The sequence below is a fragment of the Neolamprologus multifasciatus genome, chromosome 20 (assembly GCF_963576455.1).
Source record: "Neolamprologus multifasciatus chromosome 20, fNeoMul1.2, whole genome shotgun sequence".
Taxonomy (NCBI): Eukaryota; Metazoa; Chordata; class Actinopteri; order Cichliformes; family Cichlidae; genus Neolamprologus; species Neolamprologus multifasciatus.
Window position 1 is genome coordinate 16,172,097 of NC_140458.1, and position 72,089 is coordinate 16,244,185.

Below are 72,089 nucleotides of genomic sequence, written 5' to 3' on the forward strand. Positions count from 1 at the left end.
ATTAAATAAATTCTAACAACAGCTGATCAAGCTTAAACGTGCTGCTGTTGTTTAACGCGACATCGGCTGGTTTCCTCTTTCTGGCGCAAAGTGGGTGATAAACAAACAAGAGAGCCGATCAGCTGATCATTGATCAGTTTTCATGATTGAAGTAGAAACGGGAGAGGGAGGGGAGAGAATGAAAGAAGAAGAGGCAGCTGTGCAGCAAAGACACAGAATAACTCGAGCTTTGTGTCTTTTTCATTGTAGCTGAAGTCCGGGACAAACTGATCCTTTTCACCTCAATAAGAAACGCGTAATATTTTCTCTGAATACCAGACGGGACGGTTGGCAACTCTAATAACTTATGAACAAAATAAAGTTTAACATCGTTAACATCATAGCACCCACCCAGCTGTATAGAAACTCCGTCATGCTAGCTAGTACGCAGTACGGAAAAAGTCAGAATAACGAAAATAAACTCCACCTAAACTTGGTTTATATCTGACCCAGATAGACTGCAGGTCATAGCTTCTTACCTTAAGTTCAGTTCACACTTGGACCGGCGGCCGCCTCAGGTCTCTTTTCCTTCTGCGTCCCCTTTCCCTCATCCACCTGCTGCCTCCACCACTTGCTAATGTTACTGAATCTGTGGAAGCTCCGCGATAGCCACCACACGAAGTAACGAGTAACGACCCTATCTAAATCCCAGTAACGACTAACGCGTTCCTGATTTTGGCATAATAACTAGTTACCGTGCTCGTTACCACAATAATAACGTAGTTACTGTAACGCGTTACTTAATAACGCGTTAGTCCCAACACTGGTGATTTAATAAGTATCTGAGGCTGAGACCACAGGACTGTAAAACATGATTGTTGGGCTTCATATCTGTACTGAACAGTCATATAAGATTAGCTAGTAAATAACAATTAGCTAATGTTGTTCATGAGACTAAAGTCAGTGTAAATATGATATGGCCAATATTATAGCTATTATACTAATCATCATTAGTTATTACAGCAGTGAGTTTGAACTCTCAAATCAAATCACTTCTATTGTCACATCACATGTGCAGGTACACTGGTACAGCACATGTGAGTGAACTCTGTGTCAAATACTGAGCTTCAGTAAAGATTCAAGTTGCAGCTATTTATATGTCCCATCACCTTAAATCTTCACTCAAAGACATTCAAGTATCTTTGACAGTATATATATAGATGTATTATATATAAGAGACAAATGTTGTTCCTTCAGTATGTTGGCATTATTACATTTTGCCTCAGTGCTTACATATATGTGTAAAAAGCAAATGTACGAGCTGTGATAACTGTGTCTGATAGAATGAAGAGTAGACTGATATATTAAATATTCCTTTATTGGGTGAGAAAATCAGACCATGTCATAACTGCTTTAAGTCAGACAGAATAGATATCAGAGCCTTAAACAGGCTGACTTCTGCTAAATGGGTCAAACTGGGCAGAAAGTATACAAACACATAACATCCTTATAGAATATTGATTGATTGATTGAAACTTTATTTTGAACATGTTAAAAAAGTACAACAACATAGAATTAAAAGAGACAAATAAACAAAGCAAAACAAAAAGAAAAAGAAAACGAGCAACCACAACTACAAATAACTTTCAGGTTCAAAAAGGAGCAGGAAGAAGCATAAGCTTATTTAATCCCACCCCTTTTCCACTATCAAGAAATCTATAGACTACAGAAGTACCTCCTTGCAATTACATTATATGTCATGTGTATTTTTTGTAAAATTATTACTCCTTTATATATATATATATATATATATATATATATATATATATATATATATATATATATCAATCATATACGCACATATACACATTTTCAATAACCCCATTAACACCTCAAAGGATACACAACCTACAAATATATATATACCCATACCAACATACCCGTGCACCCGCACACACATGAAAATATTAGACAAGAACACCCTATCAAATCTCTACCTCTTCCCTGTACCTTGTAAAAACCATCTCCTTAAACCGCTTTTTAAACTGCGCCATCTCGGACATTGCTTTATATCTTTACTTAGTCTGTTCCACAGCTTCACTCCACACACAGAGATGCAAAAACTTTTTAATGTTGTACGGATACGAGGATGTTTTAAATTTAATTCCCCCCTCAAATTGTATCCCCGTTCCCTTTTAGAAAACATTTTTAGAATATTGTCAGGAAGCAGGTTATTTATTGCTTTATATATAATTTGTGCAGTGAGAAAATGAACCAGATCTGTGAATTTTAGAATTTTTGATTTTAAGAATAGTGGATTTGTATGTTCTCTGTAACCAGTTTTATGGATTATCCTTATGGCCCTTTTTTGTAATATAAAGATTGATGATAGCGAACATTTGTAAGTATTGCCCCACACCTCTGCACAGTAATTCAAATAGGGTGCAATCAGGGAACAACAGAGAATGTGGAGTGATTTGTGGTCCAGAATGTGTTTTACTTTACTCAAGATTGAGACACTTCTTGAAATTTTGTTATGTATATGATTTATATGAGACTTCCAGTTTAATTTATCATCTATAATCACACCAAGAAACTTATGTTCAAGTACTCTTTCAATTTCTACACCATATATGAATCAGCACTTGTGCATTTCTAAGGAAATTCCCAAATAGGTTATTTTAGTTTTACTTAGATTTAGCGATAGTTTGTTCCTGTTAAACCATTTTTTAATTTTGCACATTTCTGAAGTAATTCTATCCAGCAGCTCCTTTAGATTCCCCCCAGAACAAAAAATATTTGTGTCATCTGCAAATAATACTAATTTTAATATATGAGATGCCTTACACATATCATTTATATAAATAATAAATAATTTTGGACCCAGTACAGAGCCTTGTGGAACACCACAAGCAATGTCCAAGCATGATGAGGAATGGACACCCAGCTTCACAAATTGTTTCCTGTCAGTTAAATAATTTTTCACCCATTGCAGTACAACCCCCCTGATCCCGTACCGTTCCAGTTTATTAATTAATATGTCATGATTGATTGTGTCGAATGCTTTCTTGAGATCCAGAAATACTCCAGCTGCATACTGTTTCTGATCTATAGCATTCGTAATCTCCTCAATTGATTCGATTAATGCCAGAGATGTTGATCTTTTTGATCTGAATCCATATTGACTGTCAGACAGTAATTTATATTTATCTAAGAATTTGTCTAATCGTTTATTAAACAGGTTTTCTAGGATTTTGGAGAATTGTGGTAGTAAAGAAACAGGCCTGTAATTTGTGAAGTGGCGTCTATCCCCAGTTTTATACAGCGGCACAACTTTAGCTATTTTCATTTTGTTTGGCACTTTTCCCGTCTGAAATGATAAGTTGCAAATATATGTTAGAGGTCCTACAATTCCTTCAATGACCTTCTTGACGATTTTCATGTCAATATCATTACAATCAGTTGATGTTTTATATTTACACATGTGTACAATGTCAATTATTTCTTTTTCCTCCACTGATGTGAGGAACATTGAGTTAGGGTTCCTATCAATCAGGTTTTCACTACAGTCTACTGATGGCAGTGACTCAGGAATTTGTTCTGCCAGTTTTGGTCCAATATTTACAAAATAATGATTAAAGCTGTTGACCTTATCAGCAGTATTTTCCATAATATTGCCATTGTCGATAAAGTATTGAGAATAACTTTGTTGTCCAGAATTATTTTTAATGATACCATTTAAAACATCCCATATTCCCTTCATATTATGTTTGTTGTTGTTCAATATTTTACTATAATACTCCTTTCTACATACACGTATAATATTGGTCAACTTATTTTTGTATTTTTTATATTTATTTTCAGCATCTTTTGTTCGTTGTTTTAGGAATTCCCTATAGAGTGTATTTTTCTTTTTACATGCATTTTGTAAACCCTTAGTGATCCATGGTCTATCTGAATATTTGTGCTTTCTGTTGTATTTTATTGTAGGACAGTTTTTATCGTACAATTCCATGAATATTCTTAAAAATATGCCATATGCAATATCAATATCAGTTTCTTTGTACACATTGTCCCAGTCCTGAGTTAATAGATCATTCTTAAGTGCATTCATAGTTTCTTCTGTCCTTACACGTCTGTATCTCAGTTGTTCTTTATGCTGATTTTTCTTATAATTAGTGTCATAAACTGCAAAAACTGGTAGGTGATCACTGATGTCATTAATTAATATTCCGCTCACAATGTTGTTTTCCATATTGTTAGTGAAAATATTGTGAAGTAAGGTGGCACAATGTGGTGTAATTCTGCTAGGCCTGGTTATTTTAGGATGTAAACTCAAACTGTACATAGTGTTTAGGAATTCGTCGGTCATTTTATGCTTTATCGGATTCAACAGGTCAATATTAAAATCACCACAGATAAACATAACTTTTTGATTTGTTTTAGAGAACATTTCCTCTATGAAGTCATTAAATACTTGAATACTAGAGCCAGGTGTTCTATATATACAGCTAATTATTACATTTTTCTCTTTTTCCTTATAAATTTCAATTGTTATACATTCTAATAAATTATCAATTACAGTTGTCATGCTTTCTACCACCTTGTAATTTATGTTTTTATCCACATACACAGCTACTCCCCCTCCACTCTTGTTCCTTCTATTTACAAAATTCACCTCATATCCCTCCAGTCCAAAGTCCAGTCCTTTCTCCGCATTGATCCATGTTTCAGAAATGGCAATAATTCCAAATGGATTTGTCAACTCATTTAGATATTCCTTTATATTGTTGAAGTTGGCATACAGACTTCTGCTATTAAAATGGATTATTGATAATTTATTTTCCGTGTTGATGGTGTGCTTAAACTGTTCATCAGTGAAGTAGCAGCAGTTACTGCTGATGTTGTAGAAGAAGTTATTTTCCGGGTCTATATCCTTTTCTAAGTCTAGAACATTATGGTCTGTGTATCGAAATGTTTTCAGTTCCAGATTATCATAAAGAGAATTCCAATGAGTTATGTTGATATTGTTGTCGGATGCAGATGAAGTTCTTTTGGACTGTGCCATGTGTTGTATTGTGTGTCACGTCACATGTGTATTCATACCTCCAGAGTAAGTTGAACCTCAGTATTTGTCCAGCTCCTCCATATTTCTGATGACCAACACTTTGGCTTGTTCCGGTGTTCCATTGAGTTTAATGAATACTTTGCAGTTGGTGGTCCATGTATTTTGAATTTTTCCCTGTTTCTTCAAGTAACGTGCTTTCCTGGCAATGTCCGCATTTCTTTTTATCAGATGTTCATTCATGAAGACATCGGATCCTTTCAGTTTCTTTCCTTGTTTTAACAGTGCTGTTTTGTGTTTTCTGTTTGCAAATCTCACAATGATGGCTGGTTTGTCACTGTCATTTTTTCGGGGTAGAGGGTGGCAAGCCTCAATGTTGGTATAATCCACTTCCACACCTTTGGACCGTAGAAAGGTAACCACTTGATGCTCCGTGGAGTTGACATCTTCCACTCCTGGCCCTCCTACATTGTCGGCGGCGACCGCCCGGGCGTATGACCGGGGTTTGATGCGAAGCCCCGTGATGATGACATCGTTCATCCGGGTGTACTGCTCCAAATCCGCCACTCTGTTCTCCAGGTACGCCAGCCGCCGATCCTTCTCGGCGTTCTGGATGCGGAGAGCCTTAACTTCCTCGACCAGGTCAAGGATGGCTTTCTGCTGCAGTTTGACAGTAGAAATCTCCTCTGTCATAAACTCCAGCGACTTCTTAACATCGTCACCTTCCTCGGCTGACAGAACTTTTTTCGGGCCCATGCTTGTAGCGTTACCGTGACGACCGGCTAGCTAGTTGATGCTAGCGTCCTTCCTCTCTCTCACCGCTACGGCTCAAAAACATCAACTTCTGAGTTTTCGAGAGGTCGCAAATGACGAGCCACCACTTCTGGACGGTTTCCCACACACGCTCTCAAAGTTTAGTATCCGCGGAGAGCTGCTGTTTTCAGGAGATATGTTAAGTTTGTCAACGTTTCTGCTCAGAGAACCCGTTGCTGACAGCTCGGTGTGTCACCAATATGATGCTGAATATGATGTAACACTATAGATCAACTTACCTCAGAATATATAAAGCATATAAACAATTACAGCAATATGATGCAACAAACACAGCAGTACTAATCCAAAATACTCAAAGCTTCATAAAACTAAAACAAACATTTATTTTTAGCTCCATTCTGCTGCTGATACATACTTTAAGTTTCTGAATATTAAACTTGTTGCTGCCTTTCATAGTGTGTAACTTGAAGGCCCTGAGTACTTTCTCCCACACTGAAAACACTGGGATGATAACATTATTTGAACATTACCTAATAAGACTGATTCAGGACAGACAATTAAGTTATTTTAAACTTTTCTAGCAGTCCTTCACAAACAGGGAACAGTCCGTCTATTCTCTCCATCTGTCAGCTGCTGCTGGCTCTTCCTCCTCCTCTTCCTCACACACTGCTGAGTTTGTCCTGGTGGACCATCAGGGGTGCAAAGCCTCACAGATGATGTGCAGCAGTGGGTCCCTCAGTGTGTCCTCACTCTGGACACTTGCAGTTGTCACACATGGAAATCAAATGTGTGATAAGCTGCAGGATTCAAACACAAGTGTAACTTATAAATACATGTTCATACTTTTATTACACAATCAGAGAGAAAGAAAAAGAGAGAGTGCAGGACAGACAGACAGGTGACAGTCTCAGGTGTATACACTGCTACAAAACAGCACAAGAGAAGGAGGATTTAGTTTTTGTGTTATTACGAAACAAGAAGAGTTCCCAGATGGTACAGTGGACACATGTGTGACTCCTGTGATTAAAGCATCTTTCTTTCAGCTTAACGAGTGAACCGTCAGCTCGTTCAAACACACGTTAAAGTCCGTTTGGCTCGACACCACCGAACAGAGGCAGCAATATAACATAGCTAACATTAACAGTGCAGTGGATCCTGCTTGTGCCGTGATTTTCAGGACTGCAAACCGAGCAGCATCACTGACTTTCAGCTTGTTGTGTTTGTGGATATATGACTGACTTTAATTATCCACAAAATCATCACATTCTCTGTCAGATTAAGGTCGACTATTGTATTATTATATTTTAAAGGCTTTAAAAGCAAGTAAAAGCTGAAAGTACAAACATCGATAATGGCAAATAACTCTGCTGACATGTGGCCAACAGTAATGTTTTAATGTTCCTCATTATTAAACATTTACACATAAATAAGTGACATAATATTCAGTACTTACTTTTCACAGTTTACTCTTCGGCCGCTCCGCTTCTGCCGTCTGCGGCAGAATTAGCCACACCAACTGCTGCGCTATGAATTGTGGGATATATGGGACCACAAAGTCTACACTGCCACAGCCTTAAAATTCAGGGAAATGAAGGACGCATTTGAGGGCCGCATTTCGAGCAGCCTTTGAGTTGGGACAGCCTTCGGCGCGCCACTGTGACGTAATCGGCCTTAAAATGCAGCCTTTAAGGCTGCAGACCCTGAATTGGGATACAGCCTCTGTCCTTCTTAAAGGTTCTCCATACTCCACACAGCAATGCTGGAGCTTTGTCAGAGTGACCATTGGGTTATTGGTCACCTCCATGACAGATGAAGCTCTTCAGCATCCACACTGTTTATGTGTTAAAAGAGAAATGATTTCATTTGTTGAGAAAATGAAGAGGCACATGAGAGTACATGGTCCCGCAATAAATTCTCCAGCTTTTGTGAAGTTGTTGGGCAAATATATGAGAAATGAATTGCTGGGAGACTGGTGACCTTATGGTATGAAATTGTGGGTCTTTCTGTGTGGAGTTTGCATGTTCTCCTGTGATTGCGTGGAAACTCTAAATTGTCCATAGGTATGAATGTGAGTGCAACTGGTTGTCTGTGTGTTAGCTGACACCCTGGTGACAGCTGGGATAGACTCCAGTTGATTTTATTTTATTGTTTATTTATTTGTATACAGTTTTTTATTTTATTTTTCCTTTTCTGTGGTTTTTCTTTCTATTTGTTTTTATGTATTTAATCTTCTGTACAACACATTGTAGATTTTTTTTTAACTTTCAGTACTGTACAGCACTTTGGTCCATTGTGGTTGTTTTGTGATTCAGAGGCTGCCTTTAAAAGCCGATTACGTCACAGCCAGGCGACAAAGGCTGCTCCAAATGTGACCCACAAATGCCTCCTCCTTTTACCTGGATTTGCAGGATGGTTCGGGTGTATCCTTCATGGCCCACCCTATCCCAGGATTCGTAGCAGTGGATAAATTTTGATTTAAGCTTGTTCTGCAGCTACAAGAGATAGGCACCTTGCAGTCGACGAAATCCTCTATATGCCAGAGTTTTCTAGAGTCAAATGTGAGGCCACCTGTCCGACAGCTAAAGCTTCTCCTAAATTAGGCCATGCAACAGGATAATGACCCCAAGCACAGCAGCAAATCTACAGCATGGAAGTCCAGACCTCAACCTGACTGAAATGCTGTGTATAAAGGAATGCTTGCAAATGTCAATGAATTGAAGTTGTAGTGGCAATTCCTTTTGTTTGACAAACCAAACATCCCACAATTAAAAGTCCACAAGCCACTGCTGCACTGAGATAATATTTTGTATGCAGGCAAAAGAAGTCCACTGTCCAAACTTTAAAGTTGCGTTTTTATGGTTTATTTTATCCAGTTTGGCAAGCAATAACAAGATCCATTTTTTGTTACTTCCTGCTGCTTCTCCTGCTCTGCTAAAAAACCATAGGCCCACCCCAGTGCATGCTGGTCCTATACCAGTCTCTTTATTTATAGAAACAAAATGGCCCTACAGCTTTTACTGACTAATTTAACAAGGCAACATCAAACAAACAAAACATTGAAACAAATATTAACCTACAAATAAACTTCTAAATAAACCCTAAAATATAAGTAAACTAACAACAAACTTTAACTAATTTCAAAAATAAGAAAAAATAAGAACAAATAGCTCCAACAGAAGTTATTGCTGCTGACTGAAGGTTCTGTAAACTACTCAGTCATAGAATGATTACGATATTGAACTAAAACAAATGCCTGAATCCTAAATTATGGATATCCTATTGTGGTGATCTGAAATGTAACACTAAATGTGATTAAAACACTAAAACTCTGGACTCCGGGGCTGAACGACCGCGGGGATCACAAGCCCGAGGAAAACACAAAATACACATGACTCCGTGAGAAAGACAATTCATTCTTGAATGAAGACGTTGATCAGACACATTTAAAATGTAGCCAATTGTGTTTATTATTAAATTATTAAGGAAATAGAAAAGGGGGGGAAATAGAAAAGGGGGAGAATAGAAAAGGGGGGGAATAGAAAAGGGGGGGGAAGAAGAGGGTAAAGGAAAGGGACAGAAAAAGGGAGAAAGGGAGAACCCCAGGTGTTAGGAGTTAAAGGGAAATAGGGGAGGGAGAGGTGTCAGGAGAGAAAGGGAGAGGTGAGGAGAGGACAGGAGAGGAGAGGAGAAAATTACGATGCAACGGTGGAGGAGGAAGACGGAGTCACATCAGCAGAAGAAAAAGTAGAAAAAGTAGAAAAAGCAGGAGTGCTCTTTCTCCAGAAGAAGCGGAAGCGTTTTTTCTTCTTTTCCATGATCTTTTCCACGAGCACTTTTTTCTCTAGGATGAGCGTTCTTAACTCATCAATTGTTTGTGTATTTTCCTTCTCAAGTTTCCTGCATGTTGTCTCCACTTCTTCTAATTTGGCTTCTTTTTCTTCGAGCCTTTCTTTCAGTTCTTTACATTTGGCCTCCTGCATAAGCTTTGCCTCGTGCATCTCTGTATAACTCTGTTGTAATTTGTTGTGTGTGTCTTGTAGCTGCTGACCTCTCTCGAGTTCTTGAAGTGTACACTGCAGGTCTTTGTTTGTTTTCTCTAGTTGCTGCTTTAACATCTGCACCTCAGTGTTTTTGCACTTCAAGTTGTTGGAAAGTTTCTCCAGTTCTGTGTTTTTTCTCAGCATGTCACTGAGCTTACTCTGCATCTCTGAGCATTGTTTTTGCACTTTTTTCTTTTCCCCCTCCAGCTCAGTTGTTTTGGAGTTCAGTTTGTTATAACGGTCTTGCAGCTGTTGGTTTTTCCTCTCAAAGTCCTGGAGAATTTGTTTTTCTTCTTTCTGCTTTATTTCCCGTTGTTCTTTGTCTTGAAGCAGCTCTTGATATTTGTGCAGCGTTTCATCAAGCTTTACCTGCTGCGCTCCGTATTTTTCCTGCATGCCTCTCTGGTTTATGTCCAGTTTTTCTTTCTCTTCAAGGATTTCTTTATTTTTTTGCAGAGCTTCATCAAGCATTACTTGCAAACCTTGGTTTTGTTTCTTGATGTTCTGAAGCTCGCAATCCAGATCTTTCTGTTTCGTGTCATGCTGTTCTTTGTCTTGTAGGAAATCCTTATTTCTTTGCACTGTTTTATCAAGCTTTATTTTCAGCGCGGTGTATTTTTCCTCCACGCCTTCAAGCTTGGAGTCCATTTCTTTCTGTTTAATTTCTAGTTGCTTTTTTTCTTGAAGCAACTCTTTATTTTTGTTCAGTGTTTTATCAAGCTTTGCCTGAAGTCCTTTGTACTTTTCCTCCATGCCTTGCATTTTGCGCTGCTTTATGTCCATTTGTTCTTTTTCTTGGAGGAGATTTTGAATTTTTTGCAGAGCTTCATCAAGCTTTATTTGCAAGGCTTCCTTGTGTTTCTCGCTGTCCTGAAGCTTGCAATCCGTATCTTCCTTTTTCATGGTCTGTTGCGCTTTCTTTTGAAGAAACTCAACCCTTCCTTTCAGCACTTTTTGATTTATCTCAGTGCCTTGGAGTTTTATGACCAGTTGTTTCTTCTCTTGGAGGAGTTCTAGATTCTTTTGCATAGCTTCATCAAGCTTTACTTGCAGCTCCTGAATCTTTTTTTCCTTGTCTTTCTTGTTTTTCTTCTGTTGGAGGATTTCTTCTGTTGTTTTTTCTTGTACTTTATTAAGCTTTGCTTGGAGCTCAAAGTTCCTTCCCCGCATGTCTAGGAGTTCCATTTCTTTCTCCTTTTGAATATCTTCCTTTTCAAGAAGCTGGCTGAACAGTCTGTCTACTTCAGCGGTCCTTCTCTCATATTGCTCTGTCAGGAAGATAATCTCCGCTCGTTGTTTAAAAAAACTTTGCCAGACGTAACTGGTGTACTCTGGCTGGGGCGGGTGTCGCGTATTGTGATTGTTCATGAGATTTTCCTCATGCATTTCTTCCGAGCACATCTTCTGCAGTTGAGTGTTGTCTTCTCGATTGCAAAGAGGAGTGCTGGGCTTTACGTTTTCTCTTTTTTTCTGTTTTCTTGGAGACATGTTGGAATCTGTTAACAGTGACTCTGAAAAGGATCCAAAAAAAGGCTTCTCTGGCGAACGTTTGAATGCTGCAAACATAAATGCTGCGAATAACAGACTAAAAGTTGTTGCGTCTCACCCCTACTTAAGGGTTTTAGGATCAAAGGATCAAAGTGGTGGTAAGATTCTAAATGTGTGTGACATCACAATTCTGTAAGCCAATGAGGTTGTCACATGACATTTGTGAGAGGGAATTCTTTACTTGGACAAATTATCAATAAGCTTTCAATATCAGTAACAATGGTGACAGTATAATTGTTTATTGTGTTGATCAATAAACAATTATACTGTCAATTATATGTGTCCAGTATGTTGGCTGATTTTCTTTTACTTTTTGCATTTGAAAAATAAAAGCTGGGCTGATTTTAACACCATTACAAGAAGTGTTGTTAATTATTCTTTTTGAATCATAATCAGGTTACCACAAATTGTTTTTTAATTTAGTAGAACTTGAAATGTTTGTCAGTGGGTAAACAATTCATAATGCAAAGTCAGAAACATCAAGTTATTCTTAGTACTGCATGCTTGCAATACATAAGTTGTCCTAACAGTCATGTAGGGCATCCGTAGTTCAGGGGGTCGGGAAGCTCATCTTGTAACTGGAAGGTTGCTGGTTCGATCCCCAACTCTGTCTGTCTTGGTCATTGTGTCCTTGGGCAAGACTCTTCACCTACCGCCTACTGATGATGGCGCGATATAGCAGCCTCGCTTCTGTCAGTCTGTCCCAGGTCAGTTGTGGCAACAACTGTGGCTTGCCTCCACCAGTGGAATTGTAAATTGCGTTGGGCAGCTGTCTTTTTATTGTTTGAAAATGCATCTATTTTTATTTTATACTATTATAATATGAATATCATTACAACATGAACATGATTTTAATCACGTTTTCAAAGGAAAAGAAAAGAAAAGAGAGATTGCAGGTCATAACTTATTACCTGAAGATCACTTCACCTGACACTCGGTGGCCGTCTCGGGTCTCTCCTCCTCACCCACCTGCTCTCACCCACCTGCTCTGTGAGGAAGCTCCGCCATAGCTCACAGAAGAGCCAGAGAATTTTGTTTCTTAAGGTGTGAAAGTCTTTCAGGTGCCTTCTGTGAAACTCCAAGTTAACTGTTATGTGCCTTTTAATGAAGAGTGGCTTCCATCTAGACACTCTACTGTAGTGAAGTAGATTCTGGGATAGGATTTTACGTGATGTCCACAAATGCAGCACTACCATCCACACCTTCCCAGCTGATAATTAGCGGCCTTATAAGAAACAGCTGTGCTTCACTACCACACGGAGGCATTTGGCAGTCTTTTACCCATCTAAGGGGGCTGAGAGCATTAGGCAGCTAAGCACTAGTGATGGTGAGATGAAGCCTCATAATGAACTGAAGCTTTCCACCCAATTGGTCGACTCATGGTTCGAAGCATTGTGATGATTCATTTGCTCTACTGCGCCATCAAGTGGACAATTCAAGTGAAGTGGGCTCTGTGATTATAATGATGTGTAAACCTCTAAACTGAATAAATAAATTGTTTTCTTGGTTATTTATCCCGAATATTGTCTCAGTATGTGTGATACAAAAGAGAAAGTGGAAACTATCAGGACAGAGTTTTGGTATGATTGTGTAACTGTTAGCCTCAGACAGTCAGTCAATAGTATAATTCAGATCATAGATCAGTACATTTGCATATTTTTATAACTATAAAAAGAAAGCTGACAGTTTCGAGACTTTATCTAATGTGTAAGCATCACAGCAGATGCCTTAGATTAGAATCAGTGAGCTGTCGGCTTTCAGCCCCGACCGTGTCCGTGCTGTCTGGATAGAAAGGCGACATCTCATTGATTCTGATGCGTCAGCGCTTTGTGTTTACGTCTTTGTGCAGAATCGGTGTACCTGCTCTCATTTACTGTTTTAGCTGTTTGGTGGTGGTTGATATGTAGTAATATTTATATTAAAAATTGATTCAGGATTTTAATGAATCGATATCACGTTATCCAAGCTAGAATCGATTTTAATCGATAATCAAAACCTGCTAGTACCTGTGTAATCATGCTTATGTACATCTGCATAATGACACAAACTAGTATTTGGCGCTTCACTTTTTAATAAACTAAAAGACAGAAATCAGATTATAGGATCTGTAGTGTTGTTTATTTATATTATGGTGCTTATCATTTGTGATATTTATTACTGTGTGCATACTTTATTAGGAGAGATAAAATAAAAAATCTCTTCCTTCCTGGTTCCATCGAAGAAGAAATGCTCAAGTAACTATGTAACACGTACGTAATCCAATTCCACAACACAGTGTGATGGGAAATCAGCTGTGTTTTTCTGCCCATTTTATTTTGAATCTGGCGCGAACCGGTGAACCAGTCCCTGAATCAGTCACGTGGTACGGACTGCCCGCGAGGCCTCGAACGTCACTGCATACGTAATCAAAGCAAGCCTCGATACGCGCTTCACAGAAACGCCCCCGAGATTACCCTACACACGATTCGACGCTTCGACACACAGGACACATCACTACTAAGCACTGCAGAGCTCCTCAGGAAAGCACGGCCCTTTAGAGAGTGGATTGTGCCATGCTGCTGCTGTCTTGTCTTATGCTGTTTGTTTGTTATGTGATGCTTTTATAAAGAACAGTAACTTGGGGTGTATTTGTTTTATGTAGATCTCTTTTACTAATTTGTTTAACGTTTTATGCTTTGTTTTATTGCTTTAGTGGAGGTGCGGCCGCTTGTTGAGGGGCTAGGCACGTGAGGTGGCTATAGGTAGATTGCACCATTTAGAGTTCAGTGTGGCTGTATCCCAATTCAGGGTCTGCAGCCTTAAAGGCTGCATTTTAAGGCCGATTACGTCACACTGGCGTGCCGAAGGCTGTCCCAATTCAAAGGCTGCTTGAAATGTGGCCCTCAAATGCATCCTTCATTTCCCTGAATTTTAAGGCTGTGGCAGTGTAGACTTTGTGGTCCCATATATCCCACAATTCATAGCGCAGCAGTTGGTGTGGCTAATTCTGCCGCAGACGGCAGAAGCGGAGCGGCCGAAGAGTAAACTGTGAAAAGTAAGTACTGAATATTATGTCACTTATTTATGTGTAAATGTTTAATAATGAGGAACATTAAAACATTACTGTTGGCCACATGTCAGCAGAGTTATTTGCCATTATCGATGTTTGTACTTTCAGCTTTTACTTGCTTTTAAAGCCTTTAAAATATAATAATACAATAGTCGACCTTAATCTGACAGAGAATGTGATGATTTTGTGGATAATTAAAGTCAGTCATATATCCACAAACACAACAAGCTGAAAGTCAGTGATGCTGCTTGGTTTGCAGTCCTGAAAATCACGGCACAAGCAGGATTCACTGCACTGTTAATGTTAGCTATGTTATATTGCTGCCTCTGTTCGGTGGTGTCGAGCCAAACGGACTTTAACGTGTGTTTGAACGAGCTGACGGTTCACTCGTTAAGCTGAAAGAAAGATGCTTTAATCACAGGAGTCACACATGTGTCCACTGTACCATCTGGGAACTCTTCTTGTTAAGCACTCGTAATAACACAAACACTAAATCCTCCTGTTTGTAGCAGTGTATACACCTGAGACTGTCGCCTGTCTATCTGTCACTCTCTCTCTGTTTCTTTCTCTCTGATTGTGTAATAAAAGTATGAACATGTATTTATAAGTTACACTTGTGTTTGAATCCTGCAGCTTATCACACATTTGATTTCCATGTGTGACAACTGCAAGTGTCCAGAGTGAGGACAGACTGAGGGACCCACTGCTGCACATCATCTGTGAGGCTTTGCACCCCTGATGATCCACCAGGACAAACTCAGCAGTGTATGAGGAAGAGGAGGAGGAAGAGCCAGCAGCAGCTGACAGATGGAGAGAATAGACAGACTGTTCCCTCCCGAATACAAGGTCATGAATAACACACCCCTGGTAAATTCACAAAGACACAGAAAGTGGCAATTAAAAGGTTAAGTCAGCACGGCTCAAAAGCCCATGCAACCCGTTGCTGTCACCTTTCTGCTCCTGTAACAAAGAAACATACATATATACATCCACCCTTTTGTCTCTCTGGGTGGAGGTGCAATCTTGCATATTGGTGTCAAGTCAGTCAAGTTTTTGTCAGTCCAGTCAATCCCCGTGTTTATTGCTGATAGCAGAACCTCTTGTGTCGCAATAAGTTTCTACTGCCAGCAATGACGTCATTTCAAAGAGGAAAAAAAAGAATTTACACTGGATTACCTCGCTGAATCCTTTTTGCCAGGGACTTGTTTTCTGATTGTCCCAAATAAGTGGGTTTCTCCCGAGCCCATTTTAATTTTGGAGAAGCTCACTTGCGATTGATCAACATGTTGTGTAGCGCTTTCGATTCCGATCTTGCAGGCCTGCTTGAAAAAGAGAAAATTGCCAAACAAAAATCTCAGTGCACTGTTAAAAGTCAAAAAATATGAAGGCCTCTTTTTAGAAGTTGTCTAAGCATACTCTCTTAGAATGATAGATCAAAACAACTAATTGCCAGGTTCAAAGTGATACCAAAGGAAAATGCATCAGTAAATCCAAAACTTTCATCCACCAGTCACACACACCTCACACAACAGCAATATTCTATTAGAAAATGAGTTTTGTTTTCCCCATGTACCCAGATGTGTGTCATGATAAGACCTCCCTCACACATCAGAAACCAGAAACTCAATAATCTATTAGTCCCCACTCATCTGACCCTCCCGCAGCATTCTGTTCACCGCTGATTCAATCATCCTTCCCCAAAAATAACACTAGTTCACTAGTCTATGTATCACTGCTTAACCTACTAAGTGAACCGGACAAGATGACGGTAACAGAAATGCATGCTTAAGATGCTATTTGGTCTTCATGAGATTCATTGCATGTGTGTTTGTGTTAGTAGGATTAATGCATTTTTCTGTTTGTGTAATTTTTGTGTACCTCTCCTTTTTGCGGTGCTCCAGACACTTTTCAATTCTCCACGCAAGGCAGTCGTTTTTTCTTCCCAGTTTCCTAAACCCAAATTTCATTCCCACACTACAACAGCCTTCCTCCATGTTGTCCCCTTCTCCTTTGACTGTGGTCTCATCTCATCTCTGCCCCTTGCAGCAGTTCAGTGAGAGTCAGTTGTCTTTCAGCTTTGTCCTGTGTCTTTAACACTCTCATTTTGCCATTTTTGCGCCGAAAGTGGCAAATGTCCAACTCAGGCAGTCTTTTCAAAAGTCCATTCACACACAGTGAAGGTGCAGCTCGTTGGAAATGCACATCCATCCATCCAGTCATGATGATGCCATTTTTCTCCTTGCTGTCGCTGTCTTGCACAGCTGTTGCTGCTGGACCTTTTCTTCACTGCTCAGGATGCTGCTGTGAGCTCTCGAGATCCATCTCGTTGTTCTGAAACTGCATTTCTTGTCTTCAGGGAGAGATTCTTGGAGCTTGTGTTCTCAGGGTGACAAACACGTGGAAGTTAAGCTGTAAAACAATTCAGCCAAAACTTGGCTTGAGTGTTTCTAATGGTGTTAACCTATAATTTCTTCCGACTGCTGCACGTGGAAAATTGATCCGGGTCTGCTCTTCACCTGCAAGTGACACACTGAGACATTTTGATCATTAAACACAAAACCCTTGCCCTAATTTTATTGCTCATTTTCATCAACAATTCTGCTAATTTTGTGTGTGTCCACCCTAGGGGAGCTGGTGGCCTGCAGTACCACCTTCTCCCTCTAGTTGGAAACAACTGTTACACACATTTCTACACTCCTCTCTTTTTTTTTTTTTTCTTTGTTCCCCATTTCCAACATTTTGTAACCCCGTTTCTCACTGTTTTTACACACACATCAACGTTTCCCACACAACCATTCTCTGCAATCTTACACACTACACATTTACTCAATTCTTACCACAGTCACGTATTGAGTTTTGTCTCCGGCCGCCTGGTGGAACGTCTGCCGATCTACTGGATCTAGATCCCATTTTACTACACGAGGCGTCCCCCGTGAGGTCCTTGCCTTCTACGGACCAAGGAACGAACACCGCCACTCCGTGCACTATAGTACACAGAAATGGATCCCGACAGTGTACCCGAGTTGCTGTCCCTGTGACGTACTTGGACCGAACACAGGTCTGGGCCGGCTTCTCCCCAACAGCGCGCTCGAGCCACTGTCCTTGTGATGAGCCGTACCCAACACAAGCCTGGGGCCTCAAACCACCAGGTTTTTCCTCCCGGAGACTCGAACTCCGGGGTCGGCCAGCGTTCCCCCCCTCGGCCAGACAAAAACTCTCCATGACTGTATACAAGTTAGCTACAACTCACCAATCTGCAGAAGTCCCCTCAAAATCGATGATCTTGGTGGTGACTGAAACACACGGCTCCGTGACTCCTCCATTTCCTTCGCTTCAACAGCTGGTAGGACAAAGGTACCTTTTCCCTCAGGGGTGATCAGCCCGTCCACGGAACCGTTGTTCAGCGACCACACGGACCACCCTGCTCACAGCGCCATTTTGTTGTGGAAGTTTTCCCACTTAAATAAAGCCTGCAGACGAGCGGTGAGCGGTAGCTAACATTCTTTAATTCCATGCACACACAAAGAACAGACAACCAAACAAGCTTGTGGAGCCCTCCATGGCCGCGGGACAGACGGTCAGCAGAGTTCTCACTGAGCCAAAGTCAACCTCTCAGTTAAATACCTTCTCCAGGAACAAAAGGCAGTACACAGCTGTTTCACACCTTAAGGTTCACACTCCCTTGCTACTTCCCAGAGTCCTCAAGAGACAAAAGACTGGTCCTCTGGAGTTCCTGTTTTCCCAACATCTTTGCTACACCCCCTACCATTTGTCTCAAGTATGAGTGTCAGACATGTTAAAACAATGAAATAATGTGATTAATACCTTAGTGAAAGAAATTCCTCTACACTATGAAAGGCAGCAACAAGTTTAATATTCAGAAACTTAAAGTATGTATCAGCAGCAGAATGGAGCTAAAAATAAATGTTTGTTTTAGTTTTATGAAGCTTTGAGTATTTTGGATTAGTAGCACTGCTGTGTTTGTTGCATCATAATCGTTTATATGCTTTATATATTCTGAGGTAAGTTGATCTATAGTGTTACATCATATTCTATAAGGATGTTATGTGTTTGTATACTTTCTGCCCAGTTTGACCCATTTAGCAGAAGTCAGCCTGTTTAAGGCTCTGATATCTATTCTGTATGACTTAAAGCAGTTATGACATGGTCTGATTTTCTCACCCAATAAAGGAATATTTAATATATCAGTCTACTCTTCATTCTATCAGACACAGTTATCACAGCTCGTACATTTGCTTTTTACACATATATGTAAGCATTGAGCCAAATGTAATAATGCCAACATACTGAAGGAACAACATTTGTCTCTTATATATAATACATCTATATATACACTGTCAAAGATACTTGAGTGTCTTTGAGTGAAGATTTAAGGTGATAGGACATATAAATAGCTGCAACTTGAATCTTTACTGAAGCTCAGTATTTGACACAGAGTTCACTCACATGTGCTGTACCAGTGTACCTGCACATGTGATGTGACAATAGAAGTGATTTGATTTGAGAGTTCAAACTCACTGCTGTAATAACTAATGATGATTAGTATAATAGCTATAATATTGGCCATATCATATTTACACTGACTTTAGTCTCATGAACAACATTAGCTAATTGTTATTTACTAGCTAATCTTATATGACTGTTCAGTACAGAAATGAAGCCCAACAATCATGTTTTACAGTCCTGTGGTCTCAGCCTCAGATACTTATTAAATCACACAAAGCTTATGTAGAAACAAACAAATGAACAAAATATGTTCTCCTTCATTTCTGTCAACCACACGTTTCCAGCTATCATGGTTGCTAGGCAACCTGGGCAGCGCGACGGAGGCGAGACGGCTAGACCGTCCCATTTCACAAGCCTCACACTTCCGGCCTTAGCGGTCTTTGAGTACGCAGCCCTTGAGGACCGTTGAGGCTACGTACTTTAAGGCTGCAGACCCTGAATTGGGATACAGCCTGTGTTTTGGGGGTGCCTTATATGCATCCACAGGTGTGCCACCAATTTACTCACATGGACTCTACTAACCTATCAGAAGCTTCTTCAGCGCAGAATGAATCGTCTGGAGTTTTCTTATTAATTAACAATAAACTTAGTGTATATGTACTCCTAAATTTGATGAAAGTAATAAAAAATAGACAGCTCTGTCTCTCTTTATTCTGACATTTAACTAATTCAAAAGATATTTCAGTATTGGTTTATCCAAAACAAAACAAGTTTACTCTAAATTGATGTTGCACAGTAAAAAAATGTTATTGTGTTTTCCATAAAGTGTATGTAAATATCTGGTTTCAGCTGTGAATATACTACTGTGTATTGAAATTCCTCTTGTTTTGCATAGAAATATACTGAACAACATACAAAGCATAATATATAAAATAACATCTACCTGAGTTTTTTCTTTGAAAGAAGCCCCTTATGTCCATTCTTGTATATCAGTACATTACTGAAACCGATTTATTTAGCCGTGGATGGTAACAACTGAAAATATGAAATAAACACACATGTAAGCTAAGACTCTCTAAAGCAGACCTTCCCAAAGGGGGGGGGGGGGGGGGGCGCAGAGCCATTGCGGGGGGGAATGAAAAGGGAAAAAAAAACAATGTTTGGACACTGCTAGCACAGGGCGCCCACACAAACGCAAAGCTGGAGATGAAGCATCGCTGAATATGTTTCCAAACCAACTTCATTCTAAGCCAAAGACTAGAAAATATGGTGAAGCATGTCTGCCCTTTGGCTTCGCCTGCACAAATGCCGAGGTAGGTCAAACAGTATCCCACAATCTTGATTTTTAGTTCACAAACACTTGTTGTAATGACTAACTACTCTTTATACAGTAAAGTTACAGTAGGATACAAATAACATCAGGCTGATCCTGCCACACTTTGTTGCCCCTGTCTAAATCCCGGACAAACAGGATCCCACAGTTGTTTATGTTTTTAAACCCATTTTGCACAGAGAGACATTTTTTGAAAAATGTATTGATAGCAATGTTGAATATTATTACACAAGGAAAAAAAAAACAACTACACGTAAAATAAGTACACCGTGACGCCTCTGCCTTTGTAAATGGAGGGACAGTAACTGCGTGTGTAAGCCTGTAAAACCTGCAGATAGAGACAAAATACTGTTAATCTGACTATCTGCCATTCTGCAATTCATCTCATGTAAACAATAACGTGGCGCACAGCACGACGTGAAAAAAGGCAAATACCTTTGACCTTGCATGACGAACTCTGTATTCCTCGTCCACACTTAAACGCAGAAAAGGAGTTTTAAAAATCTCCGTTTTCGGTGATTCAAAACGCCGTTTACGTGTGGACGAAACGGACATAGCGTAAAAGAGTTAGTAGTTTATTTTATTACTAACTGTAATTTATTGCAGATTATTTGTATTTGCTTAATTGTTTACTGTGATATTCTGGATTAGGCTCTTTGAAAAGATCAGGACAGAAGGACATGGATAGGTGCTTTAATGAACAGCAGGACAACACACACTAACTTGTTTTCTTAGCGGTGCACAAACTACCCTTTTTTGTTGTTATATATTGGTCAACTAAGAACTAGCCCTGTAACAGGCACTTCTGTATTTTACCACTGGGGGGCAACAATTCACTCTATTACATTTACATGTGTGTGTGTGTGTGTGTGTGGGGGGGGGGGGGGGGGGGGGGGCATTCATTTCGCCATTTGTTGATTCACTTGAAGAGCAAGTAACTAATATGGGTCAAGTGATCCGTTTGATATCAATCTTTCGTGATACACCGTCATATTTACATTATTTGTACAATACAAATGATTTGCTTTGGTACCTGGTCAAACTTCAGTTCTCCTCTGCCTAGCTCCGTTTCTCCAACAGCGCACTCGCTGGTAGCAGCTCCGGCCGCCCCCTCGCTCAGTCGCTTAGTGCCTGAGTTCGGATCATACCAATATTAGGGGGGATTTATGCACAGTCGTAAATTTCCACAATGTGGGCTTCGAATATTGTGTGTAGTTTTTTGCTTTATACAGTTGTCAGCCAGGCATCTAACTATGAAAAAATTACACTCCAAAAACCCGGGCTTAAGCCCAGTAAGCCACCCCCCCTCCCCCCTCGCTCCGCCACTGCTCAAATGTCTGAATATAATGTAATACTCAGCAAAAAAAAATTGTAGATTTTCAGGCATGTTTGTTACAGGCACCTGCTGAAGAATAAAAGATGATCATACCATAATATTGCCTTTCAAGCTAACTGTCAGAAGTGTACAGCTGTATTTGCCTTACATGCTTTCCCCCCATTTGTTTGTACGTTTCAGTAAATTTTGGCACTTCCCAGTTTCAACAGCACAAAGCTGCGATGTTTACAATGCCTTCTGCATCCTTGTTTTCAAAAGAGTTTCAACTTTATGAAGTTAAACTATCAGAAGAATGCAAATAAACAGCTACGATGTCAGCCCTCAAAGTATTTCGTTAGAGGTAAAAACAGGGCGTGGCTTTATTTTGGCATAAGACCACTTTGAACTACAAAATGGGAACCATAGTCAGCATCCAGTCTGTCCATTATTATTCAAGCTGGTATTTGGCTTTTTCAAAATCATGTTACTATTATACATAACCAACTTATTCTGCCAGCCAGAAGAGACCGTTTTAGAATAGTTAGCAATAAGAAACTATTTCTAACGTTCATTTGACAACACCGGCCGCCTGGAGCGGACACCTTTAGTAAAGTCCTGCTGAAACACTGCCACCTTGTGGTGAAAGTTTTGCATGGGATTTTGGGGGGTTAAGGGATAGGGATGGGTTTAAAAGTATCAGTTTCCTGATTCAAATCAATTTTAGTTTGAATAATCTCATTTCAATCCATTAAACCCTGAATGTATTTTGCCAGAATCTCACCAAGTGATGCCGTATAAACCCTGCTTCCGGGTCCAAACTACTCTGTGTTAATTAAGGCTGATGTGTTTTTAACATGTAGTGATGGCCGAGTGAAGCTTTCTGAAGCACCGAAGCGTTTCAGTCCTCTTTAGTGACATCTGATGGCCAAAAGTATGACTCGCAGCTTAAAACTCAAACTGCTTCATTATGATTGCCCGCTCCTCAGAGCTGAACTGACAGCTTCTGTTTGATATTTACTTCAATAATAAATTATTTGTCTTTGTTTAAATGTGCCATGGTGTGTTCTCCTTTTGCTTGTGACTTCCTAATAAAAAATAAAATAAAAAATAAAAAAAACCAGGGGTGGAGGTGGTTATCTGCTACAAAAAGCCAGACAATTACAATTCTCCTTGTTTTATCCTCAGTTACTTTGACACAATGGATAAGCAGAAGAGAGTTGATGGATGTACAGAAATGAGACAACCATTAGAATGACAGAAAATACTTAGACAACTTTATTGTGTATCAAAATACTGTCTTACAATCATTTTTAAAGCCTTATTTTGGACAAGATTCTTTTTTTTGTTCAGAAACAGATTAGGCACAGAGCGGAGCTGGAAGGACAAAGGGAGGGGAAACAGGTGAGATCTAAAACACTGAGCAAAAAAACAAAAAACAAAAAAAAAAAGCATCTGTCCACTCCCTCTGACGCGATGAATCACACCATCATTATCGTCAGCCCTTCTGTTAAGCACAACTTTGGAAACTTCCCTTTTTAAACACATGAGGCAGTGAGCCACTGCACACTCACGTTTCATGCCGGGGAATCGGGCTCTTTATCAGAGTTCTTACAACCTAATGGACATGGATGGCCAGTACTGGTGCCACGCTTTCCACAAAAAAACAAAACCGAGAAAGTGGCATTTCCAGACAGCGGCGTCGGGATGACGAGCAAGCTACTGTGAAATGTGTCTTCCCTACTAAGAACAGCAGTGGCTAAACCTGGATCACACAAGCAGCAGGTAAAACAGCTGGGTTAGTAACAGAGCATCATGAACACTCTGGTGTAATGAACAGACATGCGTGTGTGTTCTCATAGAAGCTCATATCAGAGTGAATCCATTATTTACTGTGTGTATGTCAGAGTAGCTCCTCCAGTGTAAACAGTAACTTCAATCCAAAGCAGGGGGCCAGACTCTACTGGCGCTACACTAGCTTCTCATAAATCCACTGAAAATGGAAAATCGCCTAAGGCACGACTGACTGCTAGCTTACAGTAATAATGAAAAGGTGCGTCGTTCTCGTCCCCAAGTTTACTGAATGTGTTTAGCAGAAGAATGAAAACAGAAAATGGAGCAAATGACTGTAGACAAAGGAATATTCAATGCACTGAACTTTGACTGGAATTTTAAAATATCCAATCCTGGAATCTGGCTGAGGGCAACACTGATGAAGTCATTGGTAACATGGGAGGGATGTGGAGCTGTACACAATGATGGCTTAAACTGGAGAAAGTCGTTTTAAACAGTGGTACAATTCTAATCTGCAGAGCTGGATTTTTGCTTTATTTTTTTAAACTGTGATGTGGTAGGGGCTGCCGGGGATGTGCTCGTCGCCCCACTTCACCACCAGGATGTACTCTCCCTTTTCCTTGAGCTGGTAGCTCACGTTGTACATGCGGTTGCCCAGATGTTTCACAAGGATCTCCTCACATGGGACCTTAGGACCGTCCACGCCAACCAAGAGCATGTTACGACCTGCAAAAGATGTTTTCAGGTGAGTGATTGCATCAGATCAGCCCCAGAGCGTGTCGTGCAGAAGCAGCCACACCGCTGAAATGTGTGCAGAATTCCTCCATTGTTGCGTTGCTAAAACAAGCACAGCCTTTCCTCAGAGACGAGTCCTGACAACAGCTTCACCAAGCTACCATCGCTGAGTGCTGGCAGTACAGGCCTTCCTTCAGATGTCCATTTGCAGGAACAGATTAAATGTCAAGTGAAAGCAGCTCATATGAAAGCTCTGCCACACAGCAGGATTTTCTATGGTCATACTTACGACTTTACCACAAAATACAACATCTAATCCTGAATATTGTTCTGACCTGCGTTTTGTTCATGCATATCCTAGCTTTACACACCTGCTTTGCTGCAGTCAACGCTGAAGTTGTTCTTCTGACCAATGAAGCCCTTTGTCAGGCCCGGGCCCTTAGCCACAACCTTGCTGGCATCGGATTGGATAGGAGCGCCCTGCTGAGAACAGCTGATAGCACGGGTCACAGGGTCTACAGTAACAGAGGAGGTTTCATGCATACTGTGGCTGGACACAAGCTTGGAACCTAGAAGGCAGAGAGGAAGAGGAGTGTGAGTTAAAGCTGAAGGTATTTCAGCATTTTACATTTGATAAAATAATGATGAAAATATTCCTCCTCACCAGTGATCTTGGCCTTGAAGGGGCTTCCCACAATGTGGTAAGGACCGCCATACTTGATGGAGATGAGATAGTTGCCGGGTGCCATCGGGGTGTACGTGACCCTGTAACCCTCGGGACACTCCACGCAGTCCATCTTCACCTTGGAAGGCCCGTCAATGGTGACCGCTAAAGCCCCGGGCCCTGCGTTGCTCGTGTTCACCACAAATTCACATGATGTTCCTGGAGGTAAATGACACATGACAGGCAGGATATAGGGGACATCAAACAGGCAAAGGAATTTCATTGATTTGCACTCAGGGTGAAAGTGCTACCTGTGGTGCCTCCCTCCAGTCCTGGTCCGTATGCAGACACCATCCCAGGGTCTCCAGCCTGGCCGGTCTCTCCGACTCGAATCTTGAACGGACTACCAGGGATGTGACTTCCATTGAACTTCACATCAATCAGATAGAGACCATTCTCTCTGGGGATGAACCTGACTGCATATTTATCTATCAAACAGAAGGCACATCAGCCTAACGCATCACATCAGCTTAGCAAGTGCTTTGAATGGGTTAGGATTGGTTTTCCTGAGGTTACCTTGGTCAATCTCAGTGACGCAGCACTCCTCCAGCGCTCCTGACGGGCTGTGGACCTTGGCATCAATCGCACCCTTTGCTCCGTTAAGGCTGACAGCGAAGGACGCTGGTTGGTTCACTTTCAGACCCGATTCCTGCTCAACAACACACTCACAGAATCAAACACTGCATCGAAGGACAAAATGAACCCCCATGCCTCTGCTGCCCACAGCAAGTCAGCAAAAGGTCACCACATCATAACCACCACTCTTACATAGCTTACCTGAAGTCGCTAACAAGGCTAAAGAGGAGGGCTGTGCAGTGAAAAGGTGTGCATGTATCATATTTTTGCTTGTGCACGTCTGTGTGCACATGAAGATTCCTGTAAGTGTTTCTAGTAGGTGGTCTGACCATTCATTTTGTAATGTATTAGAGAACGTGCAATATGCTTTCAGTGAGCAGCAGGTACTTTGGAGTCGTGCTACCCAAAGCCTACGTCCACACAGTGTCTTTGTCATCACTGCATACATGCATGATACCAAGGCCTGTGTGATGATGCGACACTGACACATGGCTCTATGGGTGAATGAACAGGAAGAACAGCCCATGTTAAACCTCTTTAACCCTTTAGCGCCCACGACTTTCAGAGACGAGAGGCTGTTGGGAGCCTTTAGAATGAGGCACGAGAAACACACACAGTCCTTTCGTATCCCAGAAGCCCTTGCACTGCCCAGCAATGCAGCAGCAGCTGATGGTGATCCTATGTCTGTACCTTTGCTACCAGTGCATGCAAAACAAACCACTACAGCTGACTTGCTGTCAGAGGTATCCACGCTCAAAACGTCATTAAAACAAAAACCCTCACCGAGCTGCTACAGTAAAAAGAAATAAAAGGCTGGTCTCTTTACATGTGATCTAGCACAAAAGTCACCAACACTCTGCTGCTGCAATGCGGTGTACTGTGGCCTGGTGGTGTGTGCATACGGATGTGTGCGTGTCTCAGAGCCTCACCTGAAGACTGGCAACAGTGAGTCGGCGGGCATCATCTGACGGCGAAGCCACTGGGACGATGAAGGGGCTGTCGGGGATGTGCTCGTCGTTGAAGCGGATCGACACCTCGTAGTCACCTACACAGGGGAACCATCAGAGAGTCAGTGAGAGTGTCACTCAAGCACAAAACAGTGACAGGACGTCTCTCTCGCACACGCACGCACACACTCATGAGGACCAGGGTCAGAGTACGACTGAAGCATAAAACCACACTATAAACTAGAAATGTGATTCAGTGTGCAGCACAGGCTCTGTCTCTTCTCACCAGGCTCCTGCACGATGTAGGAAACCCCACTGGAGCCGTCCTTGCGGTCCTCAAAGGCGATTTCGGCCTTGCTTGGCCCCTCCACAGCAATACTGAGACCTCCGGCCCCAGCCTCCCGCGTCCAGATACTGAACTCCGCTACACACACCCCAAAACAGAGTTAGCTATACAGTGTAAAATTACACACTGGATTCTGCACTCACAACCCAGACACCACACCAACCTGGTACTCCAGCCTCCGCTCTCTCCAGGCCTGGCCCTCCAGCACGCACTTTGTGAGCGCCACCCTCACCCAGGGGGCCGACAGTGAACTGGAACGGGCTCCCAGGCACATGCACGCCGTTGTATTTCACACACACTGTATGCACACCGGTCTCAGTGGGCACAAAACGAATGCAGTAGGTGTTATTCTCTCCCTCCATGATGTCAGCCTTGTGAACCTGACCAGAGGGGCTGGTCACCTGAGCGGTCATGTCCGCTATGCTGATCTCTGAGGACGCACAGATGTAGACATACAAACATGAGGATCTCCTAGCGTCAGCTGCATTAGAGAACCTAACCGTGAGAAGGCTGTAACCTCCCCCTTTAGACCCGAGCACAGATGGAGAATTAAATACGAGTTCCTGCTCGTCTCACCTGGGATCTTCAGGCTCAGGTCACACTGGCTGCCAACGTTGGCAACCGATGCTGCCCTCTTCTTCCTGGTGATGCTCTCCTTCATTCTGCCCTCCCCTGTTACCTTCACTGTGAAAGCACTTCCTGTGTATACACATGAACAAATTCACTTTTACAAAACCGAAACATGTGCCTCCTCTGTAATCCGACTGTTTCATGTAAGCACCTGGCACATGTTGGTCAGCAAACTTGATGTTGATGATGTAATTTCCTGGTTCAGTGGGGCAGTAGGTGACCTTGCAGGTGCCATCCTCCTGGTCCTCAGTGTTAATGTCCACTTTGCTGGGGCCTTCAATGGAGAGGCTCAGGCCACCGTAGCCTAATGCAGCAAAGATGAGCATGACAAATATGAATGTGTAAAAATAAAATGACAGCATCTATGCTTTCACTGAGCATATACCTGCATCACGAGTGTCGATGATGAACTCTGCAGGCTCAAAGGTCCTGGCCTCGCTCAGCCCCTGTCCACTCACACGCACACGGCTCGCGTCACCAATCTCTGACTGCTTGATCATTACAGAAATTGGGCTGCTGGGAATATGACGACCGTTCTTCTTGATGTTAACAAGGTGCTCGCCAATCTCCTTGGGAACAAAGGAGATTCCTAAGACAGACAGAGGAGGGTTAACAACGCGCCAACCAGCATGCAGCCCGTTTCATCCCCCCCGTCTTACTTAGGGAACCATAAAATAATTTGATTCTGATGAGTCATTGTTTAGCAAACTTATCAGACGCACACTCACCAACGTGACCATTACGCAGCATCTTCAGCAGGCAGGGCTCCTCTCGCCCTGAGGGTGTTGTAAGAGAGGCTGTCAGCTGGCTGAGGTCGAGCTCTCCAATGTCCAGTGGAATATCTGCAGCCGAGCCCACCTTCAGATGGGACATCCTCATCGAATCGTCACCTAGAGATGCAGCAGTGACTGTTAGGGCACACGCCAATGGCATAAATGCACTTTTTCTATCATATTGTGTGTGTGTGTGGGGGGGGGGGGGGGGGGAGCAGTGGGTTCAGGGGAGGCCGACCCACACCTGACTGGAGGAGAGGGTGGTGTGTGCTACAAGAGCAGTGGGAAAGCCAATAAAAAAAAAAAAAAAACATGTTAACAGCAACGCTGCTGTTTTCAGCTCACACACACACGTATCCTTACTAAATTAACTGGATTTTTATCATTTCGGTTTGGGCGTCTGATCAGAATGTTTCCAGGCATGTATTCTTGGAACATCTCCAGATCCAGCAGGAAGGGAGGAACTACGTTACTGTAGTGTGTGGGCTGCATGGATGTCTACTCTGATGTAGAAAGAGTTACCAGTAATCCTAGCAGAGAAGGGGCTGCCTGGGATGTGCTTGTCATTGTATTTAACAAGGATGCTGTAGTCTCCCGGCAGCACCGGCAGGTAAGACACGGTGCAGGTTCCGTCCTGGTTGTCCACACAGCTGATGTCAGCCTTGGATGGACCCTCGATGGCCAGAGACAAACCCCCTACAAAGATGATCAGCGGGCGTCACATGTGTTCAAATCTGAGGAGGCAGGTAAGTCATAGCCAATATAATTGCACTCCACAGGTGTGACTGTTACCCACCTTCTCCAGCATCTTTGGTGTTAACAGTAAAGACGGCTGGCTTGTTGACTGTCCCGTGGATAAGGCCAGGCCCATAGGCACTGACATTACCACTGTTCATGTAATCCACGTAGAACTGCAAGGGACTTCCTGTTGGCAGACAGAGCGGTTAGTGTCGCACGTCCAAACCATCTTCTCAGTGCACTTTAGAGCCCACACAGTCCTAAATGTGTGCAGATACCAGGGATGTGGATGCCGTCGTATTTGATATCCATCTCGTGCAGCCCAGCCTCTGTGGGAGCGTACTTGACAGTAACCGTGCCATCTTTGTTGTCCGTGATGTCAGGCTTAGCCACTTTGCCCGATGGCATTCGGACCTCACCTGAAGCAGAGGACAACACAATGACACACACATCACTATGATCAAACTACGCATTTATAAAGGAGACATTACCTGTGATCTCTCCTTTCTGGATGGTGAATGGAATCACCAGGTCAAACGGTCTCAGACTTGCCACATCCAGCCCGTTCATTCCCATTGGTCGGTCTGTTGCCTGAGAGACAGAGTGCACCAGTCAGATCACAGGTTGTTAAGAGATCGTGGCAACCGTTCTGGTTACAGTGACAATATGTCAGACAAAATGAACACAGTGCGGGATGGAAGAGGAAAAACGCCAACAATGAACAGAGGGTGAGACGATGAGATGGAATGATAATGGCGACCGTGATCAGGATGATGGTACGGACAAGCTGCAAGAGCAGGATGGGGACAAAACATCGGAAAGCCATTTTGAAAAACGTGGAGTAGCTGGGACGGCCAAATTTAGGATTTTCAAAATGGCCTTTTTCCCTCTGAAGCCAGGTCGACATGGAACACTGTCCACAAGGGCTGCATAATGCTTCAGTAAATATATAATTTGGTCCCATGCTACGAAGGAAACCACTGTTCAGCTCATACAGTAGACTTTGAACCCTGAACTTTAACATTATGCAGCTCTGCTGAACCGTCCATGTGTCCCTGGCATCCTGTTTGGAGAGAGAAACGAGAGAAAGCACCCTCTCAGTGATGAAACACCTGCAATGAGACACAGCAGACAATGATGAAAGGAGACCATATGCGCCATAGACGACAAAGGGACAACAGGGAGAAGCAAAACTGAAGCCGAGAAGGCCGAGAGACTGGAGGCTGAGGATTTAGATACCCAGGGCTGTTGAGTGTAGTACTGGGGCATTTGGCTCTGTTGCATGAGCTGGTCTGATGGAGCTCCTTCCAGTGCCTGGAGGGTGTAGGTAGGGATGGTGGAGGGAATTGAGAGAGTGAAAAAGATAAGGCATTGGAGCGGATTAAAACGGCAGTCAAAGTGATTTAGAGAAACGGCTGCAGGCGTCAGAACCAAAGCCTCTGTAGGGGAAGTAGTTGAAAGCATCTGTGGTCCAGGGCTCTGACAAACCTGAAACTGCTGGTAAACAACCAGCTCAGTAGTTACTGTACCGACGAGCAACACAAACACTCTGCATCAACTTGTAATTCTTACCACGTCTACATCAGCTGCTGCTCATTTGAATTTAAAATCTGTCTTCATAAAGGCCCCGCCCCTCTACACCATCTTACTGAGAGTACTCAGTATGAAGGGGCTGAGCAATGACAAATGAAGCCAATACAGGCGTGACAAAAGCTGCACCTCATTGTCCTATAAAGCTCCCACGTCCACCTTTACAGCCGGAAAAACAGAACGTGCTTACACTCTGCCCATGCTGACCAAAGCTGCTTTTTGGACCCACTTCCACAGCAACACAACATGTGTGACTTTAAAACATTAAATCAGGGCTTTGGCATCTCGGACTGCATATGCGTTTTCTTCAGTCGGTGGTTTCTGTCACTCTTACTAGCAGCAGGGCTCGACTGTAACCCAGCGTTGAGCGCACAACGCACAACCTTTGGACAAACTGCCTGAAATGTGTTGACAGAAACATTTCAGGGATTCTGAGTGATTCTGCACTCCAGATGGGTTAATTGCAATAAAATAAATGTCATCGTGATGACAGATTAAGCCACACTAACACGTTAACGTGGACAGCCCTTATTAGTGCTCACTTAAATTGCTTGCCTAGAATTTGAAGACAGTTCATCTTGGGCCCACTTCCTGTCAGTTATCTCGCCCATAATCGTCTCATGTCGGTGACTTTGTTTTCTCGCGTCACCAGCTTCAAGCTGCAGCCTGCTTTCACTGTGGATGCAGCTTAAGACTGAACTCTGCTTCTCCAAGTTGAGGGTCATTCTTGATAACTGTATCTGACACTGAGCAGTTTTCATGAGATTCTAGCAGAGCAGGCTTACACGTGCAGATCACTCACCGTGACTTGGAACGGACTGTTAGGGATGTGCTCCCCTCCAAAGCGGACGCAGATCACATACTCGCCAGGCTGTGGCGCCGTGTAGAAGATGTCGAATGTGCCGTCCTCATTTTCAACCACGTCCACGTCAAGCTCCGCCCCCTCTGGCGTGCAGACGCTGCACGTCACCTTGCCTTTTCCGGCAGCTTTGGCGTCCACCGTGATAACCGTCTGTTCGCCAATCTGGATAGTTGGGCCAACACCGGCACCTTCACATAAAAATAATCATAAAATGCATTTAAGTCGTTTCTTACACAGACACAAGCGCACTGCCAGACGCAACATTCAGCATGCACATTCCACAACCAGAAGACCAGGTTAAAGCTGAATCTAGTCATGTTATTACCATCGCTCATATATTGTTACCAATAACAGTTACAGTTTCCATGTATGAACAGAAAGCTAGATTAGAGTGCCATTCCACCATGCCTTCCTACCTACTCTGTTAGTCCATTAGTTTGTCCAATATAAAATGGAGACACACAGTTATGAGAGAGGAAGCGTAAAATGAGATGGAAGGCGGGGAAAAAAAAAAAAAAAAAAAAAAAAAGGTCTGGGAAAGTGAAATATAGAAGAGAAACAAGCAAAAGGATGGGATGTCCTCTTGAAAGCTGGTGCCACTATCCTCCATGCTGAGAAAAAAGACAACAGAGAAGGTCCTCTACATGATAAAAAGGCTTACCTAAACCGTGACCGCCGATTGAGACTGAAAGTAGGAACGGTGAGAAGCGAGGGAGCCAGAGAAAAGTGACAAATAAAAGACAGTCAGGTGGGGTGGAGGTGACGGGTGGCAATAACTGTGCTCCAAACAGTTGGATGAAACAAACGGTGGTGGAGTGTGAAGCGGGGCGGTGTGTGTGTGTGTGTGTGTGTGTGTGTGTGTGTCTGTGGGGCCGGGCTGAGTGAGTAGTGTGCAGGGTGCAACTGAGGAGCACAGCGTGAGGAATGCCACATACCAATGCACAGAAAACTGATGAGATACGAGCAGCAGGTACACAGAGGCGCTCTAGATCACATGACCTCCAACAAACCACTCACATAATCATCTGTGGAGCCAAATGTCCGTGAGCCCTCAGGTGTGGGTGGGTAGGAAGACTTTCAATCATTGCCATTGTAGTTAACCAAAGAGAGTGTCTCATTCATGCATGTTTGACTATAATTCATAAAAACCAAAAACAGGATTTCTATCATCTGAGCTCAAACTCACTGATGTCATGCATCAGGTGACTTAAAGAACCTGAGCAGGTAGTCCTACCTGGCTGTTAGAAAACATTGAAGCTTCACTTTCAGAACCAGAAGCTCTGCATGTGATTACAGCTGACTGATTAAACTGGAACTTCCTCAACGCGCGACTTTAAATATCAGATCCTGACTCTTCAGTTCAAAGACATGCTGAGCGCTCAATCCTCGTGTTCTGTAGACGCATTTATAAGTATTTACCCATTTGTAAATCTGCACCGCTCAAAGAACTGTGCAACATTTTCTGTAATATATAAAATCCTGTACAAGCAACAATTCCTGCACGAGAGAGGAGAGAAACATTTTGTGGCTCTGAGTAAAAACCCTTTGACCTCTCCCGGCTGCAGGAACTCTGGATTTTAATAGCAACAGGTGGAAATGTGGGGCATATGCTGTTGATAACAATCAGATATGTTGGAAATCATTGTGTGTCAGTATTCTACACAATACGTTTCACTAATTATTCCTGCTGAGACGAGACACTGATCAGCAGTACAGCCGACTGAGTTGGTAGAATAACAAAATGACTGCAGCAGCCCGTCCTGGACATACCTGTGACGGTGCACTTGCTGGCATCTCCGGTGGGCAGAGCCCTGATTCGGTAGGGTGAATAAGGGATCTCGTCTCCTCCGTACTTAATGAGAATGGTGTATCTGCCAGTCATGTCTGGCACATAAGACACCAGGTAGGTCCCATCATGGTTGTCACGGATATTTGCCTTCTTGGGCTTCCCCTCTGGGTCCTTCAGGAGAGAAAAAAAAAAAAAAAAAAAAAAAAAAAAAAGCGTTAGCTAAACATCGCAGCTCTGATTCCATGCTGTGGTCCAAGCACTCACAGTGATCTGCACTGCCAGCAGTCCCTCGCCTGCATCTTTGGCATCGATGGTGAACTCCACCGGCAGAGAGGCAGGCACTCCAGTGGTGTTGAGGCCAGGTCCGCTTGCACGCACCTTGCTGGCATCATGGGTGGGCAGCACCTTTACCTTGTACGGGCTGACAAAGAGAGAGAAGGACTGGCTGTGGGATACAGTCTCATCGAGAGAGCCGAGTAAACCACGGGTGGGTTAGATGTTTCATTAGCAGCCTGCTGAAACGAGCTGTGTCATTAGCCGAATTCAGCCATGCAGACAGATGACCGTCTATGGTAAAGCATGCAGATCACCTGGACAGCACACAGTTATTATTCCAGCCAGACTTCAGCTACTTCATTCTAATAATGCAGGAACTACAAAGATTTATTACTACTGGCTTTTGAATGTGGTTCTTCTATTCAGAAAAACAAAACTAACGTCGTTTTGTGTTTTCTGTGTTGGTCACAGGCAGACATTGATCATCATGGTTGGATATTAGGAAATGGATTAAAATTTGTGCATATTTAGGCTGATACACTGCCTGAGAGTTACCTGCGTGGGATCTCCTCATCAGCATACAACACATTGATGGAATAGGGTCCCTCTCGAGTAGGAACATAGTTGACTGTGTGAGTCTGGTCACCGTTATCCACCACCTCCACAGGCTCCACCACACCTGAACACACACAGAAAGAAGCCAAATACCAAGTTTAACATCTTCTAAGAGCTCTCTGGTACACAGTTAATCATAGATGGAGAAATGTTAGAAGCCAGATCACCTTTGGGCCCTTGTACTCGGACCTGCAGTGGGGCAACTCCAGCTTTGGAGGCATCCACTGTGAACGCCTGAGGAATGTTGGCTCTGACATTGTTGCCGAGGCCGGGACCCTGGCACTTCACCTTGGTACTGTCCACTGTGTCGCTGACGGGCACAGAGAATGGACTTCCTGCTCAGAACAAGCATGAGGGAACGATATTTAAGGCCTCTGCTTAACAACAGGGGATGGAGTACATTTCAAAAGGATTTTCTTCTCACATTTTTATTTCTTACTACTACTAAAACAGTATTCAGTACCTGTGATGGGCTGTCCTCCGTAGGTGATGTTGAGGTTGTACGTGCCAGGCTCGTATGGGATGTACTCCACACTGCAGCTGCCATCCTTGTTGTCAGTGCAGGACATTTTGGCTTCCGACGGACCTTCCATAGCTAGACCCAAGCCACCAGTACCTGCTCCTCTGCACAGGGAAGAAAGACTTTTACAATAGGAGTAGGAAACAGATTTGTGACACGCCACCATGGACTCGTCTCACCTGGTTTCCACGGTGAACTTGTTGGGCTTGTTGGTGGTGCCACCTTTCAGACCAGGGCCGTGCACACGAACACGAGCCGGGTCGCAGCCTTCAGTCACAGCAACACGGAACGGGCTCTTTGGTACCGGAGAGCCATCATAGCAAACTTCCACAGTGTGTGGGCCTGAAACACACACACACACACACACACACACACTCAACTCAAAGTGGAGAAGAAAAACACTCACAGCTACTGTACCCACTGCTGCACTTGAACTCACCCTCCTCGTAGGGAGTGTACTCCACATTGTAGGTTCCATCCCGAAGGTCCGTGATCAGGGCATCCGTGCGGCTCCCTGAGGGGTTGCTGATATGGGTTTTGATGTGGTCGCCTCCAGTCTGTGTGAGAGCGCGAGCATCCACAGTGAAGTCTGTAGTGGCCTCACGGAAGACTCCTGAAAGGACAGAACATACAGTACACAGGTTATCTTTAAATATAATCATAAGCTCATATGGCCTTTAAAATGAGACCAGTCTGTCATTTACATTTCACACAGCTCCCTTTATTCTTCACATAACGTTATTCACACAAGCTGGGGCCCAATTTCATCTGAATTCTGCAATAATCTACAGATCATCTCCCATCAATAAGACTATGGTGATAATGGGAGGAAGAAACCAGCATCAGCCCCCCAAAAAAGGAAAACACACACACACACACACACACACACACACACGTTATTTCACCTTTGCCTTCCACTCCTGGTCCGAACACCAGAACACCGCTGGCATCAACGGCAGGCTCCACGTTGAGCCGAGCAGGGAAGTTGGGCACATCCTGGCCACCATAGCGGATGGTGAGCGTGTACGAGCCGGGGTACAGAGGGATGTAGGTAATCGTGTAGGTTCCATCTCCGTTGTCTTGGATGTGAACCTCTGCCTCAGTGCCGCTGTCCGATATGATCTCAATAGTCAGCTCAGCAGGGCCGGCATTGGTACAGTCCACAATGAACTCCCCCGTCTCGCCAACCTTGGCACGCTCCAAACCTGGGCCTGAGCAACGTACCTGAGAGGAAAGGTGACACGGAACAAAGATCAATGATTCCAATCTGCAAGCATGTCAAGCTGAATTAATTCAATTCACTTCACACAGGTTTAAGAACATCTAGCAGCGCTTGTGGCTAACCTTGGAGGGGTCTGTTGCAGGGTAAGCTGTGGGGGTGAAGGGGGAGCCAGGGATGGGCACTCCATCATAAGTCAGTTCAACCTGGTATGGTCCTGCTTCCCGGGGGATGAATTTCACCTGACTAGTCTCTGGGCTCAGCCCAGGCTCCACCTGGAACAAAACACATTAACGTGACTTTACGAGAGGCATGAGGAGAGAGAAAGACGCGGCACTGAAAGAGTGCTGGAATACTGGGAGAGTTCTCCAACATCCAAGGAGAACTTCCAGGGAGACCAAATAAGTGGCTGGAGGTGTAAGACGGCGGTGGAGTGGACTTTGATTTTACCAATAAGGATAAATAAAATGTTTATTAAAAAACAAAAACAGGATGAAACTGATTTAAGACTCAAAGAGAAAAACATTAACTCCTATATTGTCCTGTTAAAAAAGGAGATTTTGTGTCATACTTTGCTGGACACTGGTTTCCCTCCTGGTCCAGTCACTTTGGCAGCAACCTTGCCCTGACCCCCAGCACCCTTTGACTTGACAGTCACTTCCTGATCTTTGCCGACAGTCATCTCTGCAAGAACACAGACCAAAGAAAACACACTGACACTTCTGATCTGCCTGAAAAGCTTAGTTTTTTTTTTTTTTTTTTTTTTAAACACATCAATATACTGACAACCATGCAAGGGAGAAAGCCATGGTGAAAACATTCATGTTAGACAGTAGGCTTTATATAGGCTGAGGTTTGCTGTCAGGTGTGGCTGGACAAGAACAGTGACACAGGTACATACTGTCTCCCAGGCCGGTCACGTTGACCTTGCTGAGGTCTAGTGTGGGCGCCACACCGACGCTGAAAGGGCTCTTGGGAATGTGATCTCCACCATAGGTCACAGCAACTCCCAGTGGACCCTGTCACAGCAAAGAGGAGCGATCCGCACGATCCCATTTAATATGATGCATAACAGCCAGAAGAATGCTTTACTGCTCTGATAAGAAGCCACATGATACAACGTAGCTACAACTGGCAAATTCTGCATGTTTGCGCATTCTTCTCTCACCTGTTGCACGGGTGTGTATTTAACAGTGTGTGTGTTGTCGTGGTTGTTGATGATTTCAAAGTCTTTCACAGCCTCTCCTTTGGTCGGGCCACTGAAGCTGCAGTCTAGGTTTGCCTTTCCTGCTCCTTTAGTGCTGACGGTGAAATGAGTGGGCTTGTTCAGCTCTACGCCTGAAAGACAGCATTCAACTGGGTTAGGGAGTCTAATTAGAATAAAAGTAATCACTCTGCAAACCCAGCATGTCATACAAGCTTTTGTATCAACACGTTTCAATAAGCAGGAAACTTTTACACCTTAGAGGAAATGCTCGGGGTGCTTCAGGGTCCACGGGCAACTGCCCACAGCAGACAAAAGACTAAGATCAAGATGTGTAAATGTAGATCTGCAGATATATAAAAGACTTAAAGTAACAGATTTAAAATGCTACCCAGCTTAGCACAGCATTTCTTCTGCAGTGTAAAATAACACCAAAGTACCTTAAGCTAAATTTAAATTATGCATTTAACTGAAGCAGTTGATGACTGATTTGAATTATATTAGTTCAAATAAAGTCTATTTATATGCAGTGTACAGTGACAGATTATAGGTGTGCAGTACCAGTCTGATTCTTAAGAGATTAATAAGTGTGATCCAGCTTCATACATTTATTCTGGGATGCCACAGCTTTACAGGAGTCTGTCACAAAACACTCATTTCAGCCCCCCGCCCCCCCAGATGACAACATCTTAAGCTAATGAGCAGGAACAGTGACTTGTCCAAATAAATCCTATTATGTGGCTCATCTTTGGTATCTTACCTCTGTCAGACTGTCACATGACAGCTCAGAAGGACCTGTTTCCATTAGCATAGCAGCTCTAACCCCGTTTATTCTTGTTTTTAAATCCTTGTGATTTTAATCTGGATCTTGTCAGTTTTGTCAAACATGTTCTTGCTACAGATGTTAAAGCATTAAGAGAGCTATGAAGAGTTGTTCCATGCAGTTTGACACTGACCGTCAAACCTTTCTGAGCATTCAATCTACAGCCAATCGAATGTGGCCACGCCTGTTTTTGTTAGCACCCTCTGGCTTGGTGTTCTTACCACTGCGGCTGAGTCCCGGTCCCTCCGCCTTGACTTTGCTGGCATCATGAGAAGGATCCACTTTGACCCTGAAGGGCGTCATTGGAATAGCCTGAACGCAAACAGGAAGACACACATTACAATAAACCCTGAGTCCTGGAAACAGTCTGCCTTCCAACCGATATAAATACTCGAGGATTCAGAGTCACCTGGTCAGCAAACAGCACCATGATGGTGTAGCTGCCTGCTCCAGGGGGAGTATATTTGACGGTGAAGGTATCGTTGTCGTTCCTGATGATGTCAAAGTCGATGTCAGCCTCTGCAGGTCCCACCACTCCCGGGGCACACTTGATGCCTATGCTGATGTCACCTGATGGCCGAGGGCAAAGGTTAGCATGTTATAGGTAACGCTCTACAGCTTCAAACAGCAGCTGGGCGAAATACATTTCCTATAATATCTGTTCATAAACATGTTATTGTTGTTTGGAATATTGCTTTGACCGGATCTTTTGTTTGTTCTCTTTACTCTCTCACAGTTTTCTGGAGCTTTACCTTGACCAGCCTCTGAGCAGTCAACAGTGAAGTATGTTGGCTCGAAGGCCTTGAGGCCCGTCTTTGCCACTCCAGGCCCAGAAACCTTCACCTTGTTTGGATGACAGCCTGCTCCGATATTCATCTGTGGGCACAAACACCAAAACTCAGGAAACTCAGTGAGAAGAAAAGGCGAAGCCTGCATAGCAGAGCATACTCACCCTGAACGGACTCTCAGGGATGTTAACGTCTCCCCAGGACACCATCACAGTGTGCTTCACAGGCTTTCGTGGGGTGTAGGTGCAGCTGTACGTGCCGTTGCCATTATCCTTCACCTGGACGTCCACAGAATTGCCTTCACCATCCTGTGCAGAGGACAAGAGATTAGTTCACTCAGATTTAATACACATTTACCGTATTTATGGTCATAAACAAACCCAGACATACCTGAGCTACAATTTTCAGAGGAGCTTTTCCTCCTTGCTTGGCATCGACTGTGAATTCGGTGGGTTTTCCAACAGCCAGTCCACTGCTCTGAAGGCCTGGGCCGTACGCCTTAACCTAGACAAAAAAAAAACAAAAACAAAAACCCCACATGTACTACAGCCAGAAGAGCATTTACACACTACAGTGCTGTGAAGACATATCTGCCTCCTTCCTGATTTACCATCTTTTTCCATATTTATCACACTGACATGTTACAGATCAGTTTTTAATATTAGACAAAGAATGTCTCCTATTAAAATGCAGTTTTCCAAACACACTACAGGAAAAAGTAATTCATCTAAAACCTTGTGTGTCACCTCTGACACCAAGAACTGCAGCAAGTGTTTGGTGCAGGAAGTCTCCCTTTGCCTTCACACAATCGTTTTAACCCATCCACTCCCACCAAGATCTCAGGCCTTGAGGCAACAGTCATGAAAACTAATCTTAACTGAAGAAAGATTGTTAGATGGACTCGTCCATGATCTCCATGTGCATCTCTCTGGGTGGGCGCATACCTTGTCTGGGTAAAAGTCTTTCCCTGGAGGGTTGACGATCTCAGCCATAAAGGGAGAGTGTTGGATGTCCTCATTGTTGCAGAGCACATGGACGGCATACTCGCCAGGCTCTGTGGGCCAGTAGCGCACGTCACACGATCCATCACCCTTGTCATCACACTCGATCTTGGCCTGAGACGGACCTTCCACAGAGAAACCTGAAGAACAACAGTTTCAGAGAAGAAACTGAAGATGATCTGCACATGCTTTCAGGACTGACCCCACGCCCGCGTATGGCACTTACCCAGTGTACCGACATTGTCTCCAACAGCCTCCACCACAAAGTCAGCAGATTTACCAACAACACCTCCTTCCAGTCCAGGACCCCAGGCCCTCACCTTCTGCTGGCCAGCCTCAGTGCCAATCTTGACCTCCATGGGACTAAACAGAGCATCGACTGGTCAGTCACAATGACAAGTTCGAGTCAGTGTTTTGTTTGCATGCCCATGTGTACCTGCGTGGAATGTGCTGTCCTCCCCAGGTGATGGTGATGGAATATGTTCCAGGTGTGGTGGGGTAATACTCAAATTCATACACACTGTCTCCAAGGTCTTTCCGTTTACACGGCTCCTCCAGACCCTCTGTGAACAAGATGCCTTTGCATTATTTCTTTAATCCAGTCTTACTTGATCATTTTAGGAAGGAGGAAGCATCCCCAGTCTGTTTGTAGTTAGATTCATTGGCCGCTCAGAACCACATTTAAAAAAACAAAACCATAGCTTAGAGTAGAAATCCTCTGAGGCGATCGTGATTTTAGGTTGCATTAAAAAAAAAAAAAAAAAAAAAAGGCACATTTTTAAAATGCTTTATGCACAGAATTGTTCCCGTTGGACACAAGAAGCAGACTCTGCAGCCTGATCAGGCTGGTGTTTGTGCAGCTGGCTCACTGTGCTGTGATAACAGTGTGTTTGTCAAAGACTGATGTGAACAGTGAAGACAGTCTGAATGTCAAAGAGCGCAGAGGAGGGCTGCAGATGTCAGGAGCTACTCTTTCAGTGACAACAGCTGGCTGTGCTCGTTCGTCTTCACTGTTCTGTTGGTTTGTTGTCAGTTAGCTAAAGATTATCCTTTGTAAATCCAACATACTCATTTACTGATCTGTTTATTCGTTTGTTGGGTTTTTCCTCTTCAGATTGCAAACATTAATCCCACCTCAAGCACAAAAACCAATGTGAACTTTTGGATTAGAACTCACTGGGGCCCTTGATGGTGACTTTCAACTCCCCAGTGCCGGCTCCTTTTGTGTAAACCTTGAAGTCTGCAGTCTCCTTCACCCGGAGGCCCTTTGGCTGCAGACCACGACCCTTGGCTCTGCAGAGGCTGGGGTTACACGCTGTGGACAAACAGAGCGAGTGAGACGGGCACGGCTCCGAGTAACATTATGACCACGTACAAGTTCAGAACACATTTCAGTGGGGACAAGACCAATGAAGTGTGAGGTGAATGAAATTAAACACAAACCATCCATCACACTCCAGATCTGCTGGAAAGCAAATGTTATTTTCTCCTTCCTACTACCCTGCATGCCCCCCGTTATCCACCCATCCTTTCCTGCAGAGCAAATTCTTAGACCACAGGGAAGGAAGTGAGCCATTATCCTCACACAGGGAGTGGGATATCCCTTCATAGCGCTTTATTAAAACTGTAATAAGCTGAGTCACAGCGAGACCAAGTGCAGAAAGCAAAGGAAGCCTTCCAGGAAGACAAAGTGTCTCAAGATATAGTCGATGTTATTGTATTCAGATGTGTTGCTGTGGTATACTTGCAAAAGCTACTGGACACAGAGACACCACATTAATGGCAGAAGATTGTTCTGTGTTTTCTTTTAAACCAAAGTTACTTTGTTTTTAATGTGTTTCAGCCCAATCTAAGGGGACCTTCTGGTTAGCAGCAGAGCTGTTTAATGACTTTTGGTTTTTCTGATTGTGAAACTGAGGAAATTCTTTACAAGCTCTTGTTGTTTCCCCCAGGCTTACTTTAAAGGACGACCATGATCTAAACGTTATCAGTTAGTAGGGGATAGCCTATACTTGGCAAGTGGCAACCCTTAACTACTTTGTTAATGTAGGACCCGTGCAGCTCTTTCCATTTAACACCAAAGCAAATGCATTTGTTCTGTGAGCCCATTATACAAGCTGAATTTGTTTTCTATGTCTGACAGACTCGGGCTACATGGACGTCTTACTGAATCTCAAAAAGACAGTGAGTTACTATTAGGTAGCAGCCACACCCACAGTTCTGCTAAAAGCTATATTTAAATCATGTAAATATAATTCTTAGTAACCCAGGTCACTGTTAACTTAAGACCACAGATTGGCTGTAATGAGGAACTGGTTTCCTGATCAAACACAACACAGCTTAATTTTCTGGGAATGGTGTTTCTTCATGAATGTGCTGAAAACACCAAATAAGGAGATTCACACCACTGTGGACGCTCGAGTCACGTGAAGTTTACAGGCAGCCGACACACACAGCAACTTTACAGGGGGGGAAAAACACACACACACACACACACACACACACACACACACACACACACACACGACAGAGTAGGTACCAAAGAGATCCCAGGAAGGAAGAGGCTGTTCCAGAGAGAGGACAGATGCCAGCAGGCTTCTATCAAAGAGAAGAGGACATGACATCCAGCAGAGGAACACAGCAGAGGTTAGACACAGGAGAAGCAGAAACACATTTTAAAACGGCTGCTGTGGTAGAAGTGTTCAGTTAGCAGTGACATCCTCCCAGATTTACACTCCGTGAAGCTGTAACATATGCTCACCCTCTCCCACATTAACTGTGAAAGGACTCTTGCTGATCTGACCACCAGCAAAGGTCACGTAAATGGTGTGCTGGCCCTCCTGGGTGGGTTTGTAGGTGCAGCGATAGCTGCTGTTACCCTTGTCCTCAATGGTGCACGTCACCGTGTTCTTATTCCCTGCAGGGTCCAAGATCACCACTTCCACCTCTCCAACACCAGCACCTTAGAAAAACAGGAGCAAAACACACAGTTAAACACTCCATGCGGCCTGATGTTACAGCTAGCTGCACAAACACACATTACCTGCTGTGTACACATCAAAGTAAGTGGACTTGTTAGCAATATTTCCTGAGGGCTCGAGGCCCGGTCCCTGTGCTGTGGCCTTGCTGGAGTCTCCCTGAGCCATGCCGACCTCCACCTCGAAGGGGCTCTTAGAGATGTGTTGCCCTGCAAACAGCACAGTCACCTACAAAATGAAGGAGAGCAGGAAAATGGCATGTTAGCTGTAATCACTGCTTTGTGGAGCAAAACCCATTTTCTACCTGAAAGATTACTTTAGGGATTATTTCTCACATCTTTAACATTAAATTCTTCGCTCACCTTGTGCATGCCTGTCACTTTGGGGACGTAGACGACAGAGTAGGTACGGTTCTTGTCATTGTTGGCCGTCACTTTAGCCTGAACACAGACACAATCGTTTTTAAATGAACAAAACTGAAAGTAGAAGTTACACACAAGGATGGATCACAGACCTCCTCTCTGTGGCCTGCAGGGTCCTCCACGTAAACCAGCACCTCTCCCATTCCTGCGCTGATGGTTTCCACGGTGAACGTGGCCTTTTTCATCACTACATTACCAACGGGCTCGACGCCTTCACACAACAGACAACATGTTAAAAATGTCTCACTGCAGTATAAGGCTCACAGTTTCTCTGTGGATACAAGGAAAGGTGAATCAGCTGCATGTCGTGATGCGCGTGCATGCAGGCGTACCTGGGCCATAGGCACGCGCTTTCTTGGGGTTGAGTTTGGGTCGCAGAGGTGCTCCAGGCTTGAGCTTGGCTTTGGGAAACTGTGACAGGTAGGTCATGACTGAGTGCTCGTCCACATTGGGGTCGACGATCTCTTCAGGGGTTATCACCTAGGAGACGAGGAGAAACATTTTTCTAGATGTAAGGGTGGGCAGCCCTCCCCCAACTTGTTTGCATGTTTGTAGTTGAAGGAGAACCAAGGTGACAGCTGTGCAAACGGAGGCAAGGCTTGATCAGTTACCGTGGAGATTACTCACAGGCAAACCCAGTGATGTTTTGATTGTGTGATTAAAACCACACACACGAACCTGTACGCATTTAGAAAGTACCTGAGACAGTCGCACGCAAACCAGGAGCCAGACAAACCACAGAGTCTGGAGGGGAAGGACGCCGACAGTTTCTTAGCAGAAGCACGGCTGAAGGCGGAAACGCCAGCAACCACAGAGCCAACTGTCAGCACGCTACAGCGTGCCAATCATGCCAACAGTACTGACACACACACACACACACACACAGCACAGCTACGCCACACAGGCGGCACAGGAAACTCTGAGTTCACTTTCAAAGCTCCCTGGTAAATGCTGAAAAGGGGCTCAAATGTCAGGTTTCCCCACATGACTGCACCAGAACAGATTTACCATTTCTAGTTTGCCAAAGACCCCCTGTAGCCTTACATAAGACTGAGGGGGTCTTTGGGGGAACCAAGAATCAGACAGGTATGAAAATGACCGCTTACTGACCAATTGAAAAAACAAACAAAAAAAAAAGAAATCACCTGGGACCGTCACTCAGATAAGAGAATACTTCCCTGTGTAAGGATTCAAAAACGAGCTGCTGTACAAAGATGGATGTTGTGATGGTGACCAAAAGAAAAAAAGCTTCACTGCAGATAACAATCACCCTCAGAAAATGCACCACTTCCTTGTGTTTGGTGTCTGAGGGAGTGAAGTCATTAGCAGGTGTGGATAAGAGTTCAGTCATAGTTTCCAGAGCGTAGCACACCAGCCTAATGGCAAACTGACTGCAAACGATGAATAGTCTGAAACACGATGAGTTTACTGGTGAAAAATCTCCACTCTTATTTTAAAAGTTCACCTGCTGTTAACCAGAGGACCAAAGACCCACCAGTCAGCAGCTTCTGTAAAGCCTCTCAGCCTGTGGATGAGAGTCTCCAACAAGTTTCAATGACCAGTCCTCAGTGAAAGGCTCCATCATTTTACCTCCATTTAGATTGAGGATGACTGCATCATCTGCAGTTAAAGTCACCTTAACTCAAATCAGGTTTTTGCTTTATATGCAAAATCTGTTCAAAAGTTACTTATTTGTAAAACACTTGTGACTGGCCACAGTGACCAGCAGGAAGCAGTGCATTTACCTCCAAAAGGCAGATAATAACTCTGGCTAAACGTTAGCTATGGGGGAAAACACGATTGTGATTGAACTGTGTTCCAATATCCAGCTTTTTTTAATGTTACTCCTTCATTATCAGGTCACCTGTGGAATGCCGAGCCAGTCATCAGCTTGCTGCATGGCTTCACGCGCGTTGTCCACTGGTTTTGTCTGATCCCACTGGTCCCAGTCAGGACACAGACCTGCAGGAATAAGGTCAGATGGATTCACTATATGAAGCAGAAGGGTTCATTTACAGTACTGGCTGTACTGATTATGACGAGTATAAGATCTCAATGTAAAAAAAAAAGTTTAATGATATCAAACTTGCTAGAAATGCTAATGCAGAGTGGACATTTTTTCCTGATGACATGTATAAGCTCAGCTAGCTCTGCATTTCACCACCGAGAGTGGATCTGTCGTGTTTTTGCCAATTTTCTGTCATTGCTCCATATTTTTATTAACACGTAGCATAATTTAAAATCATGTGTCCTGGCTTCAGAGGGCTCCAACACTCAGATCTCTTGACAATGAGAGCAGACATCCCCAATATGGTCATCTGAAGCATACAGCTCTGCCCCACCCAGCCACTGTTTAGGGTTGCACTGAGGAGCTGTGCCAGGGCTGTATAAGATAAATAAGAAGTTTGAGTAAAAGCAGAGTAGACCCCCTTTACACAGTGAAACAGCATTTCTGATTAATTAGACATTGAGTGCTTCCTGTTACAGCCAGTTTGTCTAATTAAGGGCAACATGTTGACTCTAAACTTGTAGCCTTGATGATATCCAGAAGATAAAGGCAGAATGTCTAATCTCTGCAGCAGTACGTAGGTGTGGGCAACTCTGGCTCCCAGACACGTCTGCCCTTGAATGATGAGCCTGTCCTGGAAATGCAGCTGTGTCAGCAGTTATTTACTTGCTGGTAAGTCTGATGGCTGTCATTTCAGGACGCTGCAGTAAATCTGTTTGCTTCTGTGGAGGCCTCGTCTCCGGCTTGAGGTTGCTGGTGAGCCATAGCAACGCCAAACACTCCAAGCATGTAAACAGAAACCTCCTTTATCCCCCGACAGAGCTCTGTACCCCCTCTGGCTGCTCATCATCACTCTTCCCATCTGTTTTATTGACACGTGAGAATATCATGCTTTCCCCTCACCCAACCTCCAGCTGTCAGTCACTGCTGCGTGTTTAATGTTAGATGTATGAGGCGAGGTTGGTGTGCAGTTTGAGTGGTAGTGTTGTGTCAATGCACTGCTTAGTTACACAATCTTTAAGTCCTCTCTAGCTGCTGGACTGAAAAGTGTCACTACGTGCCACAGAGACCTGCACACAGGTCGAGGACCGTTTCACACGTCAGCTTTAAATGAATGCTGAACTGTGTTGGCCTGATTATTGATTTTAGCATCTCTACAGACACACACACCAGTATTTCTGCTGCTTTGCGACAGGGATGTTTTCTGTTTCACTGCAGTGTCACTTACTGTGATTGGCTCTTGTTTATTATTGTTTGCGTAGTTATTTACTACCTTTGTGTGTCTCACTTGGTGAGCCACATTACCAAATGAGAGCAACATGGTTTACACATTCCCTCAGGAAGTGAAAGACACAAGTCCCCTCTGGGGTCAGGCCAGGAAGGACTGGTCTCAAACTCAAACATGCATACTTGCTACTGTGATCCTGTGGGACAAGCTGAAAGTAGCTTCTCCCCACACTGGTGTGATCGCTGAACACGCCAAATTTAATGATTCTTTATCAGTTAACATAAAAAATAAATAAATAAGCGACTAATTTTTAAAATGGCCTGTATTTGTATAGTGCTTTAAAGCATGTGTCCAAGAACATGTTTAAAAATACTGAATCTTCACTGGAGCAGCAGAACATCGAGACAGGAGCCTCGTCTTTCTGAAATAAATGCATCTCGTTCTTGGTACTGGGCTCGTCTCAGGCTCAGCCCCTAGCAGTAGGGTAAACACAAAAGACCCCAGAACATCTCAGCACATTCACGGTTTAGCTCACCTGGAGCACAGCTGTCAACCAGGGCTCCCAGGGCCCGGCCGGTCTGCCAGTCCCTGTTGAAGTTGGTGATGGGGAGCTCAGGCAGCTTGTTCTGGATCCATCCCAGCAGCCTCTGCTTGGGGGTCTTCTGCTTGCCATCATCTGCCTCTTCCTCTTCATCCCACATGGGCATGGAGATTGAGTAGTGCAGGATCAAGGTCCAAATCAGACCCAGGATCAGCTTCAGGTTTCCATCAACAATGGCTTTAGAGTCTGGGGACCAGATATGAGTCACGTTAAACATTCGCACAAAGTTCCTTTATTTTAGAAACCAGCTCAAACCACCATAAAGCAACCTTCATGTCCTTAGCTGAGACCTTCTAGTCTCAGCCAAGACTAGAAGTAATCTGTACTTCAAATACTCAGATTCCTCCTGCTATCTAATGTTTGGCTGGATACATGCCCCTCCCCCTTTAAACATTTCAGATGGTCTAATTTCCAGTGGTTGTCATAAGTTGAAGATGTGTCCTTTCTTGAAGCCCTGCATTTCAAAAGACATTAATTCAGAGCCCAAACCTTTTTTTTTTTGAAAGTAGGAGGATAACATCAGTGCAAATTAAAAGCTGGGTTTCTGACACTGGTGGACAGAGTGCACGTCCTCAAATGGCAGTACAGCAACACCGTTTGTGGTTTGGTCCACCGCTGCAAAGCTTTAATAAACCTTGGAGGATACGTCGAGTGTAAATGCATTTGTTTCAAGGACGGCAGATTTGACCACCATGTACCAGTCATGGACTTGGTTAACTACCTACCTCATTATTGCTTTACATCAAAGGAGATTCCGTACATCAAACTCCAGGATGTACACAGAGTCCCGCTGACTCTGTAAAAACAGTCATTTTCTAATGGACTCTAGGCTGCTCCACTATTTACCCAGCGGTTGGGGATGGACTCATCCGATTTTGTGCCGGATGCCCTTCCTGATGCAACCCTCCCAATTAGCTGGGCTTGAAAGCAGCACTGGGAGTACACCAGCTTGGAATCTCCACAGACTGGATTCATGAAGACGCCAACCGATTCCTTTCATGGTGTTTCATTAACTCAGTGTGGATGACTCATGAGCACAGTGAGTTTAAGTGGAATGAAATGTGTATATAAATAAAATTGACCTTTTATTTGAACCAATTTTAATTTCACACATCTTTGATGCATTTTTGCAGTGTAATAAAAACGTGACCATTTTTGAAACTCCATTTGTGTTAATGAAACAGTGATGCTGAACCGTGACAAAGACATGAAATTCATCTGAATGAGAGCCTGAACTGTCTGAATTTAAACGATAGCGTGAGAACTTCCAGAACAGAGTGCCGTGATGAATGCAGAGCTGAATCACATTAAAACTGAGACATACTGACACACTAGTTCCAGTTGTGACGACCACACCAGCAGCACACCGACTTCTCTATTTGCATTTTTCTATTTTCAAGTCTAAACCACATACTGCTGCAAGCCGAGTAAAAGGTGATGCAACCATAGGCTAGCCTGGGCATGAGCACACATACTGGCCCACATAAATGCTACTGCATGCACATAGCTTGCACAAGAAGCAAGACCAATGATTCCCAAGATCAGGCCTTGAGGTAAGGGTGTGGCGCAGTGTTTGTGCGTTTCCAAGCTGATGTTGATCAGATTATTAGTTAGAGGGGAAATAATGGGGCCAAGTTCAGATTCTTGGAAGAACCTGAGATCCAGTTCTGAAATACGTGCAGTGTTTTTGTTTTGCAGGGTTTGGGAGAGCTTTAGTCTTCATTGCAATCTTAACTGCCCACCCCCGAATTTACAGCTACACTGGAATAACTGTTGGTGACAGCAAACCAGCCTCAACCACAGTGACACCACCCGAGGCCTGGGCTGGAGCTACTGCAGCATTAATGGTCTTCTCTGAGTCAGCGAGAGCATGAGGATGCATGATGCAGATAAAGATGAGGAACAGAACAGCAACAGGAAATCTTTTCCCCATAACAACCTTCAACAAGTCAAGCTGTTTGTGCACATGCAGAACTGGGACAATCTGTCTTAGCTGGCTGCTCGTCTGAATCCATGCGCCAACAGAAAAGCGTGCTCTCGAGCAGCCAACGCTGCTCTACATGACATGTCAGCTGCCTTCTGACATGTCAAAGTTCCCACAGTAGCTGGCCATCCAAGCATCTGATCCAGTTCTGTTTGATCACCCTTATGGAGTGTCTCTCACCCACCCAGGCCAAACAGAACTGGATCAGATGCTTGGATGGCCAGCTACTGTGGGAACTTTGTGAAAGCAAAGAGGCAGCAGCGGAGTGGGGGGGGGGGGGGGGGGGGGGTGCAGAGAATTGTTTCCTAGGGACAGATATAAACCTGGGACTTATAAACTGTTATTAGTACTGATAGCAGAGTCTGAATAAGACCACAGGTTGGTACGTGTAGCAAGAATGCAGAGCAGCTAAAGCAGGGGCGTGTCAGCCTGCCAGCCATCCCAGCAGAGACACGACAACACTACTAGTTTTAGTGCTTGTACAATTAAGAGAACACAATCTGCTGCTTTTAGTTCAACACGACAGTCCCCTATAAAGGAATATTGTTAGGACTTCATTCAGCTCCGAGTCTGTGTCTTTGATTCATGTCTTGCACACACAAAAGCCACTAAACATTCAAGGAATCTGCCAGCATTCCCAACAGAGCACAGCTCACCAAGCCTGACAGAGCCCATATATGGACACATGCTGCCACAAACTCCCCCCTCTGCTGACTCATACACCCCCCGCAACAAGCTTGTGTGTGTGTGTACCACAGAGGCTACCGTATGGAGTGCCTGTGGTCCTTTTACCCCTAAAACTCCCATGATTCATTGGTATGGCTCGTCATTACTGCAGCAGCCCCTCCACAGCCCTCCTGTGGCATTACATGACATCATCACAACCCATGACCTGTACCCTGACCTGGTCTCAGCAACGAGACCACGGGGAACGAGAGCGCTCTGCACGGTTCAGACTGTACAGCAACATCTGGAGCCGATTAGTCCTGAGAGCTTGTAAACGGAAGAACAAGCAGCAGTCCCGAGGCCTCTCCCGTCCATGTTATCCTTACACAATAATGATGAAGTGTAACTGTAGCATGACTGTCACCATCTCTGTACGTTCATAATATCATCGCCAGCTCACATGTGGAAAGGAATTTTAATGAAATTCTTAACATGTCACATGACCAACTGACCGTACATGTATGCGTAACATACATATGAGGAAAAAATAAAAAGATTAGTGTTGAAGTCCCACTGAGAAACAATGGGACCATCATTTCCAAAATGAGCCTTATGTTGATTCACAAAGACTTGAAACTCAGTTTGATGTCAGAGTTGTTTCCTCTGCTGCACGGCTCCAGATTCACCACAGAGCAGCTGCTAAGAACGTAACTGCAGTCACAAGGAGACGGAAGAAAAGACCTTCATAATAAAGCTTAAAAATAAAGTCATTTGCTTTGTTCATGCTGGCCCACATATACCAATACACTAAATGTAATCTATTGTTATACCGAGTTCAGGCTAAAAGCTCCAAATGCTGAAATCTGTGGCCTGCAGCTCTGTTCTTCCCCTCCCATTTCTTCCTCTGACTGCACCAAGCCACACTGGAGCTACTACACTTCCTCCTCTTCCTTTCTACTCCTTCCACTCATCCTCCCTCCCCTCAGCACTCCCTAAGCTGGAAAAAAAAAAAGTTCCTCCTGGTTTTTTAGCCTTAAAAGGGCAGAAGCACACTGGATTTGGCAGGGCCCCCCACCACCCCCAATTCCCTGGGCTCTGGTTACAGACAGGGAGGGGAGGAGGCAGGACAGACAGGGAAAGGGAAGGAAAGAGGCAGAAGGGGCGGAGGTCTAAAAAGAAAAAAAAAGAAGGTGCGGGAAGTAAAAGTGCGGCATAGGACATTTTTATAAGGCTGCACTGACAGCAGCCCACACTGAGGATGGGATGTGTTCATTTGAGTGAAGCAAGCAGAGAAAATGGCCTTGGACAAAGAAAATGATGATCAGGAGGTGAGGGAGGACATGGGTACCATGTCAAATGATGGAACACAATACAAGTGTTTCCTGGAAACAGCTGAGAAGTACTATTAAAGTACTGATTATTCCCTCCAGAATCTCGTCTGTATGTAAAATCTTATGACATCGTAATAAGAACAGTAACATAAGACATTATCTATGAAAAACTGTGTCTGCTGTTTATGTGCAGTTTAAATGTGTGCTGGAAAAAGTGCTTGTTGAGTTTGAACATGAGGCATGGGGAGTTGTGGCAGTTTTCCAAATATGATGTAATGGAATAGCCAGAATACCTCTGGACTGAATGGGAACACACTCTGCTAATTCCAGGATCGACATGACCAACCCCCTCTGCCTGTGCAGACAGGAAGTTGTGCTAATGATAATGAGCTGGCAGGAAGTGATCCATTTTGACCTAACTGAGTGGCTAAGAGCTTATCGCAGCCCGACCTGCATTCCTCTCTGCCCTCATCACCAAAGGCTCTCCTTTCCTTCATCGTCATGTTTCTGAAAGATTACATTTAAGATCATAACATCCGAACACAGCAGGCTAAACTGGTGAGTGAGCGTTCCCAGTGGACCTGTGCAGCACTCATCATGTTATGACCAAAACTGTTTTCTGAGTTTTCCGGGTTTTGGGAGTAGCTTAACTTCAAAAAGGAACGCACCGCTCGCTGAATTCTGCTTATTAACATGGTCCAAGTTTCAAATAGTTTTCCACCAAGCTGATAACTGATGCAGCAACAAGCATCAGTGTAGCTTCATATGTTGGCTAATGAGCAATAAGACTGAATGTGCCAATTTGCTCCATCTAGCAGCTCAGGTGTCACTGCAGCCAGCAGAATCTGACTTTAACCAAGGAAACTTATTCATCTCCATCACATGGCTCTTTAAACACCTTCTCTTTGGTTAATGTCAGAGGTGTACAACACTGGCTTCAATTAGCATCCATTTCCTCAGGTTATTTGTAGAGTCATGGTGCCACACTGTGTGGACATCCAAGTTGCAAAAGTAGAAACATGGCAGAGGGAAGTTAATGTTTGACAGTAAGAAACTTAATTGTGCAAAATCACATATTTGTTGTATACAGCAATTACAAACATCTTTATGTGCTTTGACGTTTCCCAATCATCTAAGGAACACGTGCAAGCAGTACCTTACAGTTGTGACAAACTTCCTTAAATGCGTCATCGTCCTGGGATCACTTCTATAAAACATTATCATGGGACAGCATAACAGGAGGGAGCAGCTGGCTATTACTACACAGGTGTCTGTCTCAACCTGCTCACCTCCACTACCAGCAGACACAAGGAAGCTGCCATTTATGAAGATGATTCCACACCAAGCCTGGAAGAGCTTGGCACAACATTCACTCATGCACCGTTTCTGCATTTTCTGCACAGGCTCAGTCAAGTTCATACAAAGCAGGGTTTCAAATCTGGGTTTGGCTGACGGGCTGGAACAGAGATGCTGCTGACATGATTATGATGGAGAATGAACCTCTGCACAAGCAGAGGAAAGTTTGATGAGGACAAGTCTTAATCTGCTGAACAGCTAATGTTTGTTAAAGCTCCATTTCATTCAGACACAAATAGGATGAAGCTTGTACAAACATGGGTGTGATGAGGGCAGGGGAACAATCACTTACAACGTCTTTGCACAAGGATGCAACAGGAATTTCCTCACAACTAAAGATTTATACAGAAGATGCTTGTAAGATGTTCTATAGTCACAGCAAACTAAACGACTGCATGAGATGTGCTGTTAGATCACTGCTAACACCACTGCCTGCTGCTGGCAGCCTCTGTGACTGAACCCATGTTAGGTCTTTGGATTCATCTGTAGTCATGAGTCTGCTGCTGCCGCCAGATCATGTGGGAGCTTTGTCAGAGAGATTACCTGTTAGGCTGGAGCCTGGTTATAGTGAAGTCTGGACTCTGTCACTGTGACTGGATACCACGCTGGCCGAGCCGTGCAGCATGACAACTTCAGCAATGTGCAGGAACACGAGCGATGCGAACCACACATGCAAAGGCACCATGTTTACAGCTGAAGGAGCAAACAAGGTTTGGCAGGAAGAGTCTCCTTTAATCATTTATCTACTGTCAGCAGGCCCATTTAACAAGTTCTGTTTAAGTGAAAGAGACTCTTTTGGTTTGTCCTACAGACAAAACTCAAATGGTTCAGCAAAGATCAGAAGACGAGCTTTACAGGCATGTTTAGTGTCACAGTCTCAACCTACTGATGTCTGAACACACAAAGCAGAACTGACCATCTTTGCTTCACATTTCGTTTTTCAGAATATTTACATTGTTCCTGAAAAGTGATGATTTTTTAAACTTTACAGCCAAAGATGTGTAATAAGTCCATTTGGCCAATATTATTATTGGTTAATAAATCTGGGAATCTTAGCCTGTTGCTTTAAGGTGGATTAAAAGACACACAGCATCTCTATGGGAGATTCTGCTAGATTGATTTTGTTAACCTTTCAGTAAAGGTAGCCTAAAGGGGGAAAAAAGAAAAACCATTAGACTAAAGCTGACACGCTGCTGGTCCCAGTGTTGCATTTCCTGTGCAAAGAAGAACATGACATATCTGTAAGAGGAGCGTTTGCCAAACAGCCTGGCTCAGCCGGTGAAGGAGAGCCCTTTGTAACAGAGCTCAGTACCGGTCGGCCCTCTCCAGATACATCTCCTGCAGCCCGTCCACAGAGCCTCTGCCTTTAAACCAGCAACATTAGTTCCAGCCTCTCTAATGTCGCCCTTCCCAAAAAGCAAAGTTCATTTATTTTACTGTCAGACTGAGGCAGCATGCTGAAAGGTGAAATCCAATCTTTAGAGAGGTTGAAAAAGCAGACTATAGAAACAGTGACAGTTTTTGCTGCTGGTTTGGACGTGCATCTCTCTCCTTCATTTTGTGTCAGAGTCAAAAATCTGGCATGAAAAATGAGATTTGACAGAACAGAAATCCACTGATGGTTACAGCACTGTGTTTGTCAAATCGTGCTCTACCTGCTGCTGACATGCAGCCAGAGTCAGACTTTTACATGAAAAATTCTTGAAATCCTGCTGATGCTGAAAATATCAGCTGTCAGAAAATACCAAAGTACGATAGTTCTGTTTTCACAAAATGATTATCCCGTCTCTTATTTGTAGCTTGCACTCCATTAAATCCCTGTAATACTTCCCAGTTAGAGGCTTTGTGAGGGCGTGTACGAGAACGGGAGTTTGTGCTGACGTTCGCTCTTTATATTGAGAGCAGAGTGAAGCCCGAGTGAGAAAGACAATCTCACACATGAAAATCTCAAGCAAGCACAGTAGCCCAAAATAAGACTGTGGACAAGGACAGCCAATCAGAACAACGTGGGCTTAAAGGGGGAGGAGCCTTTATTCCAGACAGAGCTACACCAAGGCCGTGTATGAGATAACCGTTAATCACTGAGCTATTCTAGTTTTTATTCTCGGACTAAACAAGTTATAGATCACGTACTGAACGTCTGTCGACTTCAGTGAGGACGCGTTTGCCTTTTCCTTTAGTGCAACGCTGTAAAATAAGAAACACTGGACACCTGCGTCTCTGGGGTTGGATGGATTACTCCACAACACACAGCTGTTATTTGGAAACTGTTGCATTTTCAGTAAACAAGAAAAAGACAAGTGAAATGAGAAATGAAAGAGGTGTGGCCATCAAGATGCAAGATGAAAGGAAACCTGATAAGTTATCAGCGAGAAAATATGCTGAAAACCAAACTGGGCAAAGAATAACAAGAATAAAGCTCAGAGAAGCAGAGAGCATGTGGATCACACTGAAGAGATGTCAGTTTGGCAATTTGTGGTGAGCCTTGCTGCCTGGGTGTGTCCACTTTCTGCAATGAAAGGAGGAAGTAAAAGAAAAGCAGGCTCCTCTCTCATCTTCAGATTGAATGAGTCAAAGAGCAGCTAAGGATGAGTGTGAGTCAGCAGGAGGAACAAACAGAGGCTCACTCGTGCTTCGCCCCAAATACCAGCAAAGCACTGCTTTCATTAAAACACTGCTGCATGTATTGAGAAAATGAGGGTGATGTGTGTGAAGATGGTATCAGATGTGTACTTTAAATTGTCAACCACAATTTCTGCAGCAGCACCTCCCAAATTTAGAGCCACCCCATCGTCTCCCCTGCAGAGCAGCTGGAGACAGGAGCGTGTTCATGGAAACCAAGTGAGCCAGACACCAGAGATGACAAAGACCCACTCATGTCTGAGTCACAGAGCTATCACGCATTTCCACCCACAGACTGTGTAGATAACACGGTTACAGACTGTCTTTACTCCAGGTGATGAGGCAGCATTTTATTTGCTCTCACAGACCCTGCATAATGAACTGTAGTGAGGACTCAGAGCTGTGTGACATCTGCACTGTTCTGGGAGAAATATGAGAAAGCAGAACATCAGTAGCGCTGTGAGCAGGCATGCAGCTGCATGTAGGCAGAGCCAATTCAAACTTTATGTCTGCTGCAGTCCAGCACCAGCCCGAGCTCTCTCCACCACATCAACACACACAGTAGGTCTGGGGCAGGCCCACAGAGCGTGGCTCTGACAGGCCCGGCCGGCTCAGGCGGCTGAAAAACACCCCACCCACCGACCCCAAAGCACAGTCAGACCCCCTCCTCCCAAAACAATCGGCCTCAAACCTGAACAGCCGAGACAAAAGCCCTGCGCCCCCGGTCACCCGAGGGAAACGCCTGCTGCCTCACTGAAAACCCTTTCAGAAATCCTGGTGCGCGTTTAAACACTTCTGTTACAGAAAATCTTCTAGTGGGCTCCATAACTGGTTTTCCTGCGCCCCACGGTCATGGGCTGCTCTTAAAATGATCACCATTTACTACAGTGCAATCAAATGTGACCACTTCTTTAGGAACAGCAAACATTTCCCCACAGACCGCAGCGCAGGAGGGAGCAGAAGCCATCTGAGTAAACCTGTTGGAGTAAAGCTGGATCAATCACGCGTCCTGGCACTCACTCACACACACTTATCGGACCCACCTATGGACACCAGCTTGATGTTTTCCTTGTCCAGGAACTCCAGAGCCACCGACACGTTCTCCAGCTGCATCTGGCGAAAGGTGGGCCTCTGGTTGTACTTTCGGAACATTTTCTTCTGAGACAGGACCTCCAGGAGCCCGATGAGCCGCAGCCCGTCGCTGAGATCCGTCTGCAGGTTGCCGATCCTCTTGTTGACGCATTTCAGGTGTTCGTTACACCAGCGGGTGAAAGTGTTCTGCTGTATCTTCTTCCACGGCGCATCCTCGGCCAGGTCTTTCTCTGTAGCGGGCATTTCTGCGTCCTTGTCCGCGGAGAGAGCGTTTGGAGCGGGCGCGGCGCTCTGGTGGAGCCGGGGGTGGGAACCACTCATTTTTATGGTCTCGGCTGTCTCCTGGTTCGCTGGCTTCTCTTTTTTTTTTCTTCGCCCTGGGTGGAGTCTTCTCAATCTTCCCTTTCTCACTTTCTAGCTCGTCTGTTTGTGGAGAAAAGAAAGAGAGGAGAGAACAGTTACTAACAGCCTAGAGACACAAGTTTTGCAAAGAAAGTAGGCGGCTGAGGACGGAAAGGGACGAGTCAGCTCCATTATCCGTGTTACAATCAGGGGAAAAAATGGGAAACAAATAAGAAGAATGGTATTTAGCCCCGTTAGACTGTGTCCCAAACTTAAGCCGGGCTCAGCTAAGGAAACCCAAATGTCCTGTGTTGGGGCGGTTGAGGTGTAAGAAACCTGAAACTTGTTCACATTCTAACTTTACGCCATGTTTAACAGCAAACGAGCATCTCGCTAGTTTTACTACCGAGTTTAACTCATTGCAGTCAGAACAGCTGCTCTGTGTTTGGACATTTAGCCATTTTTAATAAAGACAGTCAGCGGTGTCCAGAGAAAGAGCTCCAGGCAGGAGACAGAAACCTCAAGCTGCAGCTTCAAGTCAGAAGTACGCATAGTCTGAGAGCCATTGTTCGGCTTGTCCTCTGCTGAAGCACCTTTGTAAACAGGCTCCTGACTGAAGCTAACAGTCATGGGTACATTAAACTGTCCCCAAACTAATGGACAGCGCTGGCTACACCAGGACAAACACCAATGATCATAACCATCAGGCCACAACGTGCCAGCAGTATTGTGTGGAGGAAACAACAACTGTGATGTCACTGAAAATCAGAAAGCAGTAAAATTACCTCCGTGGTCTTTGTAATGTCTTCATGTGTGTTTGTCAAAGACTGTCCTTATCCTGGACCTCCTAGCGTCTCATTGTGGGACTATGTGACAGTTTGCACACCGTTAGTTCCTCCTGTGGGTTTCACCTGCTCCCTTCTTTGACCTGCCCTCATTAGAGTCTGAGTGATTTCACCTGCTCAGCCTCAGCTGTTGTTTCCTTCTGTGTTTTAGCTCCTTTTTACTTGTTATTAAAGTTTTTATTTGAATACCTGCAACTTTGTTTCTGTCCCTGTGTGCTTTGAACTGTATCACAGTGTCACATATGATAACCTTATGTTTGTCTCACACCTGGTTGTGCTCCTGTCTGAGTTTCCAAAATGGCTTCAGACAATAAACAAGTTTAGCTGAATCTGACTAGCATTATTGCTATAGCTCCCCCCAAATAAATCCAATAATCAATGCTGTTATTATGATTCAAATTTACAAAGTGCAGTTGTGAACATGACTGCCCTGTAAGCTGCAGTGGAGTGTTTCTGACTGGACGTCTTCTAAGTTTTCTCTGCAGTTTTTTGCTGTTTTTAAAAATGAAACTTAATGGTGCCATAAAGTTAAAACTCTTAATATTGTCATCTTAATTCAGTTTTTACAAATACCCACAAGTATTTCCTTCGAGGACATAAACCCCCCCATGACCTTTATCCCCAATGCCATGCTGTGACTACAGAAGCAGAGGGGCTGTTTTCAGAGCTCGACAAACAGATTTTCCAGCAGACGTACTGAGATGAAGGGCCCATGTTCACGGTCCCTGTGAGGATATGAGCTCATCTTGTGCTCGGGGTCCGAGGCGAAGTAAATATTTAAGATATCTGGAAGGATAAGCAGATCGGAGACTCACTGTTGTTTGTTTGTGTGCGTTGGAATGCATTCAGTGTTGTTCAACTTTCCTTTTTTGTGCAAGCATGGACAGTGTGCTTATTTGTGCATTTGAGCGCACAGTATGAACCTCTGCTTTCGTCTGTGTGTGACATCACTGTGCTGTGTGTGCAGCCCCGTCAGTAAAGACAGGACTGTGGACCAGTGTGCTGTACTGGCCCAGCACCGTGATCACAGATCAGCTGTGTGCTCTACACTAACACATAGTAGGCTAATGATAAAGTCTGATAAGAGCCTGGATCGACTGTTTTCATCACTTTGTCTTCTGCATTGGAGACACGTGCTGATTGCTCTTTTTAGGTTTACCAAAAAAATATGATGGCCAATATTATAACGAAGCATCGAGCAAGCTTTGAGGTGAACAGTTAGCAGCTGTCAACCTGGCATGGTGAGGTACTATACTGGTCACCAAGGAAGCTTAGTTTCTCACCAGCTCCATCCACGCTGCTCTGTGACTGCTTTGACCTTCAGAGGTAAGGAAGTAAGCTGATGGCCAAAACTGTTGTTCCTCTAATGGGCACAGTCTCGAAAAGCTCGTCCCTCCACACAGTTTGCTTGATTTCATAATAGAAATAAACACCATCACAGCCTGGTGATGGAGGTCTCTATAGTGCTAGTTTCTTTCATAAAAACTGTACAGTGGGTAGATCTGATCCATTTACATTTTGTTAAGTGTTAAATCAGACGTGGGTAATCCACTGGTGTGCTGGCACGGGCAGATATCTGTGAATGGGACATGTTGACTATGTGCTCTGGTGTCTTTTAAGCATTTTTAAGGGATCATCTAACAAAAAAAAATCTTTGCTGATGATTTGCGATGTTGCTGCTCCACTTTCTTTCACCTCACCAGCAGATATGCGTGCCTGCGCATTGCAGTGATGCAGTTCATGTATGCAACTGTCTAACCAACCTTACTAACCATAGCTGATAACTTAGCAGTCCACTGTCTGATGTAAATATGCTTCTAAAATGACTGGTTCTTATATAGCACTTTTGTACCCTTCTGAACACTCAAAGCGCTTTACACAACTTGTGCATTCATCCATTCACACCCATTCGCACAAGCACATTTTTCTAGGTGCTTTCTAAGTAACATTCACACACACATACTCCGATGGATGCATCGGAGAGCAATTTGGGGTTCGTATCTTGCCCAAGGATATTTGGCATGCAGACTAGGGGAAGCCAGGATGGGTGCTTCTTGTGATTTTTGAATGAAATTATCTGACAAATAATAAGTCTGTGTGTCAGAAGTTTTTGTTAGTCCACTCCTTCACATACAACTTATGGTTGAAGCTTGCTAAACAGGCTTGTTACTATTAGTTGGGAACTGGGCACTTCACCCTTTAAAGGTGAGTTTAAATATGGCCACTTTTGGCTCCTTAAAGCAAAAGGCATCATGGTGGTGGCCAAAAGTCTAATGTACAGCATTCATAGGCACATAAATAAGATACAGACATGTTAGCAACTTATTTCCAAAGTGTGACCAGCAGGACTGAGCAGGACGTTTGATGAACTACCAGATTTGTAGCTCAGTGGTTTCTGTTGCTTTGTAGTGTCCAACATCTGATTATGACTTCTAAGCAGGACGTCAGTATTATCTGTGTACCCTGACCTTTAAATTCCTTTTTTTCCTGTGAGTAACACACCAGCAGCAGCTCTACAGATGGGCTTGGATGTGACTCTGCAGCTTTTTGACTAAATAAGGAGTTCAGTGCCAGGAGCCAAAGTGCGGCCAGCAGCCATCAAGAATGCTTGGCCTTTGTGTGTGTGTGTGTGTGTGTCTGGTCAAAGGAGAATCTGAAGAATGCTCTTCACCCCCATAACAACCCGGAGCCTCCAGACTTAATAACACCCCAATAAAAGCGTCCCATTAATGCTACACACACCGAGTGGCACCAGCATGCTTCTATCATCCTGTGGTCACTTAAAGAATCGAACAATACAATTAGATTTTTGGTTTAATTGTGTAATTCACATCATTTTACAACTTGAGCTGTATGGGCTTAATGAAAATGTGCGACAACAGTGGCAGAGCAGAAAACAGGCCAAATAAACACAATGTACCAGAAAGAAGAAGTGAATAGAGTGCTTGGAGTGGAAATGCTTGTAGGGGGGTAATCTGTGGTTTGTTCATGCCAGAGAGCTCATTGAAGTTCTGCCTGGAAGTAAGTGAAAGCCGAGGAAGCTGGCAGAATATCCAGCACATATAGAGGCCTATTGTTCCAGAGGAATTTAGAAAATAAACAGGAGACAACACGCAGGGCGGGACGGCAAGAGCTCACCAAGGCAAGACTGAGCTCTCTCGCTTGTCATTTGTCTCCCCCTAGCATTTGATTATGGTACTACACTTCTCTGTCCTGGAAGTGTTCCAGTTATCTGCTTTTTGGACGTATCCACTTTTTATACTGATTGTTGTGACGTCATCACTGAGTTCAAATGTACAACAGCCTCCTCTGCTGAGTGCTGTTGAGGACTTTGCCACCACCACAGAAATCTAATTAGAAAATCACTTAAAATCACTTCATTAAAGTGCCCAAAAGCTGCATCAGTGTTAATCTGACTAATGCTTCAAGACAGACTGAAAAATGTGTCATTCAAGCTTCTTACCCACAAATCAGGACCTCAGTTTAGACTCTAAGCTCAAAGACAATAAGGTAAGAACATGAATGAGTGCTGTAAAAACACAACCTGACCACGTCAGTGTTGAGAAAGGATTTCAGAGAGCCAAATCCAACAAAAGGTTACAGAACTAAATGTGGCACTGTTATTCTCTGCTTGTGCAGGAGGCCTCCAGCCAAAGATCACAGTGAGTACAACAGGAGTATATGCCTCATTCCCTGGATCGGCCAAGACAAAACCCAGAGGCTGGAGTGCTAAGACAGAGGTGTGTGTGCATGTGTGTGTGTGTATGTGTGTTTGTGTGTGTGTGTGCGTGCGTGCGTGCGTGCGTGCGTGTGTGTGTGTGTGTGCGCGCGCGTGTGTGTCTTCATACAAATATCGAATATAAGCTCTATTCCACAGAAAGGTGTCGACTCAGTCTCCACTTGAGTGAATCTTATATAGCTGTATAGCACCAGCCTGTCCCAGCTTCAGCTTCTCATCACTTACCCCACCCAATCAGCCACAAGCGTGAGCAGAGCAAAACTCAGCACAGGAAATGTAACACTGCACGCGATAACACTGCCAGCCACATTACATGCAAGACAGTGTGGAGACAGCCAGTCAGAAGCAGAGATTACATCTAAACTATGGTTTTCCCCTCCAGTTTCTGTAGACAGTGTGGTAACGGTGGCACTTGTTAGCTGAAAGTAGGACAAGACAGGTCAAATAAGGACGCATTTGACTGAGTTGTTTACATCAGATGAACCACGCCAGCATCCTCTTTTGTCTTCACAGTATATCTTTATATTTATGAGAGAGAGGCAGAAATCCAGTCAGTTTGAGTAGTACCACATTTGCCTGGTGTTTGTCTGCATGCAGGTGAATCCATTTGTAAATCACAAGAGGAAGTTATAAGCCTTGAAAGCATCAACAGTTTAGCTTTCATTGTCCTTTTTTAGTTGGCGTTGCAAATATTAACAGCTGCACAGAACAGGAAGTCTTTGGCCTGACATCTGTGGTGTGCTGGCTACACCTGGCCCAAACAGCGGCTACTGACCTCGCCGCTAAGCCATGCTAGGGGAGCCATGCTAGGACAGCCATAGGTCCTCAAACTGTGGAAAAGCTAACTCGCTTAGCTTAATGCCTCTCATTCTAATGGATTTAATTGGATCTTTGCCTTTAAACAACTTTTTTAACAAAAACAAATGTATCTATAGATACCTATAGATAAACTTTCTGAAAGTTGATTAAATATAAAGACTCACTGGATATATTTTGCTAGGAAATTGGGAAAAGGTGCAGCAATTAACTGAGACATCTGAAAGTGAACATATATAGAAACACAGTATATGAGGCAAAACCTGAGAATCCTAACGAGCTTGGAAGTCAATATTTGATGTGATCAGCTTTATTCAACACAGTCTGAGCTCTCTTATTCAAGCCTTCTGTGATTTTATTAAGTAGTATTTAGGAGTACTTTCTTGGTTTCTTGGGGGACGTTTCAAAGTCTTCTTTACAAACCGAATGCTGTTCAAATTGACCCCACGTTTCTTCAATAATGCTGAAGTCTGGAGCCCAGTCCACCACTGTGTATTTCTCTGTTCAGCTTTGCTTTTACTTTGTTGGCAGTGCGTTTGGGATTGCATGCTGAAAAATGAAGCTGTTGCTAATTGGATGTTTTCCAGATGGAATTGCGTGATGGATCAACATCTGATGGTAAGGAGCCAGACATTCTTCTCTTTAAAAAAGACCCTAAGTCTGGGCCACCAGTCCCAAACCATGACAGAGCCTCCACCATGTGTGACAGACGTCTGTAGACACTCACTGTAGTATTTCAAAATCGTGGTCATCATCTCATCAAAGCTGTTTCCAATGATTTTCAGTCACGTTCTTGTGTAATTTAATATAATTCAACCAAACACACAAACCTGTGTCCCAAACGGTCCAGTGTAAGCTCTTTGCTGGATCTTTTCCTTTCTTAACGATATGACTATGACATACTTTTCATCTGCTGTATGTCGTTTTTCAGACCTGATACTTTTTCACCCTCCACTCATTTTTTTGTTTTGTTAGCTCATCAGTTAGTTCAGAAACACCATTTGATTCCTGACCGAACTCTGTTTCCTGGATCTGCTACAGTGCCTAAAGATGGTTTAACAGATGAACAGCATTACAGATGAAAATGTTACTATGTGTTGTCACACACTGGTTCATTCTTAGCTGCCTTTTTATGCCTGATTGAATCATAGGTCACAGTGAAATGGCTTAGCAAAGGTCAGGCACAAGGACTGGGCTGAAAATAAAAGACAAAGCAGCCAATGCCCACACACTAACATCTGAGACGTACTCCCTTAAGGACCACTTTAAAAAGATCACAAGAAACAAAATTGAATAAAATGTGGGGGTGGCTCGAGACGTTTACTGTAGGTCTTATCTCATCATAATATTTCTGCATGAAAAACACCAAGTCTGCATACATTTTTCTGTTTTAGGGAATTTAAGTTTTAATATGTCATCGAGTTTGTTACAAAGCATTCACATGACAAAAGCTAAAGTTTTAAATTTGCTGTAGAGATACGTAACAACACTAGTGATTTTAAAAGTAGCCTGCTTTAGCTGGTGCAATCTATGAATCGGGGGGGGGGGGGGGGGGGGGGGAGTTGATTTCATTTAAATCACACATGTTGTATGTGACAATTAGTAACCAGTAAAAACCAAGTAAAGGTGATGTGTCTGATACAGGTCAGCTGAGGAGCTCTGAGTTTGTGTAGAGCACAGGAAGCCCACAGTCCTCCACAGCGCTTTAGATGAAAGCTCAGTAGGAATGTTATGACCTCACCGTAAAATCACCTGCCAGAAAAGCTTTAAAAAAACTGGTTACATTTAAGAACAAAAGAGGCGCATTCAAGTCCTGCAGTCTCATCACCAAACAACCATCATGACAGCACTTTTCTGTTTTTGGAAGCTTACTGGTGAAGTGGACATGGCTGTCTGGACTGGACCTTCCTTAGATTATCTCCTACACTCTGCCATGAACTGAAAAGAACGTTTGTGTTTATATAACTGTATATAATATGTCTATAGGCAACAGTTAGTTCTTTAGAGGCTTCTTGCAACTGCTAAGTGAAAGGACACTGCCACACTGTAAACTGGACTTGGATCAGAGCGTTCAGTTTGCTTCATCACAACTTATAAATAGTAAAGTACTGATACATAGATTTAAGCCTCCCAGTCTTCCAGTGGCATGTGTTAATGCTGTTGAAGTTTAATCTGCAAATGATGGCAAGAACAGCAGAGCTGAAACTAAATAGAGAGGTGCTGCCTTGCTTGTATGGTTATTAAATGTGGATAAATGAAGTGTAACGAAGGTCATGCTGTCCTTGAACATGTGAGCTGCGTGAAAGCTTTCCTCCCATCTGGCCACGCTTTGCAAACATGTTTGCAAACATGTTGCAATAATGTGCATCAGGTGTAGGCACTCAATGAAACTGAAGCTTTATTATGATTATTACCGACTGACTGACAAATACTTGGCAGGCATCTTTTTGATAATTGCCAGACTCATTATTTTTATGTTTTCATCGATCAGTTTTCCTATGCCAGCTATCACAGGATGAAAGGTGTGGTCCACTAGGAGGGGTCTAACCTTCACACTGCATAACTTATCGTTTCTTTTCCTTATTTTGGGAATTAGATGACCATCCAGCTGTGTTTCTGAAATGTGTTACGTGAAAATTCAACCATTCTTCTGAACAATATCCAGATGAGATCAAATGAGTCTAGACTGGAAGGAATAATTATTTCAAGCAGCCACGAGAGTAAACTCTGGGACAGGTGCACTTTTAGAGCTGACTTTGCCGTTTCGAGTCTTCAGTCGGGCTGCTGTCAGTGGATCGCTTATACTTCGGGAGGTCAACACTTGGGTCCTTTTCAAACGTCCTCAACGGACCCGGCGGCGCGCGTGCTCTTGCGGTTTCCCGCTCCCGGCGGCGGAGGGCGCACGCGGCCACCACTTGGCCCCCGGTAAAACAGCACCATTGGCCGCGGATGACCTTATTTGGTGTGGAACCCCTAATTGTAACACCGGGGAGTCCGCTGCTGCGGTGTAAAACCCAGCAAATAAAGTTTACACGCAGGAACAGCGTGGGGCTGATCGTGGACCACCAGGGCAGCCAAGCCCTCAGCGCACTCAGTGAACCTCCTTCAAAGTTTAACAGGAAAACCCATCCACCGCACCCGCGGCAGAAGGAGCGGACACTCACGGCTGAGCCTCTCCAGCCCGCTGCAAACATACCCACGGAGCTGACACAGAAAACTTCAGCACACATGCCACGCAGGAAGCCTCACAGTGTGAAAGGAGCCTCCTCACATCGGGACCGCACTCACCTGCGTGCTGGAGCCTGTGATCTTCAGTCGTCTGTGTGCGTCCTCCGCCTCTCTGTCCGCTCCGTCTGCGCACATATGTTGCTGTGGTCACAGAGGGTGTGTTTATGTGTGTGTGTCCGCACCGAAGTCCCGGAGCTCCCTCCCCACGCTCAGTCCCGGTGGGGGGAAATGGGTGTATTGGTACTGGTGGCGCAAAAGAAAAGAAAGAGATAGTCGCTCCGCTCTTTTTCTCTTTTCTACCGCCACCTCTCGATCCCCCCCCCCTCTCTCTGTCTGCACCGTGAGAGCCTTAATTGGTAAACGGGTAAAGCATCAGAGGTGCTGGGGGTGTTACTCTCTCTCTCAGTCTCTCGCTGCGTCTGCCTTTTTTACTTGGTGACGTCACGACCGCGCCTGGATTTTATAGGTATGATGTCACCGGTCTGTGCTTTGCTCTCATCTCATCCACTTTTATTGTATGCTGGTGTGTGTGTGTGTGTGTGTGTGTCTGTGTGAGTGAGTGTGTGTCTGTGTGTGTCTGTGTGAGTGAGTGTGTGTGTGTCTGTGTGTGTGAGTGCGCGTGTGTGTGTGTGTCTGTGTGTGTGTGTGAGTGCGCGTGTGTGTGTGTGTCTGTGTGTGTGTGTCTGTGTGAGTGAGTGTGTGTAAAGCTTCACATCCGTCTTGCCTGGTATTTCTGTGTGTGGTCATATGTCTTTCAGGCCCTGCTCTCTTTCCTTTTATCTGTTATTGTTAAGCGAGACTGAGGGAGCTGAGTTTCTCTGTCAGGTCCTGCTCTGACTCAACATGGGGAGGTTGTATGTGTATGTGTGAACACACACACACACACACACACACACACACACACACACTGTGTTTCATTGCTCTCCAGCTGAGCATTGGCTCAGGAAACAAGAATGTTCGGCCTCTGCTGTGCCCTCTACTCACAGTTCATCAGTCTGGAGGGAGGATGGACGGAAGGGGAGGAGGAGGTAGAGAGGTTTAGGGAGGTGAAAGTGAGAGTGGAGTCAAGAACGGAGAGACTGTATTATGTAGGGAACATTAGGAATATCTTTTAATAGTTTTCCTAAGTGTATTAGAACATATTCTCCATCCATACATCAAGTCCACTTTCTTCCACTTATGTAAGTTCAGAGCCTGTCACAGCTGTCACAGTGGAAAATGATATCTTCATGTATTAGAAGAAGTGTGATCTGCATAATGGTGGTATTTTCTCTATATTGTCTTCCTAGAAATGGAGTGTGAGAGAGGACAGGACCTAGAGGAGAGGGAGCCAAAGGAGGGAGGTTACAGAGCTTTACAGTAAAGCTCAGTCTGTGCTTCCAAGTCCCATCTGTGTGTGTGTGTGCGTGTGTGTGTGTGTGTGTGTGTGTGTGTGTGTGTGTGTGTGTGTGTGTGTGTGTGTGTTTACTGCTACAGATGAGCCTGCGGTGAGGTAACTGCATACACATGATGTCACTGATCGACTGGACCAGCTCACAACTGCAGGCATATGGCTCTGATTAATATATACTGGTTCACACACGCACACATACACGCTTGCAGACATGCACATATAAGTGAGTGGAAGACAGATGAAGCAAAAAACAAAGGTTTCGTTTTAGGGAGAAAAACCTGTGTCTGTATATAAAACATGAGTGTAGCCACTGTGACATCATTGACTGAGGTTTCATTCAAAGCCTTGAGATGAATGTTTTCACTGTCAAGATCTTTGTGTTCTGAAAGGCTAAATGGTGTATGAGGCACACTAAAGACATGCTTTATATTGTAAGGTAAAAACTCTACAATAAGACAGAGAAAACAAAGAAAACCCAACAATCATATGACCCCATATGAGCAAGCACTTTGGCGACAGTGGGAAGGAAAAACTCCCTTTTAACAGGAAGAAACCTCCAGCAGAACCAGGCTCAGGGAGGGGCGGGGCCATCTGCCAAGACTGGAAGGACGACAAGCTGTGGAAGAGAGCCAGAGATGAATAATAACTAGTATGCCTGCCATTCTACTTTTAAATACTCTAGTATTGTCTAGTACAGTCCAAGTGCAAACTATTCTAATAGGGTGATATGGTCATTAAGATAAGATGGGGCCTGATTATTTAAGACCTTGTATGTGAGGAGCAGGATTTTGAATTCTGGATTTAACACTTTGGCATTCAGTAAAACGATGACTAGCAGAGGGTTTGACCTTTGACCTGGGGGTTGGTGCCAAATCTGCATGTGACAGAGTGCTAGCTACTGCTAAGGCTAAAGTCATTTTTATGCATTTTTTATTAAATAAGCATATTTAAAAAAATATGCACATGTTCAAGAACATCTGAATCCTATTTTTAGTTGTTTAGTTGTTGTAATTCATTTACTAAATCAGCCTTTCTTGGTTTGTTGCCTCAGGGCAACATTGTGCAGTTAGGCCACTGTCTTTAGGCAATAATGGTTAAGAGAAATTTTATGGGAGGAAAGAATTTGATTGGACGGTTAAGGTCAAAAGGTCAGCTCCTTGGTGAGGACAGTGAACTGGATGAGAGTGACAGCAAGCAGCAGAGGTCCCCAGAATCAGGTCTGAGGAACAGTTCAGAGATGAGCGTCAAGTCAGTGAAAACATGATGTGAACCCCAGCTGAGTTTGTAAGTTTGCCCACCATCAAAGAAATGATCAGTCTATAACTTCAGGGGTAGGTTTACTTAAACAGTGAGAGAAAAATGAATTTATAACTTATTAGAACATTATAAATTCAACATGTGCATCAGATTCAGTTATTTTAAATTTGATGGATGGCAACCAGAAAGCTAAAATTGAAGCTCCTGGCTATGAAATCCAGAAGTGAGTGAGTGAGTGAGTGGCATCATGGTATCTTTTATAAATTCCTGGTTGATTTCGATACGATGGACCATTACTGTGTTGTGACATGAATTCATCGTCATCTTTGTTATCTGTTTGCAGCTACAGAAATAAATGACTCATAACTGGAAAAACAGATCTCAAGAAAGACAGCGCTGATCCGATCTTCTTCACAGGGTGATAGAGGTCTGATTAAATCAGTGAAGAGTGAAAGCTGATATGAAAGTGTGTGATAAAATTGTGGAAAACTCCCAACGTCACTGAGGGATGAACGAGCTCTAATGCCACACGAAGGGCTTTTCTCTTAAAGAGTGTGACAACTGGGCACCAGACTGTAAAAGAAAAGATAAAGTTTTTCCTGTCGGGCTGTGTCTGACACACTGTGGGCTCAGCAGCTGTACCTAAACACTGTGACTTGTCCTCCTTTAAAAGGAGCAGGGTCGGCTTGACTGCTCCTTTTAAAGGAGGACAAGTCACAGTGTTTAAGTACAGCTGCAACTAAACAGACCAAAAATGTCACAGGCAAAGAGAAAGACATTCCCAGTGGGAAGGGACCGCTGATGAGAAAAGACGTACGTAAAGATAATGTGTTTGAGAGAAAACAGCGAAAATGAACGAACAAGGACAAAGCTTCAAAGCTGAACTCTTAAATTATTAAAGTGATGTCAGTAATGGTTACTTTGCAGTTACTTTTCAACTCTTGTTCTTGTACACATGCACACACACGCACACGCATACAGAAACACACACACACACAAGCACACACATACACGGCCTGAGCTCTTGGACCCATAAAAAGCGCATTAAAAGCCACTTGCAGGTTATTAAACAAATGCGCCTCTTTACTTGCATTCCTTGTTCTCTCATCTAGCTCCCCCACTTTCCATCTGAGTCAAACTAAAAGGATGTTACACGTGCACATAAAAGTGGCTCCCATATTAAAGCCTATATTTAGGTACAGAGTGGATTTTAGGACCAGCTGAGGCAGAACAATGCGTTAAAGAGAAACCAATCAAATTTATTAAGGTGGTAGTACATTTGAATCACTGTCTATTTGCTAACAGTTTTTAACATTTGCACACAGCTAGATTAGCAGCTGCAAAAAGAGGATAAATTGGGCTGTAGAGCCCTGTGATGGGCAAAGCCTCAAACACATTGTGCTTTGGTTCTTCTCTGTGCCGGCTGCAGTCTCACAGTGTCTTGTCTAAGGGCCACACTGTATTCTTTAAAAATGAATTGAATTGAATAAAAAATTATTGTCCACAGTGAGGCTGCACATGCTTTATTAACCGAGCACAGCTTTTCAAGAGTCAGCTGGTAGAGGTGAAGGCCTGTCCTGGGAGAAAACATATTGTCAGGCAATCTGTGGAAGACTTGGGTTCACAAGTTCAATTTAATTTTATTTACATAGAGCCACATCATAAAAACAGTTGCCTTTGCAAGGTAAAGACGCTGCAATAATACTGAGAAATCAGAGGGAACTGTAAGAGCCATATAGTCTCCTATCAGCAAGTGCTTCGGCGACAGCGGGAAGGAAAAACTCTGCAGAACCAGGCTGAGGGAGGGGGGGAAGGGAGGGAGACAAAGACATGCTGTGGAAGAGAGCCAGACAGGATTAAATGCATCACGTATTTTGTACACATGTTAATGAGTGCAACAGCTGACTTTGTTAATGTTGTGTTTTATCCTGAAAGAGGAAGATGACGAGTATGAAGAAGAGTCCTGCATGTTGTGAAGCAGGACATGTTGTGACATAAGAGGATGTTAGGGATGGGTTGAAATGGAAGCCAGTTATTAGGTGTGGTGGCCCTCAGAGGGAGAAGCAAAAAGAAGAAGAAGATCATTAAAACATGGAACCTTTATAGATGCATTTGTGCTGAAAGCAGGTTTTGTATTGGCAGCCAAGCAGAATGATTAGCTTTGTGATGTTTCACATGAATGATTTCTAAAGCCCGGCCTACATATAAAGCTGACAGATGGTAGCTTTAATACCAATAAATTATAATAGGAGCTTCACTTTCTTGCCTAGCCTTTTGATACTGTAGCTGCTAGTCTCTTCCTCTATCCCCACACAGCCTGAAGACCAGTACAGGTCCCTCAAACCAGAATGAAGTTGGTCCAGTTTATTAAGTGCAACAGTTTCATAATAAAAGCCTTTTCTTTTTTTTCTTTGCCACGAATATTCAGGTTAAAATATTCCAGGTACAAAGAGGCTGTTACTGAAATATGTGAAGCTACCTGTAGCCTGATTGTTGAGGATAGCCTGAGGAGTGAATGGGTATGAAATTCCTATGAAAGAGTCAATTAAGCCAGCTGTGCCAGCTGCTGTAGATGAGCCTGGATAGACAGAATGTATCATTTCTAACTGTTTGTTATGGTTATAGAGCGGTGTAGCTACACAGTAACACTGGAGATGTATAATGAGTTTAACATTAGTGGACTTCACCACACGCTCCTCATCTGATCATCAACAGACTCAAAACAATGCAAACTGCTGAGAACGGAACAGTTAAAGATCCAAGCAAACATCAACATGAACCCGCGCTCACTGTCATTACAGCACCAAGCAGCAGGTAAACCCTCCTGCACCTGTACTCTTTTAACACATGTAATATGTGGTGTCAGGCACTGTAAACAACACCATGTGGATCCAAAGTCATGAGACACAGACTGACCGGGCAGCACACTCTGATGTCTGCCACGGCGTCACTTACACAGACTTAGGACATCTTCAGGAATAATGAAGAGTTTCCACATTATACAGACTAAGAGGTAATTAGGTTAAGTGGGGCTGTTTCAGCTTGGAGATAAGTCTGTGTGTAACGTCCCCATGCCTCGGACACACTGCTACTTGTTTTATTTACTGTGTTGTTTCTTTACGGAGCAGCTCCCCATACCCGTCACTACAGCAGAGCTCCAGACTTCTCCTCCAGGTACCAGCATCCTACTGAAAAAAGGGAAGTGTGATTAGATGACTGCTGTCAGCTGCGACAGCCAGCCTACCCCCAGGACCACACCCTAAACCCTCTGCTCCGCCCCTCCCCTGCAGCTGGGCCACAAACCACACCCACCACACAGTGATACACTTCTATGTCTAATGTGTGTGAGTGTGCATGCCAGCTATATGTGAGACCCAAAGACACACAAAACAGTAATGTAACTTCACACACACACACACACACACACACACACACACACACACACACACACAATGTTAGTTCTGTTATGTCTAATAATCAGTCAGAGCCAGTGGTTCCTCGTGCTGGCTCACACTGACACATAGACAAAGCCATATTGAAGCACTGTAGTGAGTATTATTATCAAGTATTAGTTTCTTATTTGTCTGGTCATTCAGTTCAAAACAGCAGGCAGACTGAGGCTCTGCTGAAGATGATTAAGATCCAGTTTTCCTTCTGTTCCAGCGTCAGGTGATCCTGTGTGTCACACAACAAGGGCAGCAGTTACTTTTCCACACTGGCCACACAGGTTTGGACCATCATTTAAAAATCCATCCGTCATTTTTGTCTAATATTAAAATGTGAGACATATCTGAGACATATGTGTATTGACTATCCAGCAATCAGGAAATAGTTTTCATGGCACTGAATAGTTGTTATTTTTACTATTATCATTGTAGAGTGAAACACAATATGGGAACAGAACAGCTGAGCATCAGGGGTCATAACTCTGATTCTTGTTTGGGCTGAGAGATGAACTGTTGAAATGTGGCTGTCCAGAGGCAGTGGTGCACCCCATAATGATGATGTATATGAAGCAGGGATCACTTCCTGTTTCACAAAGGATGAATTCATGTTGAAGTGATCTGATAATGTAACATTCATGTGGTTTGTACATCTGTGAGTTTTTATAATATCTTTGAAAGAAGTGGTCGAGGCGATAAATGAGTGCAGAACGACACCGTGGACCACAGGCTACAGTCTGACAAAAACACAACGCTGGACTTTCAAAGAACAACATCTCTTATGAAATATTCCTGAAGGCTGAAATCAAAGAGTGTTCAGGATGTCTTGAAACATACATTTGGTCACAACAAATGTTGGCTCAGATTTTTTTAAATGTTTGCAAACGTTTCGGCCCACATGCACGTTTCCCATTTTCCTAGCAAAACACAAGAAATGGAAGGGTGGCACGAGGCTTTTCCACAGCACTCTGTCAAACGAGGAGCACAGAGTGTGTCAAACAAAGCTCAACATGTTGAGTTAGTCACATTCCTCACAGTAGCTCCTTTGGCTTTTAGAGCAGCTTTTCATACTCTGTATATTCAATGATGTCATCATCTGGAGCCTTTCAACAGCTTTACATATGCTACAACTTGTCGGTCACTGTTCCCTCATCTGTGCTGTGGTTAGGTGCTTGTGGATCCAGGTGTTCTTCTTCTGCTTCTTACATAATTAATCCACTT

General features: G+C 43.8%; 2 protein-coding genes across 5 annotated transcripts; both read right to left on the reverse strand.

Annotated features, from left to right (window-relative positions):
* Positions 1-3,812: 3,812 nt before the first annotated feature.
* Positions 3,813-6,017, reverse strand: LOC146494697 (uncharacterized). Its single transcript, XM_085147193.1, has one exon. The coding sequence runs from the start codon at positions 5,798-5,800 to the stop codon at positions 5,105-5,107; it is 696 nt and encodes a 231-aa protein (XP_085003319.1). The 5' UTR covers positions 5,801-6,017; the 3' UTR covers positions 3,813-5,104.
* Positions 6,018-22,816: 16,799 nt separating this feature from the next.
* On the reverse strand, positions 22,817-57,084 carry flna (filamin A, alpha (actin binding protein 280)). Of its 4 annotated transcripts, none has more exons than XM_085146741.1 (49): positions 56,933-57,084; positions 55,757-56,228; positions 46,689-46,940; positions 44,782-44,879; positions 43,250-43,397; positions 43,010-43,128; positions 42,858-42,935; positions 42,561-42,723; positions 42,279-42,479; positions 40,695-40,832; positions 39,954-40,080; positions 39,744-39,880; positions 39,461-39,657; positions 38,907-39,020; positions 38,681-38,824; positions 38,481-38,604; positions 38,138-38,298; positions 37,950-38,040; positions 36,870-37,039; positions 36,603-36,720; positions 36,273-36,385; positions 35,827-35,976; positions 35,388-35,706; positions 34,922-35,095; positions 34,662-34,824; positions 34,426-34,604; positions 34,130-34,297; positions 33,903-34,026; positions 33,336-33,492; positions 33,053-33,242; positions 31,944-31,967; positions 31,223-31,470; positions 30,070-30,144; positions 29,322-29,421; positions 29,109-29,249; positions 28,889-29,017; positions 28,615-28,788; positions 28,048-28,209; positions 27,705-27,908; positions 27,471-27,623; positions 27,266-27,388; positions 26,853-27,119; positions 26,630-26,767; positions 26,326-26,441; positions 25,337-25,469; positions 25,072-25,248; positions 24,761-24,979; positions 24,468-24,665; positions 22,817-24,087 (listed from the first exon to the last, which is right to left on the reverse strand). In XM_085146741.1, the coding sequence occupies exons 2-49, from the start codon at positions 56,124-56,126 to the stop codon at positions 23,903-23,905; spliced, it is 7,653 nt and encodes a 2,550-aa protein (XP_085002867.1). In that variant the 5' UTR covers positions 56,127-56,228; positions 56,933-57,084; the 3' UTR covers positions 22,817-23,902. The 4 variants fall into 4 exon arrangements, with proteins under 4 accessions (XP_085002867.1, XP_085002868.1, XP_085002869.1 ...); XM_085146742.1 differs by having other exon boundaries at positions 34,426-34,586; positions 56,933-57,082; XM_085146743.1 differs by lacking the exon at positions 31,944-31,967 and having other exon boundaries at positions 34,426-34,586; positions 56,933-57,082.
* Positions 57,085-72,089: the final 15,005 nt, after the last annotated feature.

What these genes read in the sequence shown, in the direction of transcription:
- LOC146494697 (XM_085147193.1), bottom strand. Translation starts at nt 5,800, where the DNA reads ATGGGCCCGAAAAAAGTTCTGTCAGCCGAGGAAGGTGACGATGTTAAG.
- flna (XM_085146741.1), bottom strand. Translation starts at nt 56,126, where the DNA reads ATGAGTGGTTCCCACCCCCGGCTCCACCAGAGCGCCGCGCCCGCTCCA. An exon ending in CCTGAGCCTGAAGATCCCAG is followed by an intron (nt 27,120 to 27,265) that starts GTGAGACGAGCA and finishes GTGCGTCCTCAG; the next exon opens with AGATCAGCATAGCGGACATG. An exon ending in ACTGGAGGGAGGCACCACAG is followed by an intron (nt 24,980 to 25,071) that starts GTAGCACTTTCA and finishes ATTTACCTCCAG; the next exon opens with GAACATCATGTGAATTTGTG.